At 39.2% G+C, this 54,305-nt stretch overlaps 5 protein-coding genes across 24 annotated transcripts; 4 read left to right on the top strand and 1 right to left on the bottom strand.

Moving 5' to 3' along the window:
• Nucleotides 1–2,176: 2,176 nt before the first annotated feature.
• Nucleotides 2,177–6,383, top strand: LOC125766035 (integrin beta-nu). The gene is made up of 8 exons (XM_049431614.1): nt 2,177–2,559; nt 2,683–2,777; nt 3,364–3,562; nt 3,628–4,583; nt 4,652–4,824; nt 4,908–5,105; nt 5,171–5,541; nt 5,614–6,383. Exons 1-8 carry the CDS (start codon nt 2,490–2,492, stop codon nt 5,961–5,963), a joined length of 2,412 nt encoding a protein of 803 aa, XP_049287571.1. The 5' UTR covers nt 2,177–2,489; the 3' UTR covers nt 5,964–6,383.
• Nucleotides 6,384–17,618: 11,235 nt separating this feature from the next.
• Nucleotides 17,619–21,499, top strand: LOC125764607 (microsomal triacylglycerol transfer protein). Its single transcript, XM_049428991.1, has 5 exons — nt 17,619–17,915; nt 18,426–18,446; nt 18,576–18,745; nt 18,811–20,885; nt 20,944–21,499. Exons 1-5 carry the CDS (start codon nt 17,861–17,863, stop codon nt 21,254–21,256), a joined length of 2,634 nt encoding a protein of 877 aa, XP_049284948.1. The 5' UTR covers nt 17,619–17,860; the 3' UTR covers nt 21,257–21,499.
• Nucleotides 21,500–22,111: 612 nt separating this feature from the next.
• Nucleotides 22,112–42,812, top strand: LOC125764610 (GTPase-activating protein skywalker). 9 transcript variants are annotated; one of them, XM_049429008.1, is made up of 12 exons: nt 22,112–22,341; nt 22,748–23,432; nt 26,637–27,710; nt 34,359–34,561; nt 34,670–34,874; nt 36,617–36,741; nt 36,808–37,139; nt 37,210–37,378; nt 38,637–38,723; nt 39,271–39,429; nt 39,505–39,725; nt 39,791–42,812. In XM_049429008.1, exons 3-12 carry the CDS (start codon nt 27,587–27,589, stop codon nt 39,930–39,932), a joined length of 1,767 nt encoding a protein of 588 aa, XP_049284965.1. In that variant the 5' UTR covers nt 22,112–22,341; nt 22,748–23,432; nt 26,637–27,586; the 3' UTR covers nt 39,933–42,812. The 9 variants fall into 9 exon arrangements, with proteins under 9 accessions (XP_049284965.1, XP_049284966.1, XP_049284969.1 ...); XM_049429009.1 differs by having other exon boundaries at nt 22,112–22,406; XM_049429012.1 differs by lacking the exon at nt 22,112–22,341 and adding an exon at nt 22,437–22,451.
• Nucleotides 42,813–43,265: 453 nt separating this feature from the next.
• LOC125764611 (PITH domain-containing protein GA19395) lies at nt 43,266–44,370 on the top strand. The gene is made up of 3 exons (XM_049429015.1): nt 43,266–43,732; nt 43,802–44,028; nt 44,110–44,370. The coding sequence occupies exons 1-3, from the start codon at nt 43,538–43,540 to the stop codon at nt 44,318–44,320; spliced, it is 633 nt and encodes a 210-aa protein (XP_049284972.1). The 5' UTR covers nt 43,266–43,537; the 3' UTR covers nt 44,321–44,370.
• Nucleotides 44,371–44,823: 453 nt separating this feature from the next.
• LOC125764609 (uncharacterized) lies at nt 44,824–52,732 on the bottom strand. 12 transcript variants are annotated; one of them, XM_049428997.1, is made up of 6 exons: nt 52,507–52,732; nt 48,915–49,318; nt 47,515–47,863; nt 47,050–47,444; nt 46,852–46,973; nt 44,824–46,755 (listed from the first exon to the last, which is right to left on the bottom strand). In XM_049428997.1, exons 2-6 carry the CDS (start codon nt 49,198–49,200, stop codon nt 45,982–45,984), a joined length of 1,926 nt encoding a protein of 641 aa, XP_049284954.1. In that variant the 5' UTR covers nt 49,201–49,318; nt 52,507–52,732; the 3' UTR covers nt 44,824–45,981. The 12 variants fall into 12 exon arrangements, with proteins under 12 accessions (XP_049284954.1, XP_049284961.1, XP_049284957.1 ...); XM_049429004.1 differs by lacking the exon at nt 52,507–52,732 and adding an exon at nt 52,396–52,414; XM_049429000.1 differs by lacking the exon at nt 52,507–52,732 and adding an exon at nt 52,321–52,411.
• Nucleotides 52,733–54,305: the final 1,573 nt, after the last annotated feature.

The raw sequence follows: 54,305 nt of genomic DNA, 5'->3' as shown, positions 1-54,305 counted from the left end.
CCGCATTCCACGACGATGGCTCCCGTTGGGGTGATCGCGATGTTGGGGGGGGACTTGTAGTTTCTAAGTATGTCTCTGCATTCCACAACAGTATCTTCCTTTAGGGGTGATCGCGATGTTGAGGGAGTTTTGCTGTTTCTACTGATTTCGCAACATTCCTCCACGTTTACTTCCTATTGGTTGATCGCGATGTTGAGGGAGTTTTGCTGTTATCGCGGATGTAGCTTCCCATGGAAGAGGGGTTCGCTTCCAACAATCATCCCTCTCGACGTACGAAGGTATTTCCAAAGAGGAGCTCATGGTGCGGTTGCGATTGATCAATAATGTTGGAGATTCATGATACCCAACCATGAATGATAACTATGTATGTATGTATGGAACTTTATATCGCCTATATTATATGTATTATATGTATATTATATGAAAGATATGTAAAAGGGTCCCGAATCAGCCTCTTCGATGGGTGCTGGCAGCTCTGAGGAAGTCAGACCACGTGCTTCAACTCTCTGCACTGGTTCTTCGTCAATGCTATAGTTGCTGCTTAGTGACGCTTCACACTGCTGGTTAGTGACGCTTCACGATTTGCATCCGCCAGGCGTTCGTCTAACCACCTACGGTAACGAGCCATTCGTTCGGGAACAACAGCTCTCCGCTGGATCGTCCTCGGAGCAGGTGCTGATGGGAGCTGCCCACCTTGGCGCTCTTCTCATAGTTGCGCCCTCCTAAGGCGGTGTGATGTGTTCCGCCGATCGTACCGAGCCCGCCGGACAGGGTCTAGATCGACGCGGTGGGCAGCGGAGGATAACGCTCCTTGCGCCGCTAGTGAAGCACGGAACTCGTCTTAACCGTGCTGCAACGCATGCGTGATGCACCAGGTGGCTTCGCACACGTTGCTCCAGCTCTCCGAGCACTGGAGCATGTGACCCATCAGCGACTCTGGAACTACTCCGTCAAACATAGCATTTTCTGCGCTATTCGCAACGCCAGGGCATTTCGTGCAGTCCTGGGACGAGGTGACATTCAGAGATATGCGGTATTGCTACATACACTGACAGTAGGACTAACGAATACTGCGTTAAAAGCCCTTCACCTTTTTGACAGAATAAATAATAAGAAAGCACTCAATTAAATTTTGAATAGACTACCGGAAAACATTTGAATTAGAATCTGTTGTCCTTTAAAAAGCCAATTAAAAGCCCTAGCAATCGAAAAAGTCTTCCTTAGGTTCAACACATCGCACCTGATTCTAGTTTAAATTTGAGCGCATGACGTGGACATTCTATGACCATAGCACCGAAGAACACTTTCGGAAGAGACGATTTTTCAAAATCTGATTCATACTTGCATTTTCAAAATCTGATTCATACGAGTGATGAAGGAATGAAACGCCTGTAGATTGTAGCTAAGCTTTTTGATTCAGCTTTTGATACAGTAACAAAATACTTCTACTCGCTTGTATTGAGCGATTTGACACACAAGAAAGTGAATCGCCTATGAAACAAGTATCTTTGTGCTGCATTGAAACCATACACATATAATTGTATGATTAAAGTCATTCACTCACTCTCACTCAGTATGTGCAAATCTCTAATCCAAGAAACAAGAATATATTATATTCCTTGTCATTTAATTTACGCCAATCGACTTTGCCATAAACTATTAAAAAATATTCACCGCCTACATACATTCAACCATAAACCGGGTCAACCGATCCGAAGCGTTGATAAATCTGTTAAACAGCGTAGACGCTGCTGCATCGTGCGCTACAGTACGCAAGCTGTGAATTATTACGGGTTACCGTGAGCCTTTTAAAACTGTTAAAACTATTCACCATTTAAAAATTTACAAGCTTTAACTTACATCTTGGGAATTAAATTATGAGCCAATGTTTGCTTAATGAACCATAAAACGGTGTAAAAGTATCGTGTTTGAACTGAAATACTGTTGGAAATAGTAAATCAAAGGTGCTTACACTTACAAGCATGATTAAGATGTAAATGGTATATTCTGCGTCCAACAACCGAGAAACAGACGTCGTACGCTAGGGAACCAAAAGCGCTGAGGTAAACAAAACTCACCGGTAAAAGAATAAACGATCGACGTCCCATTCGTAAGCTCAGGTAGTGTTCGTGGCGGCGAATGCTAACCTAAGCATAAGATTATTGCTGCTTTATGTTAGTTGCGCACAAACCGGCAACGGTTGAGAGAGTGTGTTCGTTTGTTCGCTTGATTCATTTGCGTTTCTGTTTGTTTGCAGGCCGGTTATCTTATCAGCGGTTTTCACTATCGATAAATAAGACATGTCACTGGTGCAGCAACTTATCCTGAAATTGTACAATCGCTCTCCAAGCGCTGGTGTGTGTGGTAGCAATTAAAGTTAAAGCAGTACGAAATCCATGAGAAATATGGTGTTTTTTCTTCTAAATTAATTTGGTACGCTTAAGTTAAAGCTTAATTATCACATCATAAGTGAAAAGTTACTCCCAACCATGACCACATTCAAGCTAATACCAACGTTCCTCGTGTCTACTTTTCTGTTTGTTTTAGTGTTTGCGCAAGGTAAGAGATTTGATGATTTTAAACCCTCGTGCAGAATAAAGTTCGCCGGCAGTTGTTCTTTTGTTTGATCCGGCAGCTGGCGATGATGATCCATTAAATTGTGTGATCTTACGTTCATTTCAGCCTCTCGTCCAATAGTCCAAACGAAATGTTTCTTTCAAAAAAATTGCATCGATTGCCTTGACGCTGACAAAGAATGTACATGGTGTACGGATGAAGTAAGTATATTGGTGTGTACACTGCGGTTCAAGTTTAAATGGGAGCGGTCTCTTTTGTAATGTTTGAATTCATATAGAATTACTTATTATACGTTGTTCGTGATATATTTTATTGGCTTTTTACAAGCTTCTCAGAAGCTCATTCCTTGTTTCAGACGTTGTTCAGACATGACTCATCCATGTATTATGGTTTTATTAGCTGCTGAACAGTAGAAAATGCACGTGCAGGCAGGCAGGTTGACACACACTTTTCTTGGAATTATATACATATTAAACATATTGGGCGAAGAATGCTTCATTCGTTGCCACTGAGACAACGATTCATTTGTACGAGCATCAGTTTAAAATTGCTCTCACGTAAAGTAAAATTATACATTACTTGTTGTATTTAGGCAGTCACAGCTGTTCATACATTGTCGAAGAATGCTCGTATTTTAGCATTGTATACGAAATAGCATCGTACATTGGGTGTTTGTTTACACCTCGGACGGATATACGGCGCATAATGGCATGTTTTGATGATTGTGCTATTTATATTTTTTTAAGATATTTTTTCTAATAATCTTTTTTTCATTGCTTATTACAGTATTATGAAATGAGAAAATCACGATGCATGACGAAACAAGAACTATTAGAATCAAACTGCAACGCATCCAAAATCGAGACGAACGAAAACTATTCTTATTTTCAAATCACGCAAAATGAACCACATCGGGATTTCAATTCACAGCAGCTAGAAGCGATCCAAATATCGCCTCAGAAAATGAAGCTAAGTTTGTCAAAATGTAAGTATTACGACTGGTTTAGTGAGAAATTAGACTTTTTCCTTTAATAAATATTGACCCCTTAGTGGCCTCAAAAACGATTTCGTTTCAATACAAACCCGCCAAAAACTATCCATTGGATATGTACTACCTGATGGATCTTACCTGGTCGATGCGAGACGATAAAGCAACGCTAGAAAGCATGGGTAGCCAGTTGGTACTAGCACTGGCTAACATGACGGCTAACCATAAGCTCGGATTTGGCAGTTTCGCCGACAAACCGGCCGTACCGTTCATACAATCCGAACCGCATCGCCTCCAAAACCCATGCTATTCGGAAAATGATCAGTGCGAACCAACGTACGGCTTTCGGCATCGGTTGAAGATCACACGTGACATCAACAGTTTTATTGCGCAGGTTAAAGAAAGCAATGTTACCGGCAATGTGGACAATCTAGAGGCAGGTTTGGATGCGCTAATGCAGGTGTTGGTATGCGAAAAACAAATTGGATGGGGCTCGAACACGCGCAAGATTGTGGTCGTTGCTACGGACGGGTGGTTGCACATGGCCGGTGATGGTTTGCTGGCCGGTATCGTGGAAGAAAATGACAAACAGTGCCATTTGGACGAGGAGGGCAACTTTGTGGATGTATTAAAGTACGATTATCCATCGTTGGAGCAAATCTGGCGTGTATTGTTACGCTCCAAAACGGCCGTGATATTTGCAGTCACCGAGGCTCAGGAAGATTACTACCGACGACTCAACGAACTGATGCCAGAGTTTACAAGTGTTGGCCGGCTGCAGGATGATTCGTCCAATATTATTCAACTGGTAAACGATGGATATCGAGAATTTATCAAACGCGTCGAGTTCACCGACAACTCGCCAGATTATCTTCAAGTGCGTTACACCACTGACTGTGGTGGACTGTATCGCGAACCGCAACCAATTAACCGATGTGATAATATTGAAATAGGAAAGGCATACAAATTTAATGTTGAGATACAGTTGCTGGATTACCCTAAAGATCCGTCGATTACGGTAAGCAAACTGTTACACTTTCTTTATCCAGCTTTTAGTAATATCTTTCTTTGTAAACCCTTTTCCAGAATGTCTCTGTTCGCATTGAGGAAAAACTGATCGATAATGAAGCGGTAGAACTTGAAATCGAGTTAAGAACTTCATGCGATTGTGATAAAAACAAAAAACCAATGGAACTAAGTGAGCTGTGTAACTTCAACGGGGATTACGTATGTGGACAGTGTCAGTGCTATGTTGGATGGTATGTTCCGTTGTTAAAAGAAATCGAGAACACAATGAACGATCGTTGTAAGTCTCATGTACATGTTGCAATTTCAATTTTAGGATCGGGAAAACGTGCGAATGCAATCTACAAAACTCGCAAAACCGACGAGAACTGTTCGAGCAATGTGTAGTACCTAGTATAGGTGACGAGTTGCGTAGCGGTCCTATTTGTTCTGACCGAGGAGAATGCATTTGCGGTCAATGTTACTGTAATCCCGGATTCGAAGGAGAACATTGCGAGTGTAACGAATGCGCTCAGTATGTATGAGTAATAGTAGTTTGAGGGTCATATTACACTAACAAGATGTACTTTGCGCTTGCAGGATTGATGGGACGATTTGTGGAGGTACAGACCATGGTATTTGTACATGTGGGACATGTAGTTGCTTCGATTCATGGAGTGGTGACAATTGCGATTGCACCACGGACACAACTGGATGCAAAGCACCATCGAATGATGCACTGTGCTCTGGACATGGAAAGTGCAACTGTGGACGTTGCACTTGTGACGAATCCTTTTTTGGCCCATTTTGTGAAACTAAAGATGGTGAACAACCGGCCCTATGTTCATCTTACGAAGATTGTATACGCTGTGCAGTGTATGGGATAAATGATATACCTTGCCAAGATTTGGACAGAAAGTGTCGCGAAAAGATTGGCCTGTACAAGGTAGAATTGATTGCTACAACGAATGGTAACTATTCACTTATTGCACTAAATATCTGTTAGCAGTTTAATGTAACGTTTATGTCTTTCCTATTTGCAGACTTTCTCAATTGCACTTTTCGATTCAACGACGAAAAGAATGTGTGTGACTACAAGTTCTCGTACGCACTTTCGACCAATGCAGAAACATTGCTAAAGGTACAAAACTTTCAATGCAAAGAGATTAACTTAATTGCAGCTGGGGTCTCCATCGCTATATCGATTATTGCCGGAGGTATAATGCTGCTGTTGTGCTACAGATGCAAACTAACGTACGATGATCGGAAAATGTTTGCCAAATTCGAAAAGGAAAGAGAACAAGAGACGAAATATCAGATGGATAGTCCGCTCTACAAATCGCCAATAACGGAATTCAAAGTTCCTGCTGAGATGGAGACAAGCGTTTTATAAGTTATAACTAAGTACAGCTACAGCAGATATTGAGTTATTGATCGGTAATAAGAGTTATTATTCGGTTGTTCATTATCAATTCAAATAGATTGTTTAATAGACTATATACTCCGTTAACATACATCCAACGTTGTTGTTCTTCACGAATAAGATACATCACCTTGTAAACGCGAAACTTTCCTTTAACAGTATGATTAGAAAATAGCAAAAATCAGACTACAATTAATTTCATGCCTAACAGCCCGTTGGTGCTGTAGTTATAATTAAAGATAGTTCTAGCCCTGGGGCGTTTTGAATGTATCTTTAGAGTGGGTGGACAAATTAAGTTGGGGAAAAATTCTTTAAAAAACCCCTGAATAAGATTCCTTAAGATTAAGATTTAGAGTTACTTAAGATTAACAATAAATGGAAAAAAACAAAGGACAATACTAAAGGAAGAAAAAATAACTAACCTATTTTTAACTACTAACTTATTCTATGCTTTTGACCCATGTCGTAAGATATGCATCTTTATATAAGGTTACGTAGGATTCTCTTTACACCGTTTGAGCATTTTGTTGTATATTTACTTTTAGTTACTTGGATGTTTTCTAATATCCTATCGATTTGAGCATTCCTGTGAATAATTCTTGTGCTATACCATGGAGGTAGATTCATTATTCTCTTTAGGAATTTGTTTTGGAATACTTTTTTTTTATATGCGATATTGCCCTGTCTCCCCAGTTAGGTGAAGCATACAAACGTATTGGCCTTATTAATCTTTTGTACATGAGGATTTTGTTGCGTAGGTTCAATTTTGAGTTCCTGTTTAGGAATGGGTACAATATGTTTAGGGCAGGGATGAGCAACCATTTAGAGCTTCGGGCCACATTTAAAATCAAAAACTGGTTGGCGGGCCACATTGCAGTGTGCATTGATATAATAATTAATGCAGTAAAGCTGCTTTTATCCGGACTTTTTCGGACTAGATGCATTGTTGTATTTTTGAAAAGTGAATTAGGATTAAAAATCTTTTTTTTAGTTTTGAGTGTTGTATTAACCGGATAATTTGCACTTTTAATTCTTAATAACATTTGATATAAAATTTGCTATTGGCTTGGAACTTCGAAGCTAGATTCGCGGGCCGCATAAAACCACCTCCGCAGGTTGCTCATGCCTGGTTTAGGGCATTTGTGCCACTGATTATTTTTCATTCTATGTGATTTTGGAATGTAAGTTTTTTGTCTAGTAAAATGCCTAAATACTTGATAGAATTTTTCCATTCGATGTCTTTGTTGTTAATGATAAGGGAACGACTTGGGAGTTTCCTAGTACTGCGACACTTTGTGAAAAATATTGCTTCAGTCTTTGCATCATTAACCACAAGTTTCCAATTGTCACAAAATTTAACGTGTTTTCGAATACCTTTGTTTAGGTTTGTCATTACTATATTCGGGTTGGAGTCCGATGAACTGACAGCAAAATCATCAGCAAAGGCAAATCTTTTCACACCCTTCATTTTCGGTATATCGTTTGTAAATATATTAAATAGGATAGGGGATAGTACGCTCCCTCGTGGGAGGCCGACAAGGGGTTTGAAGGTTTCCGAATTACAGGACGCTAGGTGGACTGAGTTGGATCTACCTGTTAAGAAAGATTGTATTAGTAGGATTAGTTTTGGGAAAAGTTATTGCTGATCATTTTGTACAACAGTCCTTCGTGCCAGACTGTATCGAAAGCATGCTCAAGGTCAAGTGTGAATACTCCACTGGATTTTTTTATGTGAAGCTCTTTCTTTATGATGTTTGTAAGTCGATTTAATTGATGGGTAGTGGCGAGATTGGTTTGGAACCCGAATTGGAATGGTGGGATGATTTTGTGGTGCTTCAATTGTCCGTTAAGACGTTTGGTTATGATTTTTTCAAATATTTTTCCCATGCAGCTTAAAATACTAATCGGTCGGTAATTGGCAGGGTTCTTCGGGTCTTTCTTGGGTTTGGCAATGGGTATTATTTTTGCTGATTTCCAGGAGTCAGGGAAGAAGTTCATTTTTAGGCAACTATTAATTATGAGAAGGTTAGAAGAACGACAGCTTTGCTAGGCAGGCGTTTAAATGAATTATTACTAATTAGATCAGTACCGGTGGACTTTTTTGTTTTTACTGTCTTGAGAATTTTATAAATTTCTTTTGGTTTTATCAATTCAGGCGTGTTGTTATGATCCAATGGCCGGTGGTAGCTAAGGAATTGAGCTAGTGCAGGTTTTACAGAATTTTCTATTGGGCTTATATCGTTGTATGTTGTTTCGTTTGCATTAGCAAAATGAATTTTCAACGCTTCACATATTTCACTTGGAATGTATAATTTTTTACCGTTAGATGTTAGGTGAGGCACAGTAAGAGAACAGCCTTGAATGATTTTAATTGTTTGCCAAAGGTTATTGTTATGTTGATTTGGTGAGGTGTTGATATTTTTTGGGATGAGGTAATTTGTTTGGTTAGATAAGTCACCATTGCATCTATCTGTGTAGTGTTAGTGATGGATTGGAGATCAAGGGAAGAGAGGTTAATACGATTATTAAGAGTGTCTTTAAACAGTTTCCAGTTGGCTCGTGCGTAATTTGGCATGAGATAAGGGGATTTACTGATGATTTTGCTGTCAGTCGTTTCTAAATAAATTGGGAAATGATCCGATGAAAATATTTTTAATGTGCCTACAGGTGTTATAATTACTTGCCCTTTATCGAGAATCTTATCTGGTGTGGAAAGTGAACGTCTGTGATCGCTAGGAATATATGCGGGTTCGTCAGGGCAGTGAAGAGAAAAGGTTCCTCTTTGAATAACTTCAAAAAGGACTTTATCCATTCTGTTGCCCTTGATGCAATTCCATAGGCGGTGTTTTGCGTTAAAATCGCCGCAGACAAGTGATTTACCTTTCATTTTTCCGAGTTTAAGAATGCCATGTTGGAAGAAAGCTTTATCAGTATTGGAGCCCGGATAGTATATGGATAATATAGTTACAGGTCCAGATATTAATTTAACCGTTATTCCTATTGCTTCTATGACCTTGAGATCGCTGCTTTTAAAGTCATGTGTGGCACTTCTTTCGCGACTACGATGGCTACTCCTCCTTTTTCACCAGTTGTTCTATCTAATCTATGCACAGTAAATTTGGGGTGTGAAAAACGGATTGTAGGTTTTAGAAAGGTTACATTAATTGTCACTATATCTATTTTTCTCTCTAATAGCGTGTTAAAAAATCGTCTTTCTTTCCGAGAATGCATTTGCATTCCATGATAGGATATTGAGGGTTCTAGGTGTTTCATACATGAGGAAAACAGTATTTTGTCGTTACCTGTACGACAACTGTTATGAGGTCCCTCTTTGAGCGAACCGAGCTCATGCGTACGAACACATCTTCGATGATGTCACTTATTTCGTCAGCTACAAACATATCGGCCTCAGGATGTTGAACTCTGTTGTGCTCGAAGAACAGGCTGGAGTACGTTGGTGTTCTACGGTGCGTGTGGGCTTGGGAACTTTTTGTGTCGGTAGTGGTGGGAACATCTCCCGTTGCATAGAAAACGGGACGGGTTGCTTCTTGGTGCGTGCAATTCCAGTTGGACGAGATTTACACCCATGGTAGTTTGCCGTGTGGTGTTAGTTGCAGTTTGCACAACGAAGCTTGTTAGTGGCGATTTTGCCATCTGGATTGAGCGTGGATTCTGACAAGGGACGGGTTTTGGAGGTGTGAGTGCCAGCGCATTTAATACATGCAGGAGGGAGAAAGCAATTTGCACTGCGATGGCCAAATTTTTGGCAGTTTGAGCACTGAATTGGAGTGGATTTCAGCCGTTTGGATTCGTCGCTTGTGACTGTGACAGTCTTTGCCCTCTTGGGCGCTTTTATTCTGCTCTGACCCATAGCTCGAAATCGAGCGATCGAGTTCAATGGTTTAGCTCTTATTGTTGTTGTATGTCACTTGTAACACTCGACCTAAAACACGTCTGATCTCGACGGTGGCTAGGTGGAGACTGGCAAAAATAAGTCTAGTACCGGCATTAGACCTTAGATCGACCTTAGAGGTCAAGAATATATCAGTGTGATGATCATACGGAACTAGAAATGAAGACTATGCAAAAGGTTGTTTAGATGCTATTACCAACACAGAGAATTAAATTGAGAATTTTGTATGGCTCATCGCAAATCCATTCTATCTTTTTTGGGGCACTATAAGCTCAAGAGGTCTTGGCCTGCCATTACTGGCTTTCCTTTACTTTATTTACCCGTCGCAGGATAGTCAGTCCTGCGGTTGGGGGATTTGGCCCGGATGGAATTTTATTCTGGGTCCTGCCGTTTAGAGACCAACGCCGCTACCAACTTAGCCACCAGACCGAAGCCCGAAGCAAACCTTTGACAGTAAATTATTACAATAATTGCATTCACTATTAGTAATAGGGAATACATAAAAACCCCCATTTTAATATCTCTACTTATGACTAACCTAGTCGGAGAAGTTTTGTAGAAATGGGATTTAAATTGAATTTATTTTGATGCGTGATTCGTTTGAATAACGACAGCACTATTCAGTATACTCGGTATCAGTATAAAGACGTTTGTTTAAAACGAGAAGTACACACAGCGCTATCAAACAGCTGAAATGTAACAAGTTAGCTGGCTGCTGTGGACTGGAAGCGCAAGTCTTCAAGATGGTTCCGACAAGGATTGCCATTGTCGATGCAACGACTTATCGTAAGGATTCGGGAACAGGTAGCTCCTCACCGGATGAATGGAATCTGGGTGTTATACACTCAAAAAAGGTGACATACTGCAACTCCACCAACATCCGAGCCAAAATACTGAACCTAATACTCTATTGCAGACTTGCGCCTCTTGTCTCAGATTCTGTTGGAAGCTATCAAGCTGGATTTGTCGGAAGAAAATCCATCATCCGACCTGCGACAGATCCTCCAGAATAGCCGTAAGCCCAAGATCCAAAGGCACTATCTATTCATGTACTTTAAAGTGTCCTAACGTACCGTGGAATAGATTGAGCTATGGAACATGTTAAGGTAGACAACCCCTGTCTATTGCCTGCATAACATGACATTTGTCATCTTGTGTATTTTTCTATGTTGGCAGCCATGCCTTTAAACATTCTTACTTGGTACTACTTCCGGTTAACAACAGAATAAAGACGAAACTTTTTACTTGCACTCTAAAGAAAAACCACACGCGTTTTTAGGGTATGGGCCCAGATACGTATTAGATCATCGGGCAGTGAAAAGAAAGTAAAAAGTTATTTATTCAGTGTGTGATGGAGCTTCTTGCAGAAAAGAACGATCGCCATTTTCTCCCGCTGTTCGACGGTACCAATTATACGGCATGGAAGTATCGGATATCGGTCCTCCTGGAGGAGCACGAGCTCTTGGAGTGCGTTTATTCTAATGCGGATGAATTGGTGGAACTGATGGACAAGGAAGGAGATAGTGAGGCGGTCAAGAAGGAAAAGAAGCAGAACCGTGAGGCACGTACTAAAAAGGATCGGCGTTGCAAATCAATACTCGTGTCGCGAATACACGATTCGCAGTTAGAGTATGTTCAGGACCAGAGGACGCCGAAGGATGTATGGGACGCGCTGAAACGTGTTTTCGAAAGACACAGCATTGCGAGTAGGATGCACCTGAAACGTCAACTGATTTTTCTCCGTTTTGAAGGTGGAACCCTCCAAGAACACTTTCTTAAGTTTGATCGGTTGGTACGGGATTATCGAGCTACCGGTGCTACGCTGGAGGAGCTGGATGTAATATGTTATTTACTGATTACAGTAGGATCTTCATATTCGACCGTCGTAACAACAATAGAATCGTTGCCGGCAGAAATTCTTAATTTGGAATTTGTGAAATGCCGATTGCTGGACGAGGAAACGAAAAGAAAGTGTCTGGATATAAGCGTGCCAAAGAATGAAGCAGCGTTCTCTAGTACGAAGCAACCGACCAAACCCAAAAGCAAGGTTAAGTGTTTTGGCTGCAAAATGTTAGGACACAAGTTGTCTGAGTGTCCGAACAAGAAGAACAGTGCCACCAACACATCGAAGGCTCACATGAGTAAAGCTAATGCTGTTAGCTTTGTAGGTGTGAGAACGGAGAAACTAAACAAAATGGAGTGGTTTATCGACTCTGGTTGCTCGGAACATTTGGTAAACGACAAAGCGTTTTTCACGGAACTAACACGCTTAAAACAACCGATCGACATTGCGATTGCGAAAGACGATGCTACGATTCGTGCGGAATTCTCCGGAACGGTCCACGTTGTGAGCAATGTGTACGGGAAGAGAATCGAATGCATTCTGAACAACGTTTTATTTGTGCCGAATTTACGATGCAATTTGTTTTCCGTTATGCGTGTGGATGCTGCGGGGATGACAGTAGTATACAAAAACGGAACAGTTCAGATCCGTCGCGGTGCTGAAATTGTTGCGTGTGGTACGCGTGTTGGAAAGCTGTACCAACTGGATTTTTGTATTCAACCATGTCATGGAAATTCGATGTTGACAACAGGTAGTGTGTCGAAATGCATGGAATTGTGGCATAGGAGGCTGGGTCATCTGAACGCGCGCGGTGTTGAGCAGTTGATTCGGAATGGAACGATTACAGGGCTGCAGGTAAATACGGTCAAAGATAGTATCGTTTGTGAGTCTTGCCTGGCAGGGAAACAAATACGGAATCCGTTTCCGTCCCGTTCTGAGAGTAGATCGTCTCGAGTGTTGGAGCTGATTCACTCAGATGTTTGCGGTCCAGTTACTCCGGTTGGTGTGGATGGGGAACGATACTTTGTAACCTTTATGGATGATTGGAGTCATTTTTGTATGGTATTTTTAATCCATAGCAAGGAAGAAGTATATAGCTGTTTCCGAGATTATGAGGCTGCCGTCACAGCAAAGTTTGGGAAACAAATAAGCCGTTTGCGATGTGATAATGGCGGTGAATACCGCAGTAAGCAGTTCGAATTATTTTTGAAGCAGAAAGGCATCATGGTGGAATGGACAGTTCCACATACACCCCAACAGAACGGAGTTAGTGAGAGACTAAACCGCACCCTGAATGATAAAGCGCGGACTATGTTGCAGGATTCAGGTATTGAGAAGCATTTTTGGGGAAAAGCCGTTCAGACGGCAGCCTACCTTCTTAATCGCAGCCCCACAAATGCGATAGATAGCAGCGAGACTCCATACGAACGATGGGAAGGCAAGAAACCAAACTTGGCGAAGCTTAGAGTATTTGGATGTAATGTGTATGTACACATTCCTAAAGAGCAACGTGCTAAGATGGATGCTAAAGCTTGGAAAGGTGTCTTTGTTGGTTATGGTGTCAACGGGTATCTAGTTTGGAATCCGAAACGAAGCAAGATCGTCCATGTGCGTGATGTTGTGTTTTTGGAAGACTCTCAAGCAAGTTCTACAGCAGTTAAAGATATGTCGGCTGATGATTTCTTCTCAACGAAGGTAGTTGACGATGGTTCAACACAAGGTTCAGCTGAGGATGAACTGCTGGTTGAAATGGGTGATACAGGAAATGAATCGGGAGGAGAATATGACACGGCTCCTAGCTCAAGCTCAGATGCAGAAGAAGAAGCGGTATCGGAAGCTTCAAGATCTTTAAAACGACAGCGTACGGTTCCCGTCTGGCACAAAGATTATGAGATGGAATATGCAGCATATGCGTTGAGTGCTACGAGTTATGTGGAGAATCTACCGAATTCATTGGCTGAGGCTCGTAAACGTGAAGACTGGCCTAAATGGAAGAATGCGGTGAATGAAGAGATGCAATCTCTTAAAAGAAATAAAACCTGGGAGTTGGTGAAACTACCTGAAGGTCGGAAACCTATTACATGCAAATGGGTATTTGCCGTAAAGAGAGATATTGATGGCAAATCTTGTCGTTACAAAGCCCGTTTGGTGGCTAGAGGCTTTACTCAAAAATATGGTTTCGATTATAACGAAACTTACTCACCGGTTGCTAGATTGGATACACTTCGAATAGTTTTGGCCTATGCGAACGAGAGGAAAATGGTGATACATCAAATGGATGTTCGTACTGCTTTCTTAAATGGTACTATTAGCGAAGAAATTTTCATGATGCAGCCCGAGGGGTTTCTGAACGGTGAAGATCTGGTGTGCCGATTGCGGAAATCTTTGTATGGCCTAAAACAAGCTTCCAAAGCATGGAACGATCGTTTTGACACATTTATTCAGGAACGTTTAGGATTTCGGCGAAGCCTGAATGATCAGTGTCTTTATACGCGGACAACGAAGAACGGCGTGGTTATCATCGTTTTGTACGTGGATGACCTAGTGATTGCAGGTTCAACGTTGGCGGCTGTGGAGGACGTGAAGACGTGTCTGTCAAACGAGTTCGAGATGAAAGATATAGGCGACATCAAATGTTTTCTCGGAATGAACATCAGATACAACAGGGAAGAAGGTGTGATGCAGATCCAGCAGCAGCATTACCTTCAAGATGTATTGCGAAGGTTTAAAATGGAAACGTGTAAACCCTGTTCGACACCTATAGAGAATCGGCTGAAATTGCCCAAAGGCAAAGAGGAAGATCGGACGGCACAACCTTATAGAGAGTTGATAGGTTGTCTGATGTACGCAGCTCAGACGACAAGGCCTGATTTGGCTGCAGCAGTGAATTTTTATAGCCAATTTCAGAGTTGCCCGACCGATGCCCATTGGAAACATTTGAAGAGGGTTCTACGCTATGTACAAGGATCTCTGGATGTGGGACTTGTATATCGTCGAGGTGAAGGAAATACTCTGGAGGTATACGCAGATGCAGATTGGGCTAATGATCCGAATGACAGACGATCAGTAAGCGGAAGCGTTTTCAAAATGTTTGGATCAACTGTGGCGTGGATTACAAGGAAACAACAAACTGTTGCACTGTCTTCGACGGAAGCTGAACTGACGGCTTTATGTGTTGCTGTTCGTCATGGATTGTGGATGACACGTCTGCTTCGTGACCTTGACTGTAAGGTGGATTTTCCTGTGACTTATTTTGAGGACAATCAGTCAACGATGAGTGTTGTTGAGGATTCGAAGGGTTTCGGAAGATTGAAGCACATCGATGTCAAATTATTCTTCCTAAAGGATTTAGTGAAGGAAAAGCAGATCGTTCTGGAATATGTTCCAACGGCGAACCAACAAGCGGACATGATGACTAAGGGACTACCTGTCGCAGCGTTTCGAAGAAATTGTCAATCTATAGGGTTGGCAAGTTGCAGCGGTTGAGTGGGGGTGTTAAGGTAGACAACCCCTGTCTATTGCCTGCATAACATGACATTTGTCATCTTGTGTATTTTTCTATGTTGGCAGCCATGCCTTTAAACATTCTTACTTGGTACTACTTCCGGTTAACAACAGAATAAAGACGGAACTTTTTACTTGCACTCTAAAGAAAAACCACACGCGTTTTTAGAACATCATTCAGCAATACGGATTCTTTGTGAAGCTAGTGCTACTATTCAGGCCTACGATGGATGGAGAGCAGTACTGGGTGAGAGTTCCGATCATGCTTTCGTAACTGTTGGAATTTCCCCAGAGACTGGAGAGGAAACTGAATCTATTGCCTGTTATTTCACATAGTTTCGGAAAGTGGCGTGCGAACTGCGGGCTTCAACATCCTGGGGGCAATTACAATTCAAGCTCAAGCAACATCCAGACATCTCCATCACATCATGCCCTACAAGCCCGCATACACTATAACCTGATCATTTGTACCACACTTTCATAGACATATGCATCCCACAGACATGCATTCTAAATACTTGTTAAACTGTTCAGGTTGTTCAGCTTCATTTCAGGGGTTGCACTGTTATGTAACACATCAGCTAATTCAGACCACCTGGACCCCAGCAGATTAACAACGAATCCTTTATCCTTTCTATTTTACATCTTGCTTACTTACTTACCAGGTGCAACAATCGCTTCGCGGTCTTTGCCTGCTGTGGGAGTTTTCTAAGCCGCGCATGCTCCAGTGCAGTCGTCATCCAATCCATTATCCTGGCGGATTTATACGATACACAAATACGTTGGTCAACTGTTCCGTACTTATTATTTTTTCTTCAGTCTTCGACGGATAGTAGGCGAATCAACACGTTTGACAATATCGATGAGAAGTAAGTTTGGCAGTGATGCCAAATTGAACCATTTTACATTTTGGGACGTATTATTCTCACCAGCATCAACGCTATCGCTCCATTTCAATTTGGGCCTGCCACGCCTTCTCTGTGCATGTTAAAGACCTAAAAGGACTTTACGGGCTGGGTCGGCCGGTCCAGGGCCGGCCCGGTGGTATATGTGATAAACGGCGCCTCTTACACACGACAGGACCGGGTATCATGACTCTCGTCGCCCCGTAGGAAGGAATAACTATCTCAGCTACGTGGTAAACATAAGTCTTGAAAATCGTATCAGACCGGTCGTTTAGTAAAATTTATCCTCCCTTTTAAAAAAGCGTAAATTAACAAGAAATCTGTGATATTACCTTTGGCATCGCCGTCACAGGTCAAAAATTTATCGAAGACGCAGTGAAATTCACTTCCAAAAGAACATTTACCACGGTAGAAAATAGGGAACCACACGTCGTAGCAAGTCAAGACTGAAATAGTCGCTACAAAAACGGAAATACGAAAATACAACCGCATTATACATTTGTAGTTAAAATCAAATGAACGGCCCACCTCGCTTCTACACATCTTGGTGAAGCGGGTCCAAACTAGTGATGGGTTCTCGGAATCGCACCCACGGCTCCGAACCGCTTCCGAGCATAGCAACTCCGGCTCCGATTCCGGCTAGGTTAAAACCACGATTCCGCCCGGAGCCGTCCGGAGCCGTCCGGAATCGTCGGAATCGTCCGGAACCGTCCGGAACCGTCCGGAGCCGTCCGGAGCCGTCCGGAGCCGCCTAGTCGGCAGCCGGAGCCGTCGGAATCGTCGGAGCCGTCCGGAACCGTCCGGAACCGTACGGAACCGCCCGGAACCGCCTAGTCGGAAGCCGGAGCCGTCGGAATCGTCGGAGCCGTCGGAATCGTCGGAGCCGTCCGGAATCGTCGGAGCCGTCCGGAACCGTCTGGAACCGCCCGGAGCCGCTAGTTATTGCTAGCGCTTTATTTATTTAATTTAATTGCCTTTATTTTTTTTATATCATTGCCAACTAGCGGCTCCGACGGCTCCGGACGGCTCCGACGATTCCGACGATTCCGACGGCTCCGGCTGCCGACTAGGCGGCTCCGGACGGCTCCGGACGGTTCCGGACGATTCCGACGATTCCGACGATTCCGGACGGCTCCGACGATTCCGACGGCTCCGGCTGCCGACTAGGCGGTTCCGGACGGTTCCGGACGGTTCCGGACGATTCCGGACGATTCCGACGATTCCGGACGGCTTCGACGATTCCGACGGCTCCGGCTGCCGACTAGGCGGCTCCGGACGGCTCCGGACGGTTCCGGACGATTCCGGATGGTTCCGAATTTGGAGTACTGCACCTACCTTCCGGAGCCGCTTCCAAAATTTATGGAGTCATTCGGAAGCGATTCCGTTTTTTTGTCGGATTTACCCATCACTAGTCCAAACAGCAAATGTCAGATTGTACGATCTTTCATTTTCGAGGAAGAATGCGGCCCATTGACCAACCTTGTTCATACGTGATGCGGGTTCAGTTGTGTACGGCTGCAACGGTTTAAATTAATCCGCGTATCAGTGTGAGAACGAAACCAACGAAGATGAGTTTTTCGTGTTGAATCTGTTTCGTTGTGTCACATTGTAGTTACCAACAGTTAAGTGGTTCAGATCGTTTCTATCAGTGATCGTGATACGATACCTTGTAGTGTTGTTTGGTCCGCTACGAAAGAGTTGAATGACCACGAAGATGAAGTTGTGTATGTTTGTATCTGTTCTGTTATCTACCTTCGGTAAGTGCAGCAGCCTCGACGTTACCAAGCAACCGTGTTGTACTGTTATGTGATGAATGCAACGAAAGAAGCCTGATAAGATAACCTTTTGCCTTGAACTTGAAGCATGAATGGAAACAGCAACAGAAGCGGTACAGAGATGATTAGAGACGAAGACAGGGAGCAAGCATAGAAGAAATAATTGTGCATATCGATGTGCTTAACTTGTCGAAATACGACAAGAGCTAGCGTGAAGCATCACTAAACAGAGGAACAATTGAGCATAGCGACAATAATGATAAAGTAGGAAGCAAAGAAAGGTTTAAAGTCTAGTAGAATAAAAATGAAAGAGAAAAGATTGAATTAAGCATACAGGGAAAAATGAAAATTTATCCCGAACCAAGTCATCATCATGACGTGTCCCGCGATCAGCTGATAGTGCTAGTCTTGTCATGTTCTGCTGTTTAATGTTGTGTAAACAAATCAGATTATTGTGCATTAATCTTTTTTTTCAAATCTCATTCATTGCAGACTTTATATACGTGGCGCCAGGTAAATACGGCTGAAGCATTTTCTGACATGAAAATGATGTTCATGCAATTTGATAAAAAAAAACTACCTATTTCTGGAACAGTTTATCATATTCTCCATATTGTTAATTTTTTTTTTCATTCGTTGTAGCTTTCGGTGATGCATTTCACGTTGGCACGGAGCAAACGTTTGCTTTTTCTAACGTTGTACAAGTAGGAAATGCTAAAAATGCGACCGTTGCATTTGGCTACCGGACGCTGGCTACCGTCGTTGTAGCATCAGTATGGGGAAACGATGAGACGAAGCTTTTGAAAATACAGGTATGATTGCGATTTTTAAGCCGTTTAATTTGCACATGAATAACGTAAAACATATTTTATTACAGATTCAAAATCCTAAACTTGTTAGCATTCCTGATGAGAGCACTGGAGTGATGGTAGGCATTGAATCTCCGTTCTATGCGTGGTGGAATTTGGGCTACATCAGAGAGCTATACTTTACACCTTCAGACGCGGTTCCGGTAAGAAATCTGAAGAAGGGAATAGGTGCACTGTTCCAATATCAACTGTTGGATGGAGTATACACGGAAGATGATCCGTCGGGACAATGTGAGGCAAAGTACATCTCGCACTCATCCACACGGTATCACAAATCAAAGGGAAACTGTCATTATGATGCCAAACGGATGGAAAGACCTGAATATGCTTTGCGAAGTAGTTTAAAAACATCACGAAGCACGGATTTTACTGTCTCCACCGAAGGAGCACTACAAAAAGTGACGAGCCAGGACTACGTAAAGTATTTGCTTAATGCGCACGATCAATTTGGAGCGTACTACGAGTCCGTCATGCAGCTGAATGTGCAAGGCAGCGCCCAGAAAACGACAACAGTGGAAGGATCAAGCGTAGAAGGTATCGTTAAACAGTTGGCTTTGGAACGAGAAACACTATTGACACAAGAATTTGTGATGCCATGCAAGGACAACAATTGCGATAGCGTCATCAGCGTGTTTAAACATTACAAAAAATCGCTCTCCAACGCTAATGTGGGTAAAGAAGCATCTGCCACAGCGATGATTGATCTAGTGCAGGTAGCGCGCCATGCCAGGAAAGAGGATTTGTTGCGTATGCTTAAGGCTAAATCATCGAACGAAATTAAAGGCCAACTGTTGGATCTTTTCGGAGCGGTACAAACGGTAGCCTCACATGAGGCGGCCAAATCTGAATTTCTGCACGGTTCTGAGGACGAACAGATGTTCCTTGGAGAACGCTACCTGCAAGCACTAGCCGTTGGCACGCGCCCACAAAAAGAAATCGTTGAAGATCTATTGCAAATGGCCCAAACTGAACATAAAAATGTGAAATTTTACGACACTCTTATCCAAAGTCTGGCAGCCGTTACTCGCCGATATGCTCAACTGGAAGGAAACTCTTATGAAACAGAGGTGGTAAAGAAGGTGGCCGTATTGTTACAAGAAAAGCTCGACGAATGTTCAAATGAGAGGTGTAAGTTAAAGTATATACGTGGGTTCCAAAATCTTAAATGTCCCAAAACGGTGGATAGTCTACTAAAGCTCGCACAGGAATCAACGAAATCTGTTAGCGTGGCGGCAATGAAAGCTCTACGATCATTCTCGGTCTATCTGTGGAACGACGAGTACAGGGCGAAATTTGAGGATATTTTCTTTCAGGTGTCAAAACGTTACGATTCCAGTGCACGTACATTGGCGTTAGATATTTTGCTGGATTTGAAACCAGATTATGACGAACTATCGCATTTGTTACAGTTTTTAAAGTCCACTGATAAAACGTACGAGGTGAAACAATATTTGCTACAGAAGTTGCGGATGCTCGCAGAACAATGTACCGAATTTGCAATGATGCTGAAGACCATTATCGAGAGTGACCCAGTACTGAATAACTACCACGTGCTAGCTCCAAGAGGATTGTCCACGGCTTTGAGCCGTAAATTTTCGTCAGTGCCGTCGTTTAATGCTTCTCTTACGAGTTTGCAAGAGATGAGCGGAGGAGTTTTGAAACGGGGTATCGTTGATTTAACGCTAGACGTAGACAATGAAAGAACAAGTTTATTTACGCTAGGACTTTACGCCGGCGGCATGTCATCGTTTGTCAGTAGCAATGATGAAGATACCAAAGACGGTGAGGAAGAGGAAGATACGACGGCAGGAATGGAGCTGTTGATACAAGGTGTGGCAATGAGGCCATTGGAATTTTTCAGCGGAAAGGGTGAATTGATGGGCCATGTTTGGAGCGGTACAGCATCGGAACCGACACCGGCTTACCAGGCCATCACATTGTTGCAGGACAGCGAAGAACGATTTGCTTCCCATAACGGTGTTACGTTAACCCTCAGCTCGACTGGTGCTATATCGATTGATCTAAATGGACAGGTGACTATGAGCCTGTGGGGCCGTAACGCGCAGTCCAAAGTAGAACAAAAGTAAGTTAGACACGACTTTCTTTAGGGAGTACGTTAATAAGTTTTTTTTTAATTACAGTACTGGCATAAGCATGACGGGCCGGCTATCCTTCGATACGTCCTTTACGAACGTGGATGTTCGGTTCAGTGTGGAACAGGAGCCACAATTGCATTTGACATCGGCTCTAGACTTTTCTGGAGATCCAGCACTGTGCATGCAGCTAGTACAACCGAAGAGTTCGCTTAAACAACGGTTTGCGAGAACGATTAAACTGGTGGGAACACAACATCGGGCGTCACGTAAATCGATCAAAACGGTAAAGTTGAACGGATTAACGCATTCGCTTAATAGAAAAAACAATGATATGTGCAATTTAATTTCAAAAAGTTGATATGGCCATAAGGCTAGCAGTGTTTTAAAACGCATAAGTTGATGGTAAAAAAGTAAATTTTTCAGATACACATCTCTCAGGTTATTCAAACTAATATATCTTTAAATTCCAGTAACTGATGAAAACCATTCCAATTGAAGTCTCTCTTCTTTATTAATTACACAAATAAGCCAATAGACTTATTGTAATTATCGTGCAATTATAATGACAATTAAAACAAATATGACGCCAAACTAATAACAATCGCTAGTAATTATCTGATGAACGATGTCCGAAGCATAGCCTTGCCTTCTTTTTTACCTTTCTGCCTAACGTTCCCTCGCTGGTTAACCCTGGCGAAATTTTATAAATGTAATTGCTTGCGTTGAAACAGACAATTTCAACAACACAATTAACCGAACAACGGTTTTTTCAGCAGCATGAATTTAAATAAAGTTTAAAAATGGTTGTAACAGTGTTTTGATGCTTGATCGCTGTTTAACAGTAACCAGTAGCATGCTAACTAGTGTTCAATATCAAGCTCTGGTGTTGTTTTATGCATTATATTGAAAAGTCAATTAGTGGAAGTTTGGAAAATTTCATTCATGTGCATGATGGTTATATTATCAATAGCAAATACGCATTTTTATAAAATTTGACTAAAATTAAAATTCTCTGCAACCTCTATAAAAGAGATAATTATAACCTTGAAGATAACCACTGTTCACTCTGTCAACAAGGAGTTTGACACATATGTTTGACAGCAACCCAAGTGCAGCTGTGTGTGTGCAACATTAAAAACGATAGAAAAAAACGTCCGAGTGCGCAAGATTTATGTACAAACTTCTTCGTTTTCATACTAAACTTAGGGTCAGTCTCGGTGCTTTTGCAGTGACTCGCAATAGGCAAATGTACGATCAACTTATTCTCCCGTGTGTATCAAACGCAGAAAGATAATATACTAGTGGTTCGGCAAAATCCTTGCGCTCGTGTTTTCGGCTTATCGCACAGAATATCGCAGTTGCAGAATTCTAACCACTGCAGACTGCAGACCACTGTTGGGGGACCATAGTCAACCAGAAAGGAAACAGAATTCCTCAATAAAGGTGAACACTTGCCAAGTGATTTACTTTCTTCGGTTTCTTCGGAAATTTATATTGTGCTTCGTTGGGTAATGTGCCGTGGTGTACCATCGCTTGCAGGAGGCGAAATAAATGTGTGTTAAAAAAAGGAAAAAGCCACCTTTCCACGAAATGAAACAGTTAAAAAAGATTTCGTAAACAACATTGAAGAAAAGAAAAACGGAAACTGCTGAAGCGAAAATTTTTCCCTTCGACTGCAGCGCCATCGGTTAGCTTGTCACACAAGAGTTTTGTTGATCCCGGTTGGCATAGAAATTGGCTTCGTCGCAGAATTTGTCGTTCGTATCGGTTTACTTGATTTGCTAGCGGGAAGTGGGCGTTCTGCCATTAATCAGTGCATTTTTTATGCTAATCTCTTTTGCTATTCCAGTGCTGCTCTATCGCGGTTTGTTCTGTTTCGAAGTTGTGCAATGCGTGTTTATCATCAATTGTTTTGTATGGTGAAGTGTTGAGCGTTGTTTGGTGATAAAGAAACGCATTGCGAAATTTTCCCATCCAATAAAATGAAATACGACAGGCAAATTCTCAACTGAGTGGTCTTTGCTGCGAAAGTGCTAGGCGAAACAGTGAACTGCAGTACACAAAAGTGTTTGCATGTGAGTGTTTGCAATAGTATCATAACACGAGTGAAGAATTGACCAAATTTGGTGCGACAACGGGCACATCTGAGAAAACGACCCAAGTGCCCTGCCACATAAAAAGCTTCTAGTACTCGGTGGTATTTAAAAGCGATAATTTCATATATGACAAACCGCATAGCAAAAGCTGCTTGACTCACTGATTGCGGTAATTTGTTGCAAACAAATTGCTACGGCAACTCATTAATAAGCTTCCGGTAAACTGCTGACCAAGAACGTCCCACCCCGTCTCCTCCTGCATGAAGGCGATTGCCATCCCCGGTGAGGATACAACGAATCGACCGCATCCGAACGAAGCAGCAGAACATTCGTATACAGTTCCTTCTTCTGAGCTGCAGCCGGTATATCAACAAAAAATCAACCTTTCTTCGATCTATTCTAAACAATAAAGGAAGTTTAAACGGTTCTTTGTGGAAGGTAAGAAAAACGAATCTTTCATTAAATTTTTATCTTGCAAACTAAATGATTTGGAGATTCGTTAGAAGTTTAGTAATCAGCAGGCATACAGATAGAAAAAAACTCTAACAAATAGTGTGTTCTAATGTTTAATTGGTGGTAATATAACTTTACCTATATTTAGTTTAATGAATCTTAAGAGATGCAACAATGATACATGCAAAAAATTAAGAATTTCACCATCCGTTGGCATTCTTCTGTATTCTACTAATTGATTCCATTATGAGAACTAGATGATGATCATTTGCGAAATTGCGTTGACTGTGCGTGCGTAGCCACGGAAGTTTTGGGTTAAGCAGGCTGGGTGCTCCACAAGGTGCTCAACAAGCAAAATCGATACACCGCGGTAGCAGAGAGTAACATTAGTTGTATTATGATCCGGTTTCTTCATGTGGCATGATGTCGTTTCAGGCAGCGATTGGCCGCGATGGCGTCACCATTGTCGTCAATGGCTCGGGCCTGCACGCAGCCGCCACTGGACAGAGTGGAAAACTTGCGTGTTGTTACCGATTCTTTGGTGTGTGTTTTTATCGATTAATCATGTCGCACTCACAGAGCCTAGCAAAATGCTTAGAGAAGGTAACTTTTTACCTTTTTCTTTTCTTTTCCCTTACTCTAATGCTCTACCGGGGAGTCATTGACCGATTTGCTAATGTTAAAGTGCTATTTTATAGGTTTATATACTTATGTTCATAGCTGAGGACGGCTGATAAATGTTCTTAAATTTCATATTATTATATTTTTTTACAAATGACCATCGTGTTTTGCATATTTTTATCTAATTATACTATTTTTCAATAATTATGTATTAAAATCTTAAAATTCTTTCCTTCCAAATATTTTTTTACAAATCTTTTACCATTACTTTAGCCAGAGATACGTCAACATATTTGTGCAAATATTCGTAGTATTAGTAGCTTCTTAGCTTTCGTTGGTTTCGGTGCTCTATACGGCAGTAATGCGTTTAATGTTTTATTTATAACCATTGGTTTTATCCTATGACATTGCCAACACCACCAAGCCAAGTGTAGCAAAAGTTTTCGGTTAAAAAAACATACACATACTGCTAAGGTGTGCTTTAGGCAACTGCGTTTGTTTATTCGCATGATGGCTATAGGGCTACAAAAGGTAATCGACGGTTGTCGCGAAAAAAGTTAGATGTAATGCCCTCGAGAAAATAATATACATAAACGTGCAATCAGGTAATAAATCCACTATCAGCAATGAATGTGTTCTACCTACTCTTTCTAATTTGAATTTTTCTTCTCATAAAACATTTCTTAATACTCAGAGGTATTTTACACAGAGTTTTTTTATTTTTTTTAATTACCTTGATTAAAACAATTACCTGATTTCCCTGGAGTTCTTATACACGGTGGCGGTTATGGTACTGAGGCCAATTATTACAAGAAGATAATTTAATGAATCAAACATTGTATTATTTAATGTGATCTCGGATCGGAAAAGATAAAACAAATTTTAAATATTAATAAATGAATTAATATTTTAGACTAGCCAAGATGTTTGCCTTAAAACATTAAAATGACATTAAAAAAATATTTGCCCTAGAAAAATCTTCAAATAACTCTTCAAGAAGACTTTTTTTTATTCAGATAGAACTGCCTGGCCGTATTGATATGAATGCACGTTTATGTTATATAATGTTTATGTAAAATAAATTAAATTTTTAAATAAATTTTTTTTCTTGCAATCGTGGTGAGGTGACTGAATTTTAAAACTTAAATGTAGAATGTCTTAAACATCATTATGATGTTCTTGATCACATAAGGGCATTTTTGTATTAATCAGAAAGCTTACCTCCTGTTAACATCCAAATAACAAACTCAAAATATTTGTCTATATTTCAGTTATCAAAAAACAAAAATCCACCTACAACACAAAAACAGCTTTTATTGTCGAACAGTGCAGTTGTCTTATAACACTGACCACCAGACTCAATATTGACGTACACAGACAGCGTTCTACAACAAATCGGTTACCAAGGATTTTAGTTTTCTGGTTCCAAAAAAAAAAAACATAATAAAATGCTAATTTTACTGGCTGTGTTTTACAAACTCTCCACTAACTTATGTGTGTGTATAGATTGGTAACTAATATACATTATAATTAGCTCCATGAATTATCTGCTAAAGCTCTGTTGATTGATTGGCATTGGAGGTAGACCCGAATGCTGTTCACTGTCGTGTTCGAATCGTAGGGCTTCAACATAAGCTGGTTAAGGTTGCATCCCTCTAAATGGTATCAACTGCAATGACAACTATCATTAGCCTGGATTTTTCAATTCACACGCATATGTACGGAGCGCCACTATTTATGTGTCTCAAATGGATATCAGCTCAAATATGATGTTCAGAGCTTTGAACGGCACGTCCGATCCTTTTGTAGCTGGCATGTAGTGGTGTGATATTGATTTGTGATTGATTTTTTATTGCTAAATCAAAGATGGAATCGACTAGGTGAGCCAAAAGGATGCGCGGACGCTTGTGGACGCTGAATAGATATTTAGAAAAAAAAACCATAAAGATGTGACTGTTGGGGATCGGGTGAAGTAATTCATGAATTTAACATTGCACATATCGTGGTGTGTACGGGATTGAACAGGTACATGCTGGCCAGTAGAATGTCAGAAATGTTAGCAATTATAATGATAGCACCATTTTAGGTACATCCCTCAGATAGCATGCCTCCTACCCGTCTATGCGGTGGCAACTGTGACGTCGATTTGATTGAAAAATGACTCATTCTACTGTCATCGGCACTTTCCCGTTGATATTGGGATTCCCTTTTCGAATTTCATTACTACGGAATGGGCGATATGACTGAAATAAAGCTTAGTAATGTATTTGTAATCTTTTTTTATAATAATGATGAAAATGTTTAATGTTAATGTTTTTAGTTACGTTTGTTACTTACGTAATAAAGGAATAATTAGCTGAAATTTAAATTGCATACTGGCATATAGTATCATTTACTGTCGGCCAACTTTTGGACCAACAAAAGGTTATGGGAAAATAGTATACAATTCAAGATAGTTAGTGATAGAAAGTTGAAATGATTTGTATTTATTTAACATTTAACTAATGCCTATGCCTTTGCGAAAGTCGTAATAAATGTGTTTCTTTTTTTTTTACTTTCCATCGACAGGTTCACGATGCTGTTCGAAGATCTCACATAAACTATCGGAAATCCCTTTCAACGAGATGCATGCATTTCGCGTCCGACCAGGGGTACTAGTGTCCCCATAAAGAGAATGCATTTGCAACCGGACAAGCATTGATTTGTGAAATAGTGAGCAACATAACATCTCATTTAGATATAAACAGTCAGCAGTGCAAGGTACAGTTAAATTTTCTAGTCAGGTTAAAAGCATTCATAATCAACAGTAAATGACCCTTTCTATATTTTTGGAAAAAAATCTCTCAAATTAAATAATAGTCTGAAGCAGAATTTTCCGCTTAACGTAACTCAAGTGAGAGATTGTATTAAATGAACAGTATATTTTTCATATCATATAAAATTAAGGACTAACTGCATAACATTAAAACAAAGTCCAGCCTTCATGCCATAGTGCTTCGAAACGAGACAAGTGAATCGAACGGAACGGAGGCAACTGAATAGGAAGATCCTGAGAATCAAAACGGTTAGTCCACGGTAGTGTATTGGTGCGTCATAAAATCGAACGTTATCGTGAGGCACAGGGCGAACGCGTAGAGCCTTCTTGCTTTATTATCATTGAGCTTCAACAACTGCGGTCCGATACGGTAAAGATAGCCGACAGATAGGCAGATTGCCAGCAAGAGGCGCGAACCTGTACTACGCATACAGGGTCGCGTACGTGAGTCTACCTTGAGGACTGGAACAACAGTAGTTGTTATGAAGTGTGCCTATGCTGTTTATGATACGAATGAGGTTCTGCTGAGAAAAAATTAGATGCTCAGTTTCACAAAGCCGGTGACCGGTGAACACTAAGCGGTGTGATTTTTTTTATGTGTGAATCATACTACAAACCGTAACTGTGCAGGATCTCGAGAGTTAGTGGCAGCGTGAACCTGGTGAGCAGCATTGTAGAAGTGACATACGATTAACCCTTCATCATGCCAGTGAATGCTATCGGAACCGAACAGCTGAGTGGAATCGAGGAAGAATCTGACATCTACGAAGCATTTGCACCGCATGTCGATACCGCAAACATTTCGGTGCTAACCGATACACCGCCTGGTAAGTAAATTTGTAGCAATATCCATCGATCTATCCACTTGTTCGAACCTGTAAATCTTATGAAACCTGCTGGTTCAGGTGTCATGTGTCGTTAATCATTCTCAGTCTGATGTATTTCTCACGTTACGTGACAGCCTCGTAATCACACAACTGTCGACTTGTTGCCGTTATCAAATATACAATGCCGCACAAAAGATTAATTTTGTTTTAATTGTGGTTGGATGAAAATGTGTGTTTTCACAACCTAATTTGGCATTCAATTAATGATCCAATGTTTTATTGCGTCAGAAACAAATGATAAAACATAACCAACATTATTAAAGCGAGCCTTCCTAAACGGCAAATCCAATGACTCATGTAAGAAAGGCAAATGTTCGATCTGCGTCGATGATCGTTTTGTATATACATATTTACAAACGGGTCTTCTATACATTGTTCCATCAGCATTCAAATCCGTGTTCTATGGAGCTTTTGTAAGTTTCACAAATGCTACATGATGTTTCTAACAGATGGCTCTGGACAAACAGAGAAGATCGCTTATGTGCAGCTAATGATGCGTTTATGGGAAGTATTTATTTCACATTTACTGTACATCAAGCTTGTGGAATGTAGCTAAGCGGTAGTGCTCATTCTGCGCATCAGAGATAATATTTTCAGAAATTAATAGTAATTTTATTTCAAATGGAATAGAAATGGTGGTCACCAAAACTATGGTACAAATAGGAAAATAAAAATGCAATTCTTGTACTTAACTAGACATTCATTCATAAAATGTTGTACATAAAAAGAAAGGGAATCGTTATGGTAAATTCAAGTAATAGTTTGGGGTTAGATCACGTATCAGACAGTGCGCGTGTGGGAATGAGATAGAGTTTTGTGATGGTTAAGCGAGATCTGTTGGGTGTGTTGTTGATGGTATCAGCTGATTGTAGCCACGTGACTGACACACATGCTCGTGGGCGTAGAAATGTAGTATTGGTGAGCAGAATGTACGCGTGAAGCATATATGAGACTTGCGTGCATCGGAGCGACATTTAGCGCAGCTAAACGTATCTTGCGGTGGTGCGTTGGTACACACACTGCTGAAAGTACAGGCACCTAGAGGAGATATAGAGGATGGTTGGTTGATGCTCGAAAGCCGGTAAACATATAGCACCAGACCAGACGTACGAGGAAAGAAATGTACTCTGGTAGACGAAAGTCAAAGGTCTGGGCAAGTGATAAGGAAGGGTGCACGCGGGTACGTAAAAATGGGTACGATAACTCAATTAGAGTAGTAAAAAAAACACAAACAAAGAACACAGAGACATTCATTGCGAACTTCCCCGAGGCGTAGACGTTGCAAATGTGTACGGTAAATTTACGATGATGAGAAAAGTTATTAGAGTCGGAATAAAACCGTGACCAAACCATCTGCCGTGGGAGTGCGTTCTGTTATGATTGAATTTGTTCCATAAGTGGAATAGAGCATTGTTTTTTTTAGTAAAAAACTTTTACGGAACAAGCTTAAATTGTTTGGTCAAGTGGATTTTTAAAATCATGTTAATAACGAGTTTTGCACAACGCGGAATCTGTTGAGCGAATATCTGTTGTGTCAATGTTAGTATTGGGTGTATCATTTAAAGTGAAATTGAATCGAAAGTTAATATACCGACCTTATGTCTCAATAAATATATACTGCATTGGTACATTGAAGGATGTAAAAACTTATCTTTAAAATGTATAACTTAGGAACAGTATTTTTTTGGGTAAAGCGCAAACAAGTAATACTTTTAAATGTTTTATGCAACACGTATTACATCATTCTACAGAGACAAAAAAAACGACACCTTAAGATAGTATAACTGTGCACATAAAGCGATATTATTACATAGCGTCGTTCGGCTTCAGGTCGTCAAACGAAAAAATGGTGTATCCACGCTTGAATGCAGTTATCGGTGTTGTTTGTTTCGCAAGATAATAAGTCATTCAAGTCGTTGTTTACACCCGTCTTGGTTTCGATACTTAGGTGAATCGGACTTCCTACATTTACCGATAATTGTACACTTATGTATCCCAATATCAGTTCTTAGCGACAACGATAGGTGTCGCAACAAGGTAATACAGAATACATGGTGAAAAAAAAATGTTATTGATAATACACCATAGAATATTGTTATGGGATGAAACAAATAATGTACTTTTTAATGATACGTAATTAATATTTCATATAAAGAGTCTGTATCATCGTAGGTTAAATTATAAAAACGCACCTTGCACTTACGTATGACAGTTTTGAACGCATTGTAGTTCAGGTTTGCCCTCATACACTAGATGCTTCTAGCTCAAGGGCTAGAAGAAGTAGGGAAAATGTCGCTCTGTCTGTGATAATGTACGATTGCTGCGAGAAAACTGTTTGTACAAGATAAGTATAGCCCCTAGGCTCGATTCACTATACTACCGTCGGTATGTTTGAGGTAAGTTGATTATCATCTTAGTTTGATACAGCTGGGCTGACACAAGAAACCTTTCGTAGGTACTGTTTACAGCGAATGCATCTACGCACGAAGCGTTAGTGGATCTTGTGTTAGTGGAAGAATGTCGCTTACTTAACAACGCAACGTTACACCGTATCAGAACGACACACAGGCGGACGGTTCGTTCGATTGAAACTGCAATTCGTCATAGAGCGATGATCCTGTGAAGTTGGTTTGGACTGCGGAACGCGTATATTGCAAATCACTGAGCGATAGTGTTGAATTGACATGTTTTACCGATCTTGTAATAAAAAGTGAATCAGTGATCGATTAAACTGTTGTGTATATGCGAAAATTTTTAAATATTTTTGAGCGTATGAAAAGAATGAGCGCATTTGTATTTAGTTTTATACAAGTTTAAAAGCGTGTCTTAAATTGTGTGTGATGTAAAATGTAAAATATATACGATAAAACTATCCGTGCGTGGAACTACCAAAGAAATCCTATACGACTTGAAAAAATAGAAACGTAGTTATACAACGTTTAAACAGTCAGCATCCTATTAATGATTGGATGTTAGGTTGGCTTAACTGTTGTGTTTATCTGAGGTGGCGCTTTTGTGCAAACCGCGATTGAACAAAATTATTTATAGCACTGATTCGCCTTTTCCGTCGTCTCCATGCCGCCGTCCGTCGCACACAGTTTCTCTGTTTCTTTTTTATTATCACTTAAAGTGTGTTTTTAGCGTAGCTGATTTAGTGATCGCAATAGTGGTGGTGATAAAAAAGATCATCTCATTGGTTTATTTCTGTATTTACATGGATGCTGCTAAGAATCGTTCTTACACATCTGACTACAAGCCCCGTAACAAATCACGAACGAAACAGCGTAGTGTTTGTGAGATTTTATTTACTTTACTTAAGATGTGATGTATACGTGCGGCTCAATCGCAAAGTGTAAAGAAATTGACGAGCTTATAAGTGTTTCAATTTAAATGCTTCATTTTTAACCATGAGTAATGCAACAAGTGCACAGCGACTATTAAGAAGATGCATGGTGGCGATCGATTAACGGAAGAAAACTGTTGCGTCCAATCACGGTTCAGCTGAATGATCTCATCCGTTGCTTGCAATGATATGTTGTGTGTGAAACAGACAATTTGTTGGGCGAATTTTGAAATTATTTTGAAACATAAATAGAGCCAACTATTCTGGGTGTAATAGTGATAACATAGGAAAACTGATTGCATTATGTCATATGATTTGTGTAGTTACAGTTCGGTAACTAAGCTTTATTTATTGCAATAATATGTGTAGCTGGCATAAATGATGGTAACACATAATACGGATACGACAAACCTTATGTATAGAACATACAATTGAATTGTGACAGTAAGCCGGGTTTTTACCTTGCACAATAGCCAATTTTGCTTATTTTTCAAGATTATCAGATTACATTTGAGTCATCGTTGGTTGGACATGCTACTGCAATCGTAATAAGCGCCACTTGTCGTCGGCTACTGATCAGTGCAATGCAATGTCGCACGTTTTTGTATTGCATTTCGATGCATTGCAAAACATGTTGTGACATGTGAGCATGTGATCAAACGGTTTTTGTATTGAAAAGAGAAAAAAACAGGTGAAAACTTTGTAACATAAAATGCACCCTTTTTTTGTTAAACCAGCATGATTTGCGAGAAGAAAAAAAACGATACCGCACACAGTAAATGAAACAGAAAGTATCGTTTTACATCGGACTAGAATTGATTGGGGAAATGATTAACTATAGGAAGACGTGCGTTATAATAGGTACACCACAAAGCCTTCGTTTGCTCGTTGTAATGAAGAATAATTTAGTTTTATAAATGAAGTTATAGAATAAATAGCAAAAAATTATTACGATTCAACTTACACAAAATTAATGATACGTCTGTTCTGCATAGTAACTGTGAATCTAGTAATATTTCGATCGTTTTAGCTCCTGATGCTGATTTGAAATAAGAAACATTTGTAATTCATTGTACAGAGACTGCTGCATAAAAGTAATGTAATGAAATTGAAAAGCACCATTGAACATTATGGTAAATTTTGTTACGTGATTAAAAATAACATGCGTTTGTTTTTGGCAATTGTTTTGACATATTATGATTTATAGATTATTGATAAGCATGAATGTGGCCTTGAATTTCATGTGAGAAATTAAAATCTTTTCTTTTCATTTGTGAAGAACGATCAGGCCATATTGCTAGTTAAAATTTACTTAAGTATGAACCAAAGAGAGGAATAATGAAACAAAGAGATGGATATAGAATGCAAATTTTAAAATTAAATTTATAATGCTGATCGAATTTTTTGGAAAAGGCTGTTACAATGCGCAATTGAGCCAGTTTGTATTTTTTGCAGCACGTAAACATTCAATAGAATATTAGTTTGTTTCTAATTGCTTCACGTGGTAGAACGAATTATAATGAGCATCATTTAATTGATCACGATCTTGGGATGAGCCGTTTATTAATCAAACGATTGTAAAGTATGTGTTTTGAATGTTAGATGCATATTAATAGACCAATAAGGTGGATTAAAACCGCGATTATTAAACGAAAGGTCTTATCGTTTAGAAGCTACGATAACACTTAATCCGACGAATATAAAGTTTGAGTTTTGTTTATGTTCAAACTTACTACAAGGATGATCAAAAGGTGCTAATAATAAGGTTCGAGGTGTATTCGAAAATATTGTAAACATCAACACCATCGCCTAGCTATTGCATGTGTAGAGAACTCACCACTATAAGCGCAGCCATATGAACTGTTAACAGCAAGAAGCAGCCGACCGATGTAATATTCCTCACAACCATCAATGTGCGAGCTTATCAATCAGAACACAAGCAGCTACTATACCGACACATGCAATGTGTAAACAGTAAACGCCGTCAACACCAACACTGTCGTTTCATTCGAACGTTTCCATACGACAAACGAGATCGCTGAATCTGTTTAACAGTCTAACCGTGCCGCGCAATCGTAATACTACAGCTCGGAAGCGCTTCTTAGTGCCGTCCTCCGATTGTTCTTCACTTCGGAAGGATTGATGTTTTATTGTGCCAATACCGTAGTGATAGAGGAGAAACGGGCCATTTTATTGCGGAAAAAAGATTTCCATGTTTGTGATAATTTAGTATAATATACTTAATGTTAAACATCTCATAATTAGTTAGTGGGCAAAAGTTAAAAAACGGTGGTAAATTAATCGTTTGCAATTATTTTCAATAGTGCTGTGATGTGAAGTGACGTACTTTTCCTGAGTTTCACCATTTGCTGATCCACTTGTGCTTAATTGATCGGCGGCATAAACCTGAGGCATTCAATTATCGACGTGACTCTTAGAGTAATGAAATAAAGCATGTTGGAAGTGGTCGGTTAATTGTTATGTACTCTGATATCCTTTTGATAAGGGAAACAAACTAAAGCTTCGATCCCAATAATAAGAAAATCGACGGATCAATAGACAGTAGTGAAAGTGTTATTTTGTCAGAATGGTTGCAAAAACACCGGAAGGCCTATCTTTGGAAAATCTAAGCAAACGAGCCTCAGTGTACATTGATCCAGAATGCGATTTGTATTTAGAGCTTCAATATTTGCAATCCTCCAAACTTACCAAATGTACGTGTTTCAACATACATCTATTGACAGCGAAAGGTAGGATTTTGTGTGTCATTTAAAAAGTGTTTTAATAATGTTTTTAATGTGTACGGCAGTTTGTGGGCATCAGTTTGCTACAATCACTTTGTTTAGATTTAGTATGAAGGACTCTGAATCGTATACCTTTGTAATAGATTAGATTTATTAATTCATTATTATATACAAGGAAGCTTGAACAAAAGTAGTTGAAAAAAGAAAATGTGCTATATATTTCTGCTATATATTCGCACCGGCAGCATGACACTCTTGTTGAAAATACAAAGTATGTTATGAAACAATTGTTATGAACTAACATATTGTTTGTTTAACGCATAAAGCTGAAGTCTACAATACAGCCAGGCCATTCTTTTTTTTACATAAAAAAACCCTGTTCAAGCTCCGTGTTGAACCGAAGTATGTGTATACTTCCTTCTTAAAATTTACTTTAGCTACTTAACTTCAATCAAACTAATAATATTCACAAATATTGATCATCTTTTTTATTATTTTTAGGAAAAAAACCGAACTTGAAGTCGTTCCAAGATGTACAGTCGCTCATACAACAGGGGAAAAAGCGAGAGGCGAAGATAGTGTTAAGAGAAAATTCATGGCCCACCAATTCGCCGATTCGTTCGCAGTTATGGCCTGCGCTATGTGCTCAACATCACGTTGGCAAAACGATGCTGGAAGGGTTCTATTGGGATATGGTGAATCAGGTGCGTAATACAGCACATTTTCACTATATTGACCGGGACAACCTTCGCCACGACGGGTAATTAAATCCGTTATCTTAAACTAATATTTATAATTCTGTCGTTTGATAGGTTTTTGGTACAACCGAACTGCCCGAGAAACCTATAATGCTCCCACCGTTTGTTGATTCAACGCACTGTCTGCCCTATCACCTAACGCGGAAAGGTCGAGCGGTGGCTGATCGCGTAGTCAGTGTGCTTGGTTATGCCTGTCCAGATATCACCTACAGTCCTACGCTCTACCCTATTACTTCCATTTTGTTACACTTTATGTCCGGTAAGTGCTCTTAAATATTTCATTCCATATTAGGTAAATATGGGACCGAATTACATATATGAAATGAAACTTCATCCCCTGTTCAATGAACCATTGAACGCGGTACATTTCGAAGTTGCCAAATCTGTTTGAGTATACATATTTTTCTGCTAGTTTGGAACTAGCATGACAAATAATTTTTATGATATGAAAAGTCCTATTTTTAACATAATGTAATCGAAAAATCAAAAAGGTATACTTTATGTTTATGACTTACTTAGCTAATAAAATTTCCAAAAAGTATGTTATATTCAAACCTTGTTTAATGTAACAATATGTAATATAATATTAGCTCCGTCGTGAGTATCCAATTATCTCACGACACTAACCACCCGATACCAAATGATGCTACATTACTAGCAGTCATTTTGTTTGACACACGTCTTATGAATATTCAGTTCAGTTAACGTCATGTCATAAAGATTTGCTATTGGGATTTAGCACCATAACCTGAGCATTATTGTTTCAAACGGATCATGAAATGAAGTAGTATTTGAAGACACTGAATGCTAAAACAAATTAATATATTACATTTTTTGGAGATAAGACAACAATTTATTTGTGCGCGGTTTTTAATGCAATGAACAATTACTAGCATTGAGTATCGGATTCAAAGGAAAACATAATTATAATAAATCCGAACTACTGAGCTGAATGAAAACTAAACTAGCAGAATTATACAATTAAGTAGAATGAAAAAACAACATTTACGGACAATATCTATCAAAAGCTATATAGGGATATCTAAGGATCATGTAACTAAAAGTGAATTCTTTCTGTATTTCGTATTTCTATTGGCAATAAGTAGCTAGTTTTCCAAATTGACGGACATGCGCTATTACTTTTTAAGAAAGTAAACGTATCATACACGTCTTAAAACACGAAGACTGAAAACAACTATTAATATTGCATAAAACAGTTTGTCGGCTTATGCTAAAGATATTAGACAACAAAATGTAGTTTTAGTCAAAATTGGGATTGTTTTTAATTGTTTTCATCTTTTCATTGTTCATTGTTTGAGCTTGAGATCAAAGTGAGATATATTTGTTCTTCATAAGAATATATTTTGGTATTTTCGAATGGTGGACCTTGAATGTCTGAAATAAATGCTATAAAAGTAAATCCTGTTCTTGTTAATGTTGATCATAATTCAATCGATAAAATCACTGTATGCCGATAATCCTCTCGTTCCATCGATAAAGTACCGTAATTTGAACGTCGATAGCACAGATTTGTTATTGCATGTTAAAACGTACCCAAGCTTTCAATACTTCCCTCAATCTTGCATATTTGAGATAAAGGTGCAATTGATTATTTGGTATGGTTCAATCATGCTACAATTAGTTGGTGGCATGGCTCATAAATTATTTGGTTAGTGACCGACCGATTGATAAAATGTATTCCAAATATCAACAACACTCGTTTCCAACACGATAGCTTGCAATCGGCTGTTCAAATGATCGAATATAAGATACAAATATTAAAGAAATCGATACAAAAATGAGTAGGAACGCTTTAACCTAAGCTATATATGACAATATGTTACTATTAAGCACGAAAGATAGGTTCTGTGTGATATAAATTGATAATTACGTATATGCAGTTTGGTAATAATTTTTACACTATAACGTTTGGGGCAAAATCATCATTCTTATAAGTTTGTGAAAAGTTAACATTGTTTTCTGTATTTCGTTATATTTTAGAGGAAGAATGCTATCACTGTATGGCGAGCCTTGTGGCTCCTAAGGAGAAGGTTTTTATTACACAAACGAAGTTACTTTACGAAGTCACCTGGAAGACTGTGATGCAAATTGCCAAAAAACATGCGGTAGGTACATGATTGGTTTTTAACAAGATTCGTATACTATAGCAGTTTGATTTTTGTCTATTGTAGAAATCAGCTGTTAATTATCTATCCACAATGTGCAACGGACAGAAGCCGGAATCAATCTTCATGGATTGGTGCTGGTGGATACTAGGTGGATTACCTTTTCCGCATCTGGTACGGGTGATGGATTGCTTCTTCCATGAGGGTATCAAGGTGTTCTACCGTGTATCGTTGGCTATATTGATACTTTTCCACAAACATGTTACCGCAAGTAATTCTGATTGGGACGCGGATGCGATAAAAAATGACATCGATAATGCCCTTCCAAAGTTCTGTAAAAACATACCAGTCTCGCCAGCGAAGCTACTACGGACGGCTTTTAGTATAAGAGCGCTTAGGTAAGATAACACATGAACATTCTGTTGTCTCGTTTCCATGTATGTACTATTTAATGGTTTATATTTGCAGTTCTACGTACATATCTAGGGTTTTTTTGAAGACTGAAATGCTACTAAAAAGTAAGTCAGTGCTAAGCGGACCGAAGCAAATGGTAAGATCACGTTCTAGCGATAATTTACCAACGAGTCAATCCCAAATCAACGTACAAATGATGTCTCACACCTTAACAATTCGGGAGGTAAGTGTAGATTGTGTTTTGATAATTATCATAACCGCGACAGTAAAAACAGTCAGTTTTGTTCAGTTTTGTTAAGGCAAGGTAAAAAGTTGTACGAAAACAAACAAACATTTTGGTGCACAACAACATATCGATGACTAACGCAACTCAACTTCAAATGTGCTGGTTTTCCTATTCACGACTGACGACCTGGCTGGTCGTATTGCACTGTAAAGTGCAGTTAAATTTAAACGAATTGGCAAATTTATTCGATTACTTTTTATTGTGACCATACGTGGACGAATGTTTGCTATTAACGGTTAGGATCTGTTTGAACGTTATTACGCGAGCAATAATACTTAGTTCTGAATTCGCTGCTACCTGAACTGTGAACATTGAAATATCTTTTCTTTTCTCTGTTTTTAATGATCTTACCCGGTGATATGCTTTTGGGATGGGACAATATGCATTAAACGTTTGCGTCTCGTGTCATCTTTGATTTGGCATATAATCGAAAAGCACAGAAATATCGAGATGGTTTAGATACCTGTCGGGCAATGGTATGAAAAGAATATTTTTACATTTGAATGTTAATGTTTCTTGGTTTACTGTTGTACAAAATGTGGATGGATGCAATATTACATCTTGTGTGGTTGTCGTCCTAAAACGTAATACTCATGTCAAACCCATGTGCTATTTTCGAAATAAGTTATAAAATCCTTCTTCAACCCAGCATTATTGTCTTTTTGGTGAACATTAAACTTACCTTGGGGGCTCTAGTGCATGATTAAAACAGACAAGTTTTATTTTTTCATCAAACCAAGTAAACAATGATATCAATGTATACAAAGGATTTATTTTAAAACACGTTGTCTATTATCCATTTTCCGATGCTTCCTAAAATAGCAATACAATAAATTTACTTTCAATACATTTATAACAATTTATTGGCACATCATTCGTAACTTAACCCCTGCAATGTAATCTTTGGTATAAGAATTTCATTATATAAAGCTAAACTCTTTACTGCCATATACAATTGAATTACAATTTTATTCTGTTTTTATTCACGCTGCATTTATGGATTCGATTGGTGCCTGCATTACTGCCGATGTGGAAAATAATGTTTGAACATGCATTTTTACGATACGGGATTTCTTTAACATAACATTAACCATTCGAAATTTTGCTCTATGCCGGGGTTATGAATAAAATAACATTTTCTGGGTTTCATCCATTGAATGAATTACTTGTAATTTACATATTTTTCAATCGTAAGGGAGCTCATTCTCCTGACGTACGAGTGTTGTCTATGGGAGTGTTTCCAATTCAAGCAATAAAAAGCAAAATTTGTGATCAGGACGCAGTAAGTCAAAGACATCAGGCCTAAGCGTGTCTTAATCAGATAGAAATAGTGTTATGTATTGTTTTCAGATGTAGACTGCTGAAATGCTTTAAGAACGTAATAATTTGATTTGTTATTTGTTTAAATGCTTGGAGGTAACATCAAGCAAATTCTTATTATATTGTGTCTCATATGATTTTTTTTGCATTATGATGACTTGGAAATTATAGTTTTATTTATTAAAATTTCAACATTTTTGTCAACAAAGCTTTGAAATCACATATAATGCATATGTGTATTTAAAATAATGAGTTTTCAAATTTTTGGCTAATAAGACATCTGCTACTAATATTTGTTTGTAAAACTTGCACTGTTTTGTTTCTTTTTGATTCCCATATCGTTTTATTTCGCTGCATGCTTGTTGAGTGATTCGTATCATGTGTTTGCCAATAAATAATGTTGGCTGATTGTTTGGGATGCTATATACGCATAAAACTACAGTAAAACCAAATAAATGTAAGTGCATAATGAAGAAGAGCTCTAACATTATATATTCTGCATTCGATAGCTGTTTACGCTCTGGTCTTGGTTGCCAGTAAGAATAACAATGTATCAGCCCGAGCTATTATACACTACTGAAGAACACGGGTGTTCTTTGACAACGTTTTACGTTCGGGTGGAACAGCACGAACCAACGCTGCTAATGATTAAGACGTGTAACAACGAAGTAAGTATAGTTAAATTAAGGGAAAAGCCATCTAATGGTTATCGGATAATGGTTGCTTAATTATTACTATCCCAGGTGTTCGGTGCTTACTGTTCCTCACGATGGTTTGAACGTAATTTAAAAGATGACCGCGGGCAGCGTCAGGCTTACTTCGGAACGGGAGAGACGTTTCTTTTTTCACTTTACCCCGAGCGTGCTAAATATCCTTGGGTGGGGATTGAGGGCGATACAGGATTGGGTCATGCATCAGAACTTTTTATGGCTGCCGATTCAAAGATGATTACTATTGGCGGCGGGTAAGTGTATTAACGTATGATATACACCAGCAATCATTTAAATTGGACTACTGTTTACTTTACAGCGAGGGACAGGCTATCTGGATGGATGAAAACATACGCTTTGGCAAAACCGATCGCTGCCAAACATTCAACAACCCACCGCTTTGCGCCTCTGGCGATTTTGAAATACGTGTGCTAGAAGTGTACGGTTTTGTAGGAGCGTGAATAGCCTCTTAAGATGTGCATATTGATGGAACGTGCGTTTAATTCACATTCAAAAATCCGTATTAGTTTAGCCTGTATTGAAGCTGGAACCAAAACTCGATTTGCTGGTAGATCTCGTTGATTTCATCATTGTGTTCTTTGACTCTCATGGAATGTGAGCAAAATATAGAAGTAAACTTTTGGCAAATTTCAGCATATTGATAATCAATCCTCAGTCATGCACGAAAAGTACGCATTGTTATCTGTATCATTTTGCCATTTTCATACAATACTCTGAATATCTGCAAATCATCTAGATTGCATAAATTCACTACAAGTGATTGCATACCTTGTATTTCATCCTCAGCGTAACGGTTTGGTAGAACAGAGGCAATGGCGAACAAATATAAGCGTAATATATTATTAATGTTTGTTTAGTTTGACTGCCTAGTTTAAGCGAGAGGGTGAGAAGATGACGAAGTGTACTATTTTAAGATTTAATTATTGATTATTGCAAAATGGCTTGGACACTTGATAATGCATCATCGATGTAACTGTGTAGGCGCTATTGGATATTGTATTTTCATACCTATTTCTAAATGGTTGTTTAAATATCCTCATGAAAAAGATTGTATGTACGAACTGTGTTATGTGTTTTCGATGTTACATTGTATTTTTTTTTGTTTTTCATATTGTTTGTTACTGAAAAGGTGCTTGCCAGTTGTATATATTTGCAGAACGTTTGTTGAGCTTGTTAGATTTTTTTCAATCATTAGAATAATATATTAAAAACGCATGTGACTTAAGGCACGTGTGTTGTAATACGAACAAAGCATTTCACAAAACAACGAAATAACGAATTGTCTGTAGCTTATATATATATACATTACATATTCATATTCATACCATACCCAAGTATTAAAAAGCTTGAACTCTTTCATTCATGCAAATCACTGTCGCAGTTGGTCTCTATTTTTTCTAAATTACTTCAACACAATCAAAACAGACAAATTTTATTCTAATAAAATTACATTGAAAACGTTTTCTTTGATGAATACCTGTAACAATAGTTGTATTAATCTGATTAATAGCAATAAAGATATGAGCAAACTTGGCTGTTCAACTCCGGTAAATGTAGCTGCTTTAATACTACACATAAGTCAAAGTATGAAAGCCAATATAGCGTGTTTATATTATATGATATTGTATGCACATATTGCATACTCATGCTTATTGACTATTATTTTGATTTTGATTTTCATCTCATCTATATTTGAGAAACAGTCAATGGTGCATAATCTATAAAGATTTTGTTTTTTATCTGATGTTACATGTTTTAATAATGAGTTGGTTGTAACATTCCAATCGAGTAAAAACACGTTTCTACAAAGGACTATCATTATCAATCAAATCGCAATTATTCTTTTGACAAATTTTTTATTAAAGCTAAATAGCGTTACAATATGTCGGCATACGTGACTGAACTGGAATGTTTTAAGTTCGATTGATGACTATTTGAACAGATTTTTTTAAAGAAAGTTTTAATAAGGCTATAATACTGGTACATCAAATAGAGAAATATTTGATTTTTCCCTCTTAGGGCGAAGCACTAAGGATAAAACGAAATTGTTCAATTAGTTTAATTGGTTCCTTTTTGCGTTAATATACATACATATGAACAAATGAAAACGCAGAAACGTAAAAGAAATTAATTTATTCTAGCATAGTATATTTGTGTAAATGTTGTATTAAAACGTATGATATATCAACAATATAAAGCTAACAAAATATCAAAAACGAATAAAAGCAACAATGAATTAGATATATAAGGAAGATACCAACAGCCAAACTTACAACAAGTTAATGTTTACATCCAACGTTTTATAGATAAGCGTGGTGAAGAATAGAGTGTTTTGTATTTGTTTAAAGAGCGTTATTTTAGTAGCCGTATGCATATTAAAGGCGAAACATTAAACACTGCTAAACGTTATACGTGAACTACTCAAAAAGTTGGAAAAGAAATCAAATCAAACAGTAGAATGGTACATGTCTAGCACTATGTGTATAAATGTGTGTGTGTGTGTTTTACGTAACTTTTTGCCTATTTCCTGTGGAGGAATATATATTGTTATCACATATTAATGTTAGACTAGTGGTGTGTTAAGAGTTTTCAAAACAACTACCATAGACAACTAGTTTGACACAAAACTAGTGACACGACCAAATGTGTGTGCATAATTCGATATGATTTTTAACGTATATTTTGCTAAACATTTGCGCTACATGCTTGTGCTTATATAATTAGAATCACTGCAATATAAAAGTACTTTTAATATTCTTTCAACGTGTCGTTAGGAAAGATTTATTCCGACTTAAACCATCATGAAAGTATATGAGCGTATGCGGAACTTTCAAACCATAGATTCTTGGTGAGCGTGTTTATTTCGTACATTATAGAATCCAATTTATTTAACTACAACATATCGAACAAAATATACAATGTTTTTTGTAAAGTCGATTTATTCATGTAATTGGTTGTAGATTATGGATATAAATAATTTTCTGATGAATATTAGTTATATTTGGTTTCAGGAATACAGTTAGACGACACTGATTGCATTCTTACAATGAATGTGTAGGACTTATTTCGACGTGTTGTTAGTGGTAGTAAAGGGGAAAGCATTGTGATGATATACATACTACTCTATAGCTAATTTTGTAATGTCTTTACTGATTATGGTTACGTATTATTGAAAACGGATGATGATTATTTTAAACGTTGTATAATTTGTATATGGTTATGCTTATTCAAAAATGTTATTTATATAATGGTTCTAGCTTGACGAATATAGAAAAATGAGATTGGCAAACAAAACATATACCTAGATCATGAATACAAAAGCAACTGTGTTTCATTTGAATAATCAGAAATTCGCTATCCGAATCGTTCTATGTGAAGTGTTTTTTGGTAGTTGTTGTGGATTAAAAACCTACGTATTATTTACTTCCTGAGAGTGACCTCAGGAAGACTTCAAGTGGTAACTTCAGGAAGATCCTATGTCCTGTACGAGTGGAGTTGTACGAGTGGCTTTGATGGCCTTTACGAATTGAACGTTTGCTCTAGTTTTGTGCAACAAATAAAACTCGTTAGCATCTGCTAGGCCTATCATCTGTATCATGAGCCCAGAAAGTGCGCCTTCGCCACGCTATCCAAAATACACAATGGATACGCGACAATATTTAATCTTGAGCAAGTCGAGACCGCTAAAGGACTGTAGTATTTGATACGTAAATACGATTGTAGTACTAAAGTTTCACGGCAAGGAAGAAGGAAAAGTACTTTTGCAAAGTTCTATTCCTCTCGATGGATTGAATTTGCAAAGCATATTGGATTTTTGTGTAACGGATATTTCAAAGTGAAGTGTATTCTGGGATGGTCGATTCAACTTCAACTCAATTCGTAGTGTAAACAAAACCATTCACAATGGCAGCGGAAATGTAAACAAAAGTCTAAATTGTGAACTGTCATCTTGTATTCTTCAAGTGATTGTTTATGTTTCAAAGCAGTTTCTCTAGTCGAGTGAGTTTGTTGTTGCGATAAAATAAGATTTTAAAGCTATTCAATAATGTCGCATGGACATTCGCATGGTGGTGGATGCGGGCATGAAGCTTTGGGCATTGAAAACGAACTGGAAATAGGTATACATTACAGCCTGTACGAGAAAATTGACATGCACAATGTAGAATGTTTGAACGAGGAGCTAGAAGGATCCGGAAAGACTGTATTCAAACCGTATAATGAGCGTTTGTCCCACGATAAGGTACGATTGCGTGTGGGTAAAATAGTACATTAGTACATTAAAGCTAATTGTTTGCAAATTTACTTCCAGTTCGTCAAAAGTGATGCCGACGAGGAGTTGTTATTCAACATACCTTTTACCGGTAATGTGAAACTAAAAGGAATTATCATCATTGGGGCGGATGATGAATCTCATCCAAAGAAAATGCGTTTGTTTAAGAATCGCCCCAAAATGACATTCGATGAAACGTCTGTAACAGCCGATCAAGAATTTGCATTGGAAAGGGATGCGAATGGTGTGATTGAATATACTACGAAGTAAGTATATTTGAAATAGTGTTAATTAAGTTTAGTCTGTATCGTTGATTACCATAATCTTATTCTCTTTTTGTATTCTAGAGTTGTGACTTTTTCAAACGTGCACCATCTTTCATTACATATTCCTACCAATTATGGAGGCGATAGTACCACCGTGTATTACATAGGCTTGAAAGGAGAATTTAGTGAGGCTCATCATCACGGTGTGACAATTTGCACTTACGAAGCACGCCCGAACGTTTCGGATCATAAAAATGATGTTTTTGATTCCGTAAATCATCAAATTCAATAATGTAACTGACGGGCATTAGCTGACGGGAAATATATTGAATCACAACAAAAGTTACATTTGTTCATTTAATTATCGTGACAATCATTGCAGTTTTTCCGTTATTCGGAAAAAAGACAATGTCCATCGGAGATGGTGGATTTAGAATCCTACAAAGTATTTTAGATATTTAGTCCTTGCTCCGGGACACGGTCCGGATGGGATTTGATACCCAATCCTGTCGTGTGGAAATGGTGCCGTTTATCAAAACACCACCCGGGGTGAATCTCAGAAACCTAATTAATATGGCATTTTTTTATACTTGAAAAATTTTCACAATTTCATAAACTGCAAAATAACGTCGATTTATGTAACAATATTGACAATTGAACTTTTTGGAACACTGAAATCGATTAACTCAATGCTATAAGTTAGACCGTTTGTAGAAGAGATAGTTGGAAGGTTGCATCAAATACAGAACATAATTCATATCATTTCTTTCCTGAAGATGTAAAGCAGTTTCGTTATCATATTTTCATAAATGTTTATTGATTTCTTGTTTCCAATGTTTTAAAAATCGTACAAAGTAACTAAAGTTTATTGACATATTTGATGATTTTATTCAAACTGTGCAAATAACATTACACATCATGTTATGATGATGCGTCTTAATGGTAATTGATATTCCGTAACTTAGTATTTGATATGTTTTTGATGTTTGAATCGGAAAAAAGATATTTCATGCAATACATAAAAAATGAATATTTAGAATCACAGTAAGGAAAAAAAATACCAGAGAAAAGAAATTCGCTTCGAACAAGCAACAAAGAATTCAAATTGTACAGAAATAAATAGAATAAATAGAGAAAATAGTTGTTATAGAAGAAGAAGATGCAATGCATTACTATTGCACTTAACTTAATGAGATGCCTGTTTCTAGTACCTTGTTGAGTGTGAAGTTCACTGATATTCTGTTCTCTCGGCACGAATTAACGGGGTACTATAATGCTGATCTGCTGTCCAATTTACACTTGCTGAAATGTTACAAGTAACGGAATAGCACTGTTTATTGAATGAGCAGTTTACTGCCTCGCTACTATAAAATGCTTCGTTTACCTGGCGAGCAGATTATTGTTGGTTTTTGCTATTTCATAATATCTTTCCTGCGCCTCATTTGTGAGGTTTTACATCGATAGGCCTTTTGAATCTACTTCCTTGAATCACTTTACAGAATAATCTACAGATTATTAACCGTTACTGTTGGTTGCTAGTTGTTGGTAATATATTCTACACTATTGTTCATTAAAGTTTTAAGTTTGCAAACTTTTACTGGTAATAATCGTTCAAGTGTACCTACTGTTGTAATGATCGAGTTCATTCATTGATTGACTTTTTTTCGTTTCTAAAAGTTCAGACACTAATACCGCTAATAGGCTTCTATTTACTTGCGTATGGAGTATGAACGGCAGAAAAACGTACCAAAAATTTCTAAGGAAACTAAACAGGAATGTAGCAAACATTCCATTTGCGGAACAGTTTTGTTGTCCGTCTACTAAATTGTATGTGCTTAGAGCAGATTGTACACTGCGTGAAGATTGATAACATTGCTAGCGGGACATAAAACTGGGTGTCGAGCGAGCGCACAAATTGATCGAAAAAATGGGAGCATACATGATATGTGACATCTACTTCTTTGGGTTGTAGAAGTATCTCAAAGGAAGCGCTTTAGGTGTAATGATTTCATCATCCTGAAACTGAGCGCTGTCTTCGTCACTGTTTCGTTTGCTCGATTCGGTAACTTCCAAAGGAACTAGCTCAACGTCGGCATTGGTCGTAAGCAGACCGTACAACGATCGGAACGTGGTACTTGTCGGTCGATCGGTCACTGGTGGGTTTTGTTCCGTTGTATAAGCATCGCTTCCACCAATACTTTCCGGAACATTCCTATCCACGTTCTTGAGATCTGTAATTGCTTTAACTTCATCCTTTAGTAAATCGGTATACAGTACATCATCGATGTAGAACATTGTTCCTAGATTGTAGACAAACACTTCCGATTCTACAATGCGGGCGGAATTAACCCGAACAGTGTTTTCGAACGATCGTTGAATTTTTACAGGCATACCACCGATTGTGTCAATCAATTCTCCATCTTTTAAATCGCGATCATACAGTCTGCCCCGAATGAAATGGTTCAGCAACATTTTGATACCCTTTTCCGAAGCGAGTACACTGTCCGGAAGCAAATCAAAACTATACCGTTCAAACGCTTCATCAGTCGGTACGAAAAAGGTGTAATTTGAGCCAGAAATGAACTGTGCAATTTCTGCCGTATTGAGAAACCGAGTAATTTGTGTGAACCGTGTGTCACGTTCCAGCGCTAGGAATGAATGGGACAAAAACTGAGCGCCAAACCAAGGGAATGCCAACAGGGGCGGTGTTTCTTTGTCCTTGTGCATCTGGGGAAACGATAAACGAATTTGAAAAATCCAAGAAAGTGGATTACATTTATGCTTAGAAATGAAAACCATGAAGCAGCTTTTTCAGTTACTTACCTGATGCAACCGTGAGACCACTGCTTCGGAAACGAAGAGTACTTCTGATAGTATGAAAACTTCGATACCATTCGAAAGGGTATAGTCGGATAAAATGGTAACGTTGTTCACATTGGGAGAAGCTGAAATGGTTGTAATTTACAGTAAAATATCATTTAGTAGTACTTTAGGCAATAAAGCAGCTCAGATTCCACTTACGTTTGTTCTTAAGTACAATATACTCTCCGCCAAGGGTTTTGTATCGTTGATCAGTATGGATCACTCGAAGATCCGCCATGCGAAGCGGTTGCTTGGTGCGTACGAAGTGATTACGGAGAACCATTTCGGTAAACTCCTGTACACTGAATGGATAGAAGCCCCAGTCGATGGGGTGCCACCGTTGAAACGCAGTGTCGGATGGAATGAAAACCATGTACGAGCTGTCGTCCATCAGGTTGCTTAGGTTGGAACTGGAAAGAAAGTGCTGGAAAACCTTGGTTCCCGATTTCATGCCAGCCAGGAAGTTCATCAAATGTTGTCCAATTTTGTTTTCTTTGCTTGATGCAAGTTCTTTGGTGGCATTTTTCATTTCCAGCCTCTGTGGTTCATTGTAGCTGTGGATGAATAAAGCAAAACTACCATTAGCGGGAGGATATTTACGGTCGCGTAGCATATCAACCTTACCGGTTTGTTTCTTGAATATTTCGTTTATTGAATTTATTTGTGGACGAACTATGAACATCCGATTCTGTCAAGTTGCCGACTATGAACACCAAACTGAGATGTTCGGTAATGTTGCGCTTGGTGAGTACCTTAGCGCTTTGATTAATTTCATACGCCATCAACATGTCGAAGCAGGATAGATTCACGTGAACTGGATGCTGGTTTAGATTCAGGTAGGTATTTTGATCTTTCACCTCTACCAGTGCCCCGGGAACAACGTGCTCGAGAAGGAATTCTCGTATTTTTGGTTCATTTCCACCGAAAACAGTCTCGTCTATTTTATCCGGTACTATTAGCGTAAATGGGATATCTAGATAAAACAAAACCATGGAAAGGTTAGACTTTTTTTTTGGTATATGTTATATGTTTATTCTACGATATTCTTCTTAAATATTGGTATGGTGTTTCTTTTATTTAGGACTTTTTATTTATTTATTTATTGTACATAACTCATAACAACATTTTTCAATATTTAAGGATTTTTTATGATATGTTATGCGGAACATGGTCGTAAAATTTCTGACAGCGTTTCAGCGACATACCGACCTACATACGATTTGTAGCATTCTAATATATGACTGCACAAATGCAAATCGAGCTCATAAAAGCCGTTGTCCTTTCTAAGACTTGCTTTCCTTGATGAGTGCATTACATCTTGGAAGGTTTTGAAATTGTAATGAAGTACTTCATTTATTGATTTTTCCTCACCTTAGTTATTAATAGGAATGCTTATTGAAAATATATTAGACGACAGTAAATCATTTCCGATACAATATAAAAATAAAACCCACAAAGAGAAAGAGACAAAAAACATATCCTAACTGAAAGTGCATTGGAACTTTTTGCCACTAGCTCGCATATAACTCCAAAAACAAGTATTCTACGTCGACAATTCAAGGCGCAACGTTACACTACTGGCCTACATTATTGTACGATCACGTTATCTAGTCTTAAAGGTGACCCAAGTACTCGGCATCTGCACCAATCGTAGCTTCCCTTACGTTTTGTATGTAACGTGTTTTGAGGTGGAAGCGATTCAATGCAGAAATCGTGTAAAGAATAATTAATCAAGAATGATGGTTGAAGCTTGTGTATTTCAATTTGACTGGTTGACTACGTTCGAACGCATTAATAAAAAAAAGCTGGAAAACAAACGGCGAGGAAGTGAAGTAATACGTTTCTATTTTTAAGGTCCGTTCATCGATGAAATATGCAACATAGACGAAACAAAATGTTTAAATGTTTCACACAACGTAATATTAATCAGTAAGAAATACAATTGTTTGATTATGAGTTTAATGATGTTACGAGAATAGAGCAAACAAAAAACCAAAAAAAAATAACATTCTTAAACTGTTTACCTTTAAGCGTATCGTATCCTTTGATTCCGGTCACATGTTCCTTCCACAATCGTGCAAACCTGTTTGCTGCTGCACGATATTGTTCAGGAACGCTTTCACCAAGCTGGATCGATGTAAAATCAGGCAAAATTTTCTTTCCCGATGCTTCACGATTGATGTAACTGACGACCGGTAATTCGTCTTCACTTGCTTGCACACTTGCGGCAAGTTGTGTTCCCAGGAGGAACACGATGGCCACGGTAACACGTAACCTGGCGGCGACTTTCCGTCTAGCACTGCTGGCCATTGTTCTTTTTTTCGTGTATAGTTTCTGTGTTGGAGGCTGTTCAGACGAACGATTGGCACTACAACGGGAGTGTCACTTTTGTGGTTTTGTGTAGTTGCTTCACGATGTTATTAATGCACTGGAAGGTTTAATTGAAGGGTTTCAATTATTCCATAAAGTGTGGAAAACAGTAATGCAAACCCCAAAAACAAGTCCTCTTCCCACCTATGTGAAGAATAATGTTCTATGTTATTCGTGTAGTTGATAGCTTCTGTGATGTATGTTGTCAAAAAAATCATATTCGGAATGGACCGGCGAACGTTAACAATTTTTCAAGCGACAGAAGAAACGAGTTTTCCTTTCAGGGCGACCTCAGTCGACATTAACCATTAGCATAAACGATCATATTGCTGGTGATCATGCTATGTTGGTGATGCAACTTTTTGTAGGTCTCCACTAAAGATGCGAGGAAGTGCGTAGTGTGTATCTCATTTACGGTCTTATGCTAAAGGTACTACGGTGAGCTTCACAAAACTCTATCTGGTGTCTGGTGCGACGATCAGTGATCCTCGATGAGCAGTGGCGTGGTGGGGGAAACAGGGGTTTGATTATGAACTTCAATTGAATAATAGCGAACGATGAGCGCGCCCGGTTTAGGCCGAATGCTGTGATGCTGTGCCTGCACTGCAACCGTCGACGGCCTGGTCGGCAATATCTTTGGGAGAACCGGCAAAATTGCGAGTCTGAGATCGTTTATTTGTACCGTTTGCGAAAAAACGATAATTGAAAATGTAGGTTCTTGCTATAGTTTATTTTACGCTGTAGTTGTACATTAGGTGCACTATTTCATATTCATGTAGAAATAAATACGATATTATCACTACCCTACTTGACCTCTTCGATAATATCACTTAGAATCACTTTTTTTTAAATCGAACATTTACCAATCGACACATCACGTTGAAGGCTCAAGGAAACGGAACGGTTCGCTAGTTAAATTCTTTGAAATATCCACTTCCAACATTTACCACAATGTCCTTCTATTACTCTTCCGAAGGTTGCCGTTAGAGAAGCTGAGTTGCAATATCATGCATAAGGGGGTGTGGGATGGATAAAAAGAGAAAACGCGTTCATTTGTTGCAACTATTTGAATGCATTAATCAGTAGACTGACATTCCACACTAACTTAAATTTAGTCACCAAACTCGTTACGCCTTCAAAGCACTAGTGTGTGTTCTAAGTAGAACATTTAGTGCTACACAGAACTGAACTGGCCGTTTCTTAACATCTGCTTACTTTATACCATACTGTCGACACTTGACTATCCCACCGAGAACAAGCAGCATGCGTGTCTGCCTGCGATCACGTTAGAAACTGGACTGAAAAGTTGTTGCAAGCGTGCCGTGGATTTTATACACAGTGTGTGGATTCTCGCGCGGACTAGCACACAGCAGCAAACTGTGTCGATGATGTGTCGTCACAGACAAGACTCTGGTACAATGGCTGCAATAGTGCGAGTTTTTGGACAAAATGATGGCACGTGGTAAAACTAATGGTACTTATCGTTCGCAGCACTTACCAGGAAATGTGCTAAGTGCATACACACGTTGGTTGTGGCCGGGGTGCTATGGAACGATGCAAGTCAAAAGATCGATTGCATTGTTTCACTGCGAAGAAAGTTAACCTTGAAACTTTCTAGCAATTTACCCTATGGAACACCTAGCCTCGATGCTGTGTCGGCAAGCAAGCTTCAATTATTATCTGGATATCCAATCAATTCCTTCGCTCATTGAATGTATTTAATCGTAATGAGTTTTGCAAGGTATTTCGCGAATGAATCAAACTAAATACTAAATCCCTAGTAGATGAGTTAGTAATAAGTTTTGCTGTTAGTGGGAATGTTAGCCTGTGTTGTTGTGTAACGTAATATTAGCATACTAAACTACAGTTGAGCTAATGTTAAATTTTTAGACGAAAAACTGCATAACTTCATGTCGCGTAATTAATTACATAAACACACAATTGCACCACAATAAATATTTGTTCAGGTAGTAATAGCTTGGCGTTTTGCTTCAAATATTCTGAATTCTACTTTCTAAGGAAGTTCCTGAAAGTGAATGTGAATACAGCCCAGCAATTATCGCTCAAATGTAACGTGCGATGTTAATCGGTTCAGTTGCTCAACGGCAACATTATTCTGACTGATACTAAGAACCGATTGATTAATTGCTCACCACTAGCAGCTACCTGTGCACTCGAATCTTAGTCACAATATGTGAACGTCACAGTTGCAGCATCACAACCCTCCGCGATCCCCCAGTGAAATGGAAGGTGATGATGATCTAATAATGAAGTACACCGGTTTGATGGGGACCCCAACAAAACCGGATCTACCGAAACCGGATCCTGTGTAATAACCGGCGGAATTACAGATGAAATCCATGTAAACCATAGCGTTGTGAGAAAATTTTAAGAACTTCACTGTATTACGCTCTTGTCTGGAATGCTGCACCACTTCGCATATTGCACGGCAGTCGAATGTGTGCTGCCTTAGTATAAGTAATGTTTTCTTCTGAACTTGTGGTTGCAAACTGCACTTGCACATTTAACGTACCAGGTAGCTATAAAATTTTTGGCAACAATCCCAAACTAACCAGCAGAACACATTTTGATTGTAAATATTGTACTGCAACTGTGGAGGCGTTGTGTTTTGGTTGGCCGTAGAGACGTTTATTTGTAGAGTGCTCACAACCTTTAGTGATGCGATTCTCCTCACAGTGTGTAATACAATGACTGAGAGCGACCCTTCGCTCTGGGAGCAGCTCTGGAGAGAACTGTCGGAAGCAGTTTCATTCATTGTGTCGTCCGACCACCGGCTCCTCTATTCATCCTACACACTGGATTGCACCTTACCGGCGTACAGGTGTGAATAATTTACGTTGCAGTTTCATCCTCAAACCAAAAGCACTGGTAAAAATATCTTTTTAGAAGATACAATACGTACAATTCGTGCAATACCGTAAGGTAAATAGATTAATTCTGAACGATTCCGCTAGTTTCTTATCTACTTGAACATGTACTGATCAATGCGTTTTTCTATCCACAAGTTTTCTCAAAACACAACGTTGTTAGGGATCTCACATTAATTGTAGGATTAATTTTCTGTTTCCATCATGTAATGTAATTTAATTGTATCGACACATAAACTACACGAACACATTGTCACACACGGAAGGTGAAGTAACATTTGCAGATTTTCCAGTAACATTTCACAAAGAACTTTCTATATTTCTGGATATTTTAATGCGACTTTGACCCATGAATTACCTCACAGATGCTGGTCTAAGCTGTGGATGTAGGGACTACATGGGTAGCTTTTAACATTACGACAATCCGGTCGAGAATTTGAGCATTGTTGCACGTGCGCATGATCGAATGAGGTCTTGTTTGTAGGAAAGCTAACAACAAAAAAGGTTACATGCGAAGATTTGCTGTTACGGAGAGTATAAATCTGTGAGAGCATTTCGTAGTTAGAACCATTTTGACATAAAAGGAATAAAAGATAGTGATCCAAGATATTTGTTCTTATAGTAAAGTAGCACTTTCATTTCATTATAAACAGTATCCTTATGGTTAATAATCCTTTGCTCTAAATTATCATTATTCCATCATGTGTAACTTCTGATAGAAAAGTGAAATAAATCTAATTAATTATAGTGAAGTTGATTCCTTTTGCAGGCCGTTACGCAAAACTGACTATCCAGATAAGGTTTGAAGAATCCTACAAATGGCAGATTAAGACTTCTTAAGGTTGCTAAGAATTAAGAGAGAAATTAAGAGAGAAATCAATTTTGTAATGTCTGATCATACTACAATTAAAAAATATAATATTAATTAATCTTTTCCATACTATAACAATTTTTACAATGAGTCAAGGAATAAAATCTTCTATACTCTTCTATATATTTTACACGATTTGTGTGTTGTGGGTATACAGTAGTGATGGGTTCTCGGAATCGCACCCACGGCTCCGAACCGCTTCCGAGCATAGCAAATCCGGCTCCGATTCCGGCTAGGTTAAAACCACGATTCCGCCCGGAGCTGTCCGGAGCCGCCCGGAATCGTCGGAATCGTCCGGAACCGTCCGGAACCGTCCGGAGCCGCCTAGTCGGCAGCCGGAGCCGTCGGAATCGTCGGAATCGTCGGAATCGTCCGGAACCGTCCGGAGCCGCCTAGTCGGCAGCCGGAGCCGTCGGAATCGTCGGAAGCGTCCGGAGCCGTCCGGAACCGTCCGGAGCCGTCGGAATCGTCGGAGCCGTCCGGAATCGTCGGAATCGTCCGGAACCGTCCGGAGCCGTCCGGAACCGCCTAGTCGGCAGCCGGAGCCGTTGGAATCGTCGGAGCCGTCCGGAGCCGTCCGGAATCGTCGGAATCGTCCGGAACCGTCCGGAACCGTCCGGAATCGTCCGGAGCCGCCTAGTCGGCAGCCGGAGCCGTCGGAATCGTCGGAATCGTCGGAGCCGTCCGGAGCCGTCGGAGCCGCTAGTTGGCAATGATATAACCTAGATTATTGCACTATCAGCAAATTTTATACAATCTGGTAAAAATAAAAAAAATAAAGCAATCTTTATTTAAAAAAATAAAGCGCTAGCAATAACTAGCGGCTACGGACGGCTCCGACGATTCCGACGATTCCGACGGCTCCGACTGCCGACTAGGCGGCTCCGGACGGTTCCGGACGATTCCGACGATTCCGACGATTCCGACGGCTCCGGCTGCCGACTAGGCGGTTCCGGACGGCTCCGGACGGTTCCGGACGATTCCGACGATTCCGGACGGCTCCGACGATTCCGACGGCTCCGGCTGCCGACTAGGCGGCTCCGGACGGCTCCGGACGGCTCCGGGCGGTTCCGGACGGTTCCGAATTTGGAGTACTGCACCTACCTTCCGGAGCCGCTTCCAAAATTTATGGAGTCATTCGGAAGCGATTCCGTTTTTTTGTCGGATTTACCCATCACTAGTATACAGCTATACAGTCAGAATGTTGGAAAGACATTTATTTTTAATTTTTACCAGACTTTATGTAAATTTTTCCATACTTTCAGCAATATCGGTTAAAAATCTCA

Source organism: Anopheles funestus, chromosome 2RL (genome assembly GCF_943734845.2).
Source record: "Anopheles funestus chromosome 2RL, idAnoFuneDA-416_04, whole genome shotgun sequence".
Classification (NCBI taxonomy): Eukaryota; Metazoa; Arthropoda; class Insecta; order Diptera; family Culicidae; genus Anopheles; species Anopheles funestus.
Note: the sequence above shows the minus strand (reverse complement) of the source record. Positions and strands in the feature narration are given on the sequence as shown.

What these genes read in the sequence shown, in the direction of transcription:
- LOC125766035 (XM_049431614.1), top strand. Translation starts at nt 2,490, where the DNA reads ATGACCACATTCAAGCTAATACCAACGTTCCTCGTGTCTACTTTTCTG. An exon ending in GAAGCTAAGTTTGTCAAAAT is followed by an intron (nt 3,563 to 3,627) that starts GTAAGTATTACG and finishes TTGACCCCTTAG; the next exon opens with TGGCCTCAAAAACGATTTCG. An exon ending in CTAAAGATCCGTCGATTACG is followed by an intron (nt 4,584 to 4,651) that starts GTAAGCAAACTG and finishes ACCCTTTTCCAG; the next exon opens with AATGTCTCTGTTCGCATTGA.
- LOC125764607 (XM_049428991.1), top strand. Translation starts at nt 17,861, where the DNA reads ATGACCACGAAGATGAAGTTGTGTATGTTTGTATCTGTTCTGTTATCT. An exon ending in TGTTCTGTTATCTACCTTCG is followed by an intron (nt 17,916 to 18,425) that starts GTAAGTGCAGCA and finishes CATTCATTGCAG; the next exon opens with ACTTTATATACGTGGCGCCA. An exon ending in CAGTCCAAAGTAGAACAAAA is followed by an intron (nt 20,886 to 20,943) that starts GTAAGTTAGACA and finishes TTTTAATTACAG; the next exon opens with TACTGGCATAAGCATGACGG.
- LOC125764610 (XM_049429007.1), top strand. Translation starts at nt 33,701, where the DNA reads ATGGTTGCAAAAACACCGGAAGGCCTATCTTTGGAAAATCTAAGCAAA. An exon ending in ATTGGGATATGGTGAATCAG is followed by an intron (nt 34,562 to 34,669) that starts GTGCGTAATACA and finishes GTCGTTTGATAG; the next exon opens with GTTTTTGGTACAACCGAACT. An exon ending in TTTGTTACACTTTATGTCCG is followed by an intron (nt 34,875 to 36,616) that starts GTAAGTGCTCTT and finishes GTTATATTTTAG; the next exon opens with AGGAAGAATGCTATCACTGT.
- LOC125764611 (XM_049429015.1), top strand. Translation starts at nt 43,538, where the DNA reads ATGTCGCATGGACATTCGCATGGTGGTGGATGCGGGCATGAAGCTTTG. An exon ending in AGCGTTTGTCCCACGATAAG is followed by an intron (nt 43,733 to 43,801) that starts GTACGATTGCGT and finishes ATTTACTTCCAG; the next exon opens with TTCGTCAAAAGTGATGCCGA. An exon ending in GTGATTGAATATACTACGAA is followed by an intron (nt 44,029 to 44,109) that starts GTAAGTATATTT and finishes TTTGTATTCTAG; the next exon opens with AGTTGTGACTTTTTCAAACG.
- LOC125764609 (XM_049428997.1), bottom strand. Translation starts at nt 49,200, where the DNA reads ATGGCCAGCAGTGCTAGACGGAAAGTCGCCGCCAGGTTACGTGTTACC. An exon ending in AGGATACGATACGCTTAAAG is followed by an intron (nt 47,864 to 48,914) that starts GTAAACAGTTTA and finishes TGTTTTATCTAG; the next exon opens with ATATCCCATTTACGCTAATA. An exon ending in AATATTCAAGAAACAAACCG is followed by an intron (nt 47,445 to 47,514) that starts GTAAGGTTGATA and finishes ATTCATCCACAG; the next exon opens with CTACAATGAACCACAGAGGC.